Source organism: Primulina tabacum, chromosome 6 (genome assembly GCF_025594145.1).
Source record: "Primulina tabacum isolate GXHZ01 chromosome 6, ASM2559414v2, whole genome shotgun sequence".
NCBI lineage: Eukaryota > Viridiplantae > Streptophyta > Magnoliopsida > Lamiales > Gesneriaceae > Primulina > Primulina tabacum.
In genome coordinates this window covers 12,426,392-12,498,480 of record NC_134555.1, presented here as the reverse complement: position 1 = coordinate 12,498,480, position 72,089 = coordinate 12,426,392, and the positions used below count along the sequence as shown (strand labels likewise).

The following is a 72,089-nucleotide window of genomic DNA, read 5'->3' as shown; positions in this document are numbered from 1 at the left end:
AACATTTTATCGTGCATCACAATAAACATGACTAATTTAAAATAACGCATTTTCATAAATTATGCATGGCTAAGAAAAAAAATCATTTTAAATTAAATAACTGATTCAACAATTAAATAATGCATGGGTTTTACGTGTACTGAATTTTGGGCTCTACAGTTTCTGATATTGAAATGGTCATATTCACGTTGCTGACTATTTGTTGAAATTGACCGCTGCTAAATTCTAACCACTTCTGAATTCCGTTCTGTTTTTTTTTTATTCTGATGATTTTGGGCTCTACTGGATGTAGCAGCTACTGGTTGTCTACTAATTGTAACAGCTACTAGTTACAGCGGCTACTGGTTTTCAGTAGCCATCTGAACTGTTGCATTTCGGGATCTACTGCTTTTCTGCATTCATGATTTCAAACCTATTGATTTCAGTATCCAAATATCTTGCTTATAAATCATGATTCGTTGATATTTGGAAAACGTGATGAACATGAAATCCATTGCCCTTTTCTTATCTTTCCATAGAGCTATAAATCATGCAATTTAAAGCTCGTACAGGAGAGATATGTTCGTAAATGTAGTTGCACCAGAGATCCTGCTCTACTAAATTTGATTACAGAACCAGTAATTTCAATACAAATTTGCATCATCTTAGGCTCTAATTCAGATATTGACTTCTTAATATGATTTGTAGTATTTTGAGTTAACTATTTAACCATTTTGGCTGCTTGGCATTTGAATTACCGAGCTATGAAATGTTATTAAAATAATTCCGGTCGACAGATTTTTATCTTCGCTAATTTTGGATTTCAGCATCCAAAATTTCAACTTGAACAAATAACTACACAATTGAGTAAATATGTTAGAAACATAATAACAAGTTTTGTTATTATCAAAATCAATATTATTCGTATTCTGAAACCCAACATCTATCTTGTGACTGGACAATGAATTAAATGAAGTGCAAAAAAAATAAATTTTATAATCCAAGGGCATTGAAAAAAGTCAGATATGAGAAAATCGAGAAGGATACATTTAACTCAATATGTTTCTGTTAAACCGTTATGGCACAGTATCCTACCGACTTCGAATGACTGAATGCTTTCCAAAGTGTCTAAATTCAATCAACTTTTCAAAGGTTATATAAGCTAGAGCCAAAAAGTATCAAAGGAACATTAAATGACATTTATTGCAGTGTACGATGCTGATAGTGACAAGGCCATTTTGTCGGGAACAAGTACATATGATTATTGAAAAATATTATCCGACTGTTGAAACTTTTCAACTATAAATATGTAAACTCAAGATTGAATAACGAGTTAGTTGAACCACAATTACAAGCTTACGTATTTCATGTCTGCATTTTGTAAATATTTTTTAGGACACCAAAGTGATCATACTTCAAGCTCCTCACTTAACACATGCGTATCAGAATTTATCATATCTTCAAAGATCATATTCTGCTACCACACCAACTAAAGCCGTTCAATCTAACAGTTTTTTTTTGTATTGTTGTTTTTTGTTGAACCGAGGGTTGTCCGGAACTTGTAAAATGATTGCTAAGAGTTTCAATTTAGGCAATTTTAAGTCCTAGTTAAAGTGTAACATCTACTAATTTAAAATACTGCTAAATCTTTTTTTTTAAAGCTCACATTTTCGAAAATAAACATTTAAATAGTTTGCATGCATCCTACTGAAAAATATGCCTTTAAAAATTAATAACAAATAATCTCCCGATAAAATGTTGCAGTAAAAAAAATATTGCCAACCCGGCCCACAATCATGCAAAAATAAAATAAACTGAGTAAAATCCTGAAAATCAACAGCATATCATAAAGACGTATAAAACTGATCATGTCTACTCAAGCTCATAAAATCGTGATGTGCGGAAAAGTGTGGCCCTCGGGTCATGTGCGCACATTCATCCCTGCCTACTCAGAGTTCGGCACCCTCAATCTCCTCATCCAAATGTTCACCTACATTACACATGCCTAGTGAGTCTAAAGACTCAACACACCTGTACCGAAATAATAGCAAATACATATATATATCACACAACAGTGAAAAATACTGCAATCAACATACATTTCATGAACTTAAAAACATAAACGTAAATGTGACGTATGAAATCATAACGTGTCAAACATCTCATCTTAACATCATATACTCGTACATTTTCCTTTAATGAATTCAGTTCATTAGTTGTGACTTTCATATCAGCTTTATCGTTTCATCATTAATCGATGGATCTATCTACATATAACCGTGTTACCTGGCGGCTGCCAGACATCAGCGACAGTATTATCCCTCCACTGTGCCAAGACCTCATCATTATCATTTACATATACATTAGTAGTCACAACCAATTATCATCCTTCAAAGCATCATCATTTTCTTCACTTAACAAAATCATGCATATAGGTAGTAAATTTTCTTAAAATCAAGCACGCAATGTAATTTTCATAATTTCATAAAAATCATAACCATGATACATAAACATTTAAAAGCATGTTAAATTTGTGCTCGGGGCGCTGCCAGGACTAAAAACTCACCCAGGTACAAAATGACCTATTTTGCCCTTGGAAACCAAAATGACCGTTTTATCCCCTGAACCTCTAAATTTAGACAGAAAGTTTACCAAACTCCTTAAAACATCCCAAAACATATTTATAAGCATCTCTTAGACGTAAACTCGAGCCCGTTACAAAACTTAAACTATTCGTTTTAAAACTTGGACCGAAGTCTCGGTTTTAATCTGAATCGAACCGAAACTTAACCAAATTTCTCCCAAATTTTTACCACATCTTATAAACACATTTACAGCCTTACAACCCTCAAGACCAGACCCATAAACCTCTCGACCATACCCCAAAGGTTGCTGGAAAAATTTTGCAAGTCATATATCGAAAACCCTAGATGCAAAAATCCTCCATTATTTCGTCCCTAACTCAAGACCAAGTGGACCAGCCTCGGACCACTCACTCCTAAGCCAGACCCTCCTAGACCTACTGAACCCATGGCCCTTGCCCCATGCAAGTCCGTGAAGCGCACAAACTCGCTATTTCCCCGAAACTGCATCACTCGTGCCCCCTCACCCTTCACGTGATCGGCCAGCTACAAAGTTGGTTCCAGCGGTGTTTGAGCCTCCCTGAGCCGCTTCTCAGACCCACAAGGGTCTGGTCCACGGTTCGGTCCAGCCCTTGCACCAACGGCTCCCCCCTTACCCGATCCTCAAGCCAAAACGAGCCAAACCTCTCAACACAACCCCTCGGCCCTTAGCTTGCCTATCCTACCTTCGACTCCAGTCTTTGGACTAGCATACCCATCGACAATAACACACCTTCAGCAACACAACTCAGCAGCCCTGTTGCAACAAATCATAAAAATGTGAGTTGTGATCAAAAGAATGCATGAACTTATGTAAAAACCGAAAAAAAATCCATGCTCCATGCTAGATCGAAAAATCCTTATGCAATTAAACACATATCAGCAAGTATATAGCGTGAATGAAGCAAAAATAAAGGTATATGGCGTGCCTTGATGATTTATGAACGAAAACTTGAAGAATTTCACATCGGGGAGGCGCCGGAGGAGCGGGGGAAAGACCTTTTCTTTAAAGACAAAGAAGGAGCTTTCTTGCTGTTGGTTTTCCTCACGTGGAGGCTGGTATGAGAGGGGAGGGAGGGCTGCTAGGGTTAAGGGGTGTTTAGGGTTAGTGAAAGTAGGTTTAGGTTTATTTAAAATGCACTAATGAGCCCTTAATTATAATTTAAAAGGATTAAAATGATTTTTGAGCCCATTTAGCAATAAAACAAACCCAACAAGCCCAAAAATGCTCCCGAAAAATATTTTGTTTTGGTACATTTTTGAAAATATCGCCCGAGCCCTCAAAAAGTCCATTGAATCGTTAAAATTTGTGTACCGATAAAAATTACGACCTGGTAAGTAAAAATACCTACCAAGGCCCATTTCATGAAAAAAATCTTTAAAACACATCATAATATTAAATAAAATTAGACATGTAATAAAAATAATTTTCCTGATAATTTCCCGGTCTCCATGCCTCGATCGAGCACGAAATGCATCTAAGAACCCTAATGCATGAGCTTTAAAATAATCGTGAAATGAATCCTATCATTCAATAATTATGCATTAAATGCATAAAAAATCATTAAACACATATTTAAATAAAATCCTAGATTACATGCATTTGGGTTACCTAATTTAAATTTCCTAGACCTTACATAAAGTGTGTTGTTACAAGAAATTGTAAAATCAAAGTCTTTAGTGATTTCTTCGTAAGTGGAAGAAATGGTGACGTATAATTGTTTATCTCCAAACATTTATAAATATTTGTCTTATTTCTTTTACGCATTTTACATTCTTATCTATTCTTTATCCAACTGTTTCTTGTTGATTGTTTCTTGCATGTAATATACAACTTATCATTAGTCTAATTGGATCGTTTTCACACTTGCTTATTTTTAGTGGTCCTAGTGAATCTAGCAACTCAATAATCTTTGTTTTAATAGTTACTGAATTCACTAGACAGTTCGATCTTAAGAAAATATTTTACAGAGTTTATTCACCCTCATGAAACTCTTTTTCAATCCAAAAAAATTGTTGAGATAATTATCACAAAATATGTTGGGACACGGAATGGTAGGTTTCAATGCCTCTATCATGCATACCTATAAAAAAGAGGCCACGATGTTTAACCATTTCAATAAAACATATTTTTAATATAAAATAAATAAATAAACGTATTTCTTAAATAAATATTAATGATAAAACTTGGTGAATGTAACATTTATTTGCGTCATTTTCAAACGGACAAATCCTTTAAATAAAAATAACGGAGCTAGGATAGTCGTTTGACGAACATCTAAAGCCCCAAAACAAAAATTCCTGTGAGACGATCTCACGGGTCAATTTTGTGAAACAGATATTCTATATTAGTCATCCACGAAAAAATATTATTTTTTATATCAAATATATTACTTTTTATGTAAATATAGATATAGTTGATCCGTCTCCGTCTTATGAAAGACCTACTCAACTTCCAATAGGGTGAGACTTAAAGAGTAATCCCTTCACTTTCCCTGCAGTTCTTGTATTAAAAAATGTTCAATTCTTTCATATTTTATGTTTGAACATAGTTATAATATAATAAAGTAACGATAATTCAGTAAATAATTATCAAAGGATACCACATATTTGGGGGTATGTTGAAATCACCCCTTCGTTATTTTCTCTTGTTTTTCTCATTGCTTGCTTGCTTGCAAAAGTGTGCATCCTATTGTCCAACCCGGCTTTCTCCACACTGCTCGTGTATATCCAAATCCACTGGATTGTAGTCAAACCAATGTGGTCGATGTCAACATCCACAAATTCATCGTCACACCAAATACTATGATCTATCTATCATTTAATCTTTTTTTAGGAAAAAATAACAACTCTAGAATCCAACTTATAGCAAAGAATAGAAAACCTTCAAGATTATACCATAAAACTATTAAATAATAAACGGGACATGATACAAATGTGAGTATCATTGAAACATGTAACCAGATTGGTGTATTCAGATGATAGTCGTTTCAAAATATCATGGAAACAAACATAATTTAAGATACTCGGTTAAGTTATTTATTTAAATATATTGATTATTGGGGGGAAAAAAGACTCATTTGCAACAAAATCTTTGTTAAAATTGTTTAAACCTCACGCCAACACCATTTATTTCCCACCCAACCAATGTGAGATGTGGCGTGCCGCCTAATACCCTCCTTACGTTTCAACCGACAATTTCATAGATTAATTGTTCAAAAAAAATAGAGTTTCATTTTATGTAAGATATAATTTATAATGTAGCATAGAGTAAATCTAAACTAAATCTAATTAGATCATCAGTCATTCACAATTAATATCCACGCCATGGCATATATACACACATATATATATATATATATATATATATATATATATAATGTGCATAATATATATTTACTTTGGAAATTTTTTATTTGCTTATGATATTTTATGAAATCAACAAGATATAAGATATAAAATTCTTCCTCAAAGGATAACCGATGAATCATTAATCCATCAGAAAGTTTAATTAGTCAACTAATTTGATAAGTTCATTAATTAATTTGAAAATTAATGTGTGAAGTTATCAGTAATTCGGACCTTTATCGAATGAATTATGATTATGCAATACAAGGGAGGGAAACAACCAAAAATTACAATCATTAAAAAACAATTTTTTTAGTTGAATTTTAAACACGAGACATTAAAAATTACATTTTAAGGAAAAGCTAATTAGGAATTTGATAAAACAAATTTGGAAATAATTATAAACTTTATCCTCAGTTCACTACTAATAGTTGCCAGCTAGTAGTAACCCCTACTGCACCAAACCATTTTGTCCAGCGTAAAAAAGAATGTACAATAGCTACACCGGCTCACCTAAACCGGGTACAGTCACATCCGATTCTCAACTAATGCTATATATTTTCATATTTATATATTATATATACGAAATGATAATTAAAATTAAAACTCGTTTCCTTTTTTTTTTTCTTCCTACCTGCAAGGCAAGGCTAATTGGATCAAAAACTTTGAACCGGCGATGGCAGACCGGCGGCCTCTATCTCCGATTCCTTCTTCCGCCGCATTTCCAAGACTTTCTGGTGGTTGTTCGAGTGCAGCTCCAAGGAGAAATTCGGGCTGCAAGCGGGTCGGTACTCAGGTAGGAGCCGGCCCGACTTGTACCTCACCCCACAAGCGTTGCACAGAGTCTTCGAACCCAGTGGACCGGTCCGCCACTGTGGGGTCTTCGTTACCCCACAGTGGCTACACCTTCTTGGATGAAAGACCAGGCCGCCTGCGGCGGAGGGCTCCTCCTGTTTCTTTCCATGTTTCTTGATCAGCGGTTTTCCCAACAAATGCTTCGGGGGTGGAAACGACGTTGTAGAGTGGGTCGAGGATGAAGATGAGGTGGAGGATTCTGTCAGGGAAGGGGACGAGACAGGCCAGACGCGCACTCCGGTCCGGGCCCTCTTTGTCCGGGCCTTTGTCTGAACCGGAGTCCTGAAACAGCTGGCCTTCTGGGCGACCGACGCTGGCGTAGACAGATTCTCCGCAGAACCCTGAGGCCATTTCCCGGAGACCGAGTAATCGGAAAACGACTCCTCAATGAATTGGGATAACCATTCCAAACTCTCCAAGCCTTCCGCCTACAAAAAAAAAGAGCAATATTTTCAGTTTTCGTCATCCGCAAAATGTTTCATTTCACATTAAAATTCACAAAATTCGCTTCGGCACTACCACAACGCCCGGCACACTGCAGGGGAGAGACACAAAATCGCCATTGCCGGAGAAAACAAGCTTTTCTGGCGTTGTTACTTTTTCTACAGAAACAGACGCTGTTTCCTTCTGGTCCTGTTCTTTCTTCTCCGGTTCTCCTTCTGAGAACGACCCATTTGAAAAGTCCAGAAGCTCGTCAACGAAGAATTCGTCCCCTGTAACGCCGTTGACACCGCAGACATCATCCACAAAATGCGTCGCCTTCGCCACCGCCGTCTCCGTCCCAAGCCCGCTCTTCAAGGCCCCCAGCTCACACGCCATTCCTACAAACAAAAACCCACATGCAGATAAGAAAAAAAAATTGCACATTAAATTTCTCCTTTACATAGAAATCACAGTAAAAAACATGAATAATTGAGACAGTTAGGAGGAGGAACACCTAAAGCAAAGGAGAGAAAAATGGGAAAAACTGTTGAATTTGAAGAGAGAACTGTGTTGGAGAAGAAGATGGCAATGGGAAAAGCGGATCATAAATCTTTACTCCTCAATTATTACACGGTAGGAAAAAATAAATATAAATTATTAGAAAATATATATAAAAGAAAAAAGTGCCCATTTCATTCGTTTTCTCCTTTATTCTACTTTCATTTTATTTCTCGTCTTGTTTTTTTTTTGTTTACCACATAAATATATGTAACAATATCTTTATGTGTATATATATATATATTATAATATATGTTTGAAACAAGCTTTCTTAAAAGCTATATTTTGTGATTTATCAATGAGATTTCAAAAAACTGGTGTGATGTTTATAATATTAACAATTACACATAGGACAGGGTTTTTAAAATAAATAATTTAATAAATGTCTAATTTATTCGAATGTCGAACTAATAGTACAGGTGATATAAAATCAGCATGGTTAGGTTCACTTTTTGAAATCAAATTATAGCCTTTTTAGATTCAAAACATCCAATTGCATAATCCTTCATTTAATGATTTTTTCAGTGTAAAGAATGATAATCTTTGTATACCACGATATTAAATGTTCGACCTATAATTGGGGAAATTGTACTTACTTTGAAGGAAATCAACTTTCTATGTTAAAATATTTACTTGTATAGTTGGAAAATCATATTTATTATTTTGAATTTGAATTTAAAAAATAGAATCACTCATTTGACTAACATGTCTTTAAAGTAGTCGAGAATTCTGGTGCTTTCCCGCTCTAGCATTTTTAATTATGAACACATACTTGTCAAGATTTCCTACTAAGGATCGAAAAGGAAGACATATCAATAATATAATAATAATGACTTTATATTTTATCTTAAAAATCTATAAAATATATTTATTATTGTGTATAAATTTTCTTCCCTAAGATGTAGTTTTCGCTTGACGTCCAAATTAAATGGTTCAAAACATATAATAAATTAAAGATAAATATGTACAACTTTCATTCGAACAACTTCCGGAAGTTCGAGATTAGCAAGCTTTGAAAACACATTGTAAATACACGATAAATATCTCAACTTCCATTCGAACAAATTTTGGAAATTTTGCAATTAAGAAGACGCGAACCATGCCTATATCCATGCATCTGAATTAAATAGTGATACCCTCATAACGTATCAAAAGTGTTTAGAAGAGGGGTTGTATAAACACTCACAATAAAAATTGATCTTTTCAAATTTTGAGTTCAGTTTGGTGACAAACTGATTCTCGGAATCTTGTTGATCAATATCAATCAGTTAAACTGAATCAGTTGCGGAAGGTAACTGACTGAAAGATAGAATACAAAAATAAAATGCGCAAGGGTTGTTTCTGGAAGTTCGGAGATTTCAATTACTTCTACGTCACCCCTTCTATCACAAGGATAGGATATTCACTAAAAGACTTTGATCAAATACAAGAATTGTACTGACCCACTTCAGCTTGGACTTAACACTGCCAAAAACTGAAACTTTTAGTATAAGAGAATGTTCTCAGTGCTTAACTGATCTTAGCACTATCGAATTTCAATGATTATCACAACTTGCTTGTAAGCTCAAATTGTAGCCTTAACTACCACGAATAAATCAAGTAAGAGGTGAGCTGAGATTTTGACAGAGTGACAGCAAGCTTTTTGAATAGTATTCACTTCGTTATCGTTTTCAGCTGCTCTTCTGTCATATTTATATGCTTCTTTTCCAACGGTAACTTGAGATAAATTTGAATCTATGTATCCGTTGATTTCCACTTCATTTTTCTTTGGACTTTGTTTGCGGCGTCTTAATTGCTTTAGCCGGAATGCGTTGTTCTAGGTAGTCTTGGTTGTGGTGCGGCGTTTCATATTCAGTTGTAATCTGTTATGTCTCTTTGTCGGTTGAAGGTTCTTTCCCGAGACATCTTCAGCTGAGAGATACTTAACTTTAAGGCATTCGGCTGGATGTATTAACTGATCAGTTTCCAACCGATCAGACAATCGATTTCAGTTATTAAGTCCAGTTGTTGAGTTCAGTTGGTTCGTATTTTCAGTTGGTTGATCAGTTTGTCAAACTCCAGAATTTAGTTTCCAACAATTTTCCCCTTTATGGTGTTTGACAAAATTAAGTAATTGAACCCTTTGTAGATAAGAGATTGATCAACTGAATTTTACGATTGATTGGAATCTTTGTAGATAAAATAAGAAACTGATCAACTGAATCAGTAACTTGATGAGTACAGTGAAGACTGCTACTGAAACGAGAATTTCTTCTGTTGTTCTAGCATTCCTTTGATTTCTTCCCCCTTTTTGCCAAACAACTCCATCTTCTCAGATAATTTTCGAACATCAGTTGAAAGAATTTTGACATCTGCTGAGATACTTGAGACAGCAGTTTGCAAACAGGTCTGCAGCAATTCCATTTTATTAGAAACAGAAGTTTCTAATCATTGAACTCGTTGACTAACTATATACTGAGATGTAAATAGGCTTTGAGCTAGACCTTTCTTCATCTCATCTACAGTTTTGGTGAGAGAATCCATGTTTGCTTGAATTGCTTTCAGTTTTGCAGAGTCATATTCGATTGAAGAATCCAATTTGACAGTGTGAGATAATTGTGTAGATTGAATCTTCTTGATGTCAGTGATTATCTGCTGCATATTGTGCTGCATATTTTGGATCTCTTCAAGAACAAGATCCATTTCTGTGGATTGAGGAGGAGGTGACTGATGAGGGAATTTCGGTCCCTTTGTGGTTTGATCAAATATAACCAACTCTTGGTTAGTTGCTACTGTTTCAGCAACATTCTGAACTGAAGTGATTGTTGCAGCAATGTCTTCTGGAACTTGAGGTGGAGAAAGTGGATGTTGATCAGCAGATGAGCTGCCTGGAGGAATAATAGAGTCTGATGAAGTCAAAATTGGTGTCTCTAGAGGATGATCTTGGGGATCAATTTGCACATCAGTTGGAATAGTCTGTTCAGCAGAAGGATCTGGCTGAACTGGTGCTTCTGAAGAGATAGGTACCTCTGGATTGATTTGATCAACGGGATGATCAACATTATCATAAATGGGTTCACTCAATTGGGATTCTTGCACCACTATCTGAATAATTTCATCAATGTTTGCGAAAGATAATTCTGCTTCAGTGTACATTTGATGTTCACCAGTTGGTGATTGAGACACATCCTGAACTGGCTCTTCAGTTGGAATAATAGCCTGTTCTGAGGATGACTCTTTCTGCTTTGAGGGAGGTTCTTCAACTATTTCCTTTTCATCATCGTCTGAATCTCCTTTATGAAGGACTAACTCTTGATCCATTTCCCAAAACTTTATCTGAGATAGCAATACCATCAGATCGGTGTCTAGCTGAGTGATCACCGCATGATTAGCATAGGCAGTAGGATTTGTTGGAACGTAGTTAGCCTTCAGTTTGTCAATAATTTGTGTTAACTTCTTTGCTCTCATCTGATCAAACAAATATGTTTTTCTCTCCATAGCTTGGGCAATAGTGACAGCTTTGACTATCTTGAGGACAGAAGCTTCCATCTTGATGAATTTGTTCAGTTGAGATTGTTTTCTTAGTTGCTTGGCAAAAATCTGTGTACGATAGGCTGTCCAAGCATCATAGAGTTGAAGTTTTGATGCTGCAAAATCATTAACCTCGTCCCAAACAAGGTCAATGTGGGTTTGAATGGGATTGGATGGCCTTGGTTCTTCAGTCAATTTTCCCTTGCCTTTGTCAGAACTGAAGATGTGTGGAATTTCCAGACCAGTTCGTGTCCACCCGTTCTATAATACTAATGCCCTTGGGTCGGGCAGGTGCCAGAGGAGAGGGACGAGTAATATTAATCAGAGGGGCTTTCATCCTAACTGTTTCTTTCTTTGCACCAATTGATTTTTCTGGTGGGATGATCTTCAGAGGGACTGCTTCAATTGGCTGCTGAGCATCTGAAGATATTGGCTTGTCAGTAGGAATAGATTCCTCTGTAGTTATTGGTTTAATCCTCTGGGTTCTCGGTTTCTTGGTGATCTTTGGGGAAGGAGTTTTCTCTGGATCGGATTCTTCCACAATTAATTTTCTTTTTGCTGACTTCAGTTGAGCCAATGTCTTGGCCTTTTTTATTGATTTAGGAGCCGCCTGTTGAATCCCAATCTCCTGTTTTATCTTTACAAACTGATCAGGAGAGATGTCCAATTTTGTCTTGGGTGGCATAGTATTCTTCGCATTAAAGACTTTGAATTTTGATGATTTTTCTGTATTATCTGCCACTAACCCCTTCACTTTCAGCAGATAGCTCAGTTGCACTGCAAAACCTTTGGACTGTTTGGATGATAGAAACATATTCTTTAAAGTATTGAATATAAGATGCTTCCAGTTGAATTTATGTTCAGCCATAATGATAGAAATAGCTTGAAATTTTTCCAAAGTAAGTGCAGCAAAAGATCCAGCTTTCGCCAAAATCCCTTTGGCGACTATATCAGCAAGTAACTTAACTTCATGCTTCAGTTCTTTCTTTGGGTCGAAAACATAGATTTTCCGTCCTTCAGCAGAAAGTGAGGTTTGCATCTTTTCAATGTCAGATGTCTTAACATCAAATAAGTGTGCTAGTCCATCAAATGGTAAAGAAAAGATTTCTCCAAAGGAATTCTCTGAAATGGTCAGCAGCTGACCATTGATAGTAAAAGCGATGTTTCCATCAGAATTGATCGTACCGTTAGAGTAGATTTCCTGAAGTTCTTTGGGGTAGATCTCTTGTGATGATTGTCCCAAGAATGTCCTTAACCCAGCAGTTTCAAGTTTTTTAAAAACGTTCTTGACATTAGTGTCGCCAAAAGATAGAATTGATCCAAAGTTGATAGCCATTGCATCCAGCATGTAAGCGGGAATTTGATTCGCCATTTTGATAGATAAAATGATCTGCAATTTGTAAACGAGAGCTCTGGAATTAGTATTCTCTTAGAAACTGATTGTACGCGTAAGAAGAAAAACTGAATTGAAGAGGGCTTAGTACAGTTGTTCGTGACTGTTTAAATTCGGGACACGTGTCAGTCCATTAAAAATTTGAGTAAAAATGTGTGTACGTGTGCTATAAACGTGTGTACAATTTAAATGGTTCAAATGCTTCCACGTTTTCAAAATAGGATTCATCATTAGATAGTAGACAGTCACGTCACTTGATTTGGAATATAATTCGTTTTAATCAGTTAACTTATATGAGAAGATTAGTGCAATTCCCAACTGAAAGATCAGTTGAAAAACTGTGTCCTTTCAGTTTAAGAATTTACTAACATTTGTCTTCTCAGTTAACCTATTAAAACCATTATTGCCCCTTAATTAGTGCATAAGATAATTAAATCGAATAAATTCAAAGATTAGAAAGATTATCGGTCTGCTGAAATGTTGACGACTCTTCAGCTTCCTTGATATTTTGCTATAAATAGACATAACACGGTTATTTTCAGTTATATTGATGAAAAATATTCAAAACTAAAGAATGGCATATGCGAGTAGCTCGAGTGCTTCGCCATTTTCTCTGGAAGCTAGGAAGACTGCCATAGAAGACGAAGTCTTCTATGAGAGTATTCCCTACTGGGAAAGGTTACAGGAGCTAGAGTTCCTGTATAATTCTGGAGAGGCTACTTCTCCCAAGCTGATGGCAGAGTTGAGAGAAGTGCGGGAGCACTTGAACATAGCTGTGTGGGTGGACGTCTTCAAAAAAGGTCATATCTATCAGCTGATGCTTCAAAAGGAACTGGAGCTCCTTAATCGCATAGCTTCTTCTCACAGCTTTTGCAAAACATCTTCCTCAGCTCTATCTGTTTGGTTGAGAATGTGGATAGATGATATAGAGGAAAAATATGAAAATGTAATTCAGGCAAATATTTATTGTTGAATGAAGTATTTATTTTGGCTTATCTTTGTTTTTCTTTTTCCTGCAAATAATAAATTATGATTATAAACAAATGAATTGATGAAAGACTAACTGATATGAGTTGATTAAGAATTGAAATCAGTTAATTGTTGAGTTGTAAATGGTAGACTGATATCAGTTGACAATGAACAACTGATAGTTGAGAGGCCTCGGTAAATGAGAAAAACGCTTCGGTTGACTAGAGTCTCTTCAGTTTCTTTGTCGTTCAAATTTTATCTGTCTATAAATAAGATGATAGAATGTGAGACAACAACAGTTCAAAATGTCGGATTCAAGTGACTCTGATGCATGCAGCAGTACACACGTTCATGTTACTGAACAATCGAATCCACGTTTAGAAGAGATGAAGAGAAGGATGGAGGAATATGTTTTCAAAAAGGTGATGTCAACATGGTTTAAGATTCATGAGTTGCAGAGAGTGAGTAGAAGTGGTGCGATTCCTACTTTTGCTCAGGAAGCAACAGCAAGAAAGTATCTTGAACGTTTTGAAGTTAGGCATGTTACAGATTTGATTGAGGACAAATGTTTGTTGGAGGCTATGTTATGGAAAGAGTGGCATGTGGTTGATAAGATTTCTAAAGCTAGGGCATTTTCTAGAATTCGAATTTATAAGATGAATGATTGGGTTAGGGATTGGCTAGATACAATTGGTTCTATGATTTCTGCTGTAAACTGGGAACGGTGGTATTCTTAATGAATTATTATTTTCAATTTGTTGTGTTCTTATTTTCTGCAGATAATTCTATTAGTGAAAGCAACATTAGTAATAATTTTAAGACAAATCAATTAAACCAAGAATATTGCGAAAGTAAGAAAACTTAGTCTCGGGTAATGGTTTGGTAAAGATGTCTGCTGCTTGTTGTTCAGTTGATATATACTCCAGTCTAATGTCCTTCTTCAAAGCATGATCTCTGATGAAGTGGTGTCTGACATCTATATTCTTTGTCCTTGAGTGGAGAACTGGATTATAAGTGATGGCAATTGTACTCGTGTTGTCACAAAATATGGGCGAATTATTTGTAATTACTCCATAATCTTTCAGTTGTTGCTGGATCTAGATCAGTTGTGCACAGCAACTACCAGCAGCAAGGTATTCTGCTTCAGTTGTTGAGGTAGCTATAGATGTCTGCTTCTTGCTGAACCAAGAGATCAGTCTGTCTCCTAGAAACTGACAAGATCCACTTGTACTTTTTCGATCAAGCTTACATCCTGCATAATCTGCATCTGAATATCCAACTAAATTGAAAGTAGAGTCTTTAGAATACCATAACCCAACATTTTGGGTGCCCTTAAGATATCTCAAAATTCTTTTAGCAGCTGAGAAATGTGATTGCTTAGGATTTGCTTGAAATCTAGCACACATACACAGAGCAAATACAATATCAGGGCGACTGGCAGTTAGGTATAATAATGACCCAATTAAACCTCGGTATAGTGTCGCATCAACTGATATTCCCCCTTGATCAGTGTCCAATTTAACTGATGAGCTCATGGGAGTATTTGCAGCTGAACATGATTCCATGCCAAATTTCTTCAGCAGCTCCTTTGTATATTTAGTCTGACTGATGAATATGCCAGTCTCCAGTTGCTTCACTTGCAGTCCAAGGAAGAATGTCAGTTCACCCATCATGCTCATTTCGAACTTTTCCTGCATCAACTTAGCAAATTTCTCGCATAATTTGGGGTTAGTTGACCCAAATATGATATCATCAACATAAATTTGAACTAATAAAATGTGATTATTCTTAGTAAATTTGAACAAGGTCTTATCAACTGATCCAACAGAAAAATCATGATCAGTTAGAAATTTTGAAAGAGTTTCGTACCAAGCTCTGGTAGCTTGTTTAAGACCATATAATGCTTTGTTCAAATGATAAACATGATCAAGAAAGATGTGATTTACAAAACCAGGGGGTTGTTCAACATATACTTCTTCTTGCAATTGGCCATTTAGGAATGCACTTTTTACGTCCATCTGAAAGACCTTGAAATTCTTGTATGATGCATAGGCCAGAAACATTCTGATTGCTTCCAGTCTTGCAACTGGAGCATATGTCTCATCATAGTCAATTCCTTCTTCTTGTATGTATCCTTGTGCTACTAATCTTGCTTTGTTGCGTCCAACCGAACCATCTTCGTTTAGTTTGTTCCTGAAAACCCATTTTGTACCTATGACAGTTTTTGAAATTGGTCTTGGAACTAAGTTCCAGACATTGTTATGAGTAAACTGATTTAGCTCTTCTTGCATTGCATTTACCCAGTTAGGATCAGCAAGAGCTCCATCAGTTTTCTTTGGTTCTATTTGTGAAACAAAAGCTGAATAGATAAATAGATTTAGCATTTGATTGCGAGTTCTTACTGGATCAGATGGATTTCCTATTACCAATTCAGGTGGGTGTGATTTTCTCCATCTGTACTCAGTATTTGTTGTGTCGGCAATTTCTTCAGCTGGTAACTGAATATCATCAGTTTGCTCTATCAACTGATCAATAAGAATGGCTTCTGGTTCAGTTGATTGATCTGACACTTCTGGTTCGGGTGTTTGAAGAGTGTTTTGATTAATATGATTGTCTTCTTCATTATCATCCTCCAAACTGATATCTGTCAGTCGATCAACTAGCTCAACTTGATCAGTTGGCTTATTAGTTAGTTCAGTTTCATCGAAGTCAACATGAGCAGATTCTTCAACATTTAGGGTTTTCTTGTTAAAGACTATGTAAGCTATACTAACTGATGAGTATCCAAGAAATATTCCCTCTGCAGATTTAGCATCAAATGCTTTTAAATAATTTTTACCATTATCAAGGATAAAACATCTGCACCCGAATATTTTGAAATAAGTGATTATATTTTTTCTTCCATGCCAGATCTCATATGGTGTTTTCATATGATTCTTATTAATCATTGATCTGTTCTGAGTATAACACGCAGTGTTTACTGCCTCTGCCCAAAACCTTTGAGAAATACTAGAATCAGCAAGCATTGTTCTAGCAGCTTCTTTAAGTGTCCGATTTCTTCTCTCGGCTACACCATTTTGCTGAGGAGTTCTAGCTGCTGAGAGCTCGTGCTTGATTCCAGCATTTTCTAGAAAATTTGAAAGAGTTTGATTGATAAATTCAGTTCCTCGATCTGATTTGATTCGATCAATTCCAACTGATTTTTCATTTAAAAGTCTTTTGAAAATCTTGATCAGTTGTGCAGCAGTTTGGTCTTTTGATTTGAGAAAGATAACCCAAGTAAATCTTGAAAAATCATCAACAATCACCAAGGTGTATTTCATTCCCCCTAAACTCATGACTGGTATAGGACCAAAGAGATCCATGTGCAATAGTTCTAAGCATCGGGATGAAGATTTACAGCCCTTGTTTTTAAAAGACGATTTTACTTGTTTTCCAAACTGACATGCTGAGCAAAGTTTTTCTTTTGAAAATTCTATTTTGGGCAAATCAGTTACAAGTTCATGTTTACTCAGATAGGCAATGGATTTAAAATTTAGGTGACTTAGTCTCTTGTGCCACAACCAGTTTTTAGATGATTTGGAAGCAATAAAACAAACTGGTACATTAGTTTGATCATTCCAACTGACTTTATATGTGTTTCCACAACGCTTGCTAGTTAGTATGATTTCATTAGTTGAAGTTTTAACTGAGCATGAGTTTTTGTCAAAATGTACTGAAAATCCACTGTCGCATAATTGACTGATGCTGATCAAGTTATACTTCAGGTTTTCTACTAGTAGAACATCTTTAAAAGTAAAATTACTATGGATAAGCTTACCCTTACCCACAGTTCTACCTTTGGAATTGTCCCCGAAAATGATATTTGGACCACTGTATTTGATCAGTTGAGATAGCACACTTGCATCTCCTGTCATATGTCGCGAGCATCCACTGTCCAAATACCATATTAAGTTCTTGTTTGTACCTGTTACCTGCAGTCACACACATAATATAATTTGGTACCCATATCTATTTGGGTCCTGAACTGATTAGTCCCTTAGGAACCCATACCTGAATTAGTTTAACAGACTTTCCAGTAGCTGTATTCCAAATGGTTTTTCTCGGCGTTTGTGTGCTTGTGTAGTGTATGGATGATACAATATAAGTTTTAGCTTTATTCAACTGATTGTTCAGTCTATATCTTTTCTGAACTGTCTTGCAGTTATAGTAATTGGAATAGCCATTCGAATAGTTTTTGTAAAAGCTTTTTGGTGACTGACTACATGAATCAGTTACCACTTTTGGGCTATAACCAATACCATATCTTTTGCCCTTGTTCATACTTTCAGTTGGCTTTTCAACCAGTTTACTTGGCTTCGATTTTTCTTGTACCATAACTGATTTGACAAAGTGAATGTATTTTTCTTTGCTCATATTCAGTTTTGGTTGAGTATCATTGGTTGACATTTCATCTTGGTTACAGAACCCCAAACCAGTTTTATCAGTTACTGATTTTTGGGAGTTCTGTATATCAGTCAATGCGATAGATGATTTGTTCCACGACTGAATAAGCTCAGTCTGTTTTGTGTTCTCAAGCATCAACTTCTGTATTAATGACTGATTTTTGTTTCTTTCTGCTTTTAGCTCAGCAATTTCCCTTTTTAGACTCAACCCTTCAACTGATTCATCAGTTTTGGTTTTATTGTCTGTGGGATCAGTTTGCTTTGCTTTGAGTTTTTCAAATGATGATGCAAGTTTCTGATACTCATCTACCATGTCATGTAATGTGAAAATGAGTTCTTCTCGTGTAAAATCAGTTGAACTAAAATCAAATACCTGTTGGCTAGATGACTTTTCTGCTGCATCATTAGCCATCAAGCACTTTACTTCCTCATCATCACTAGAACTGCATGAGCTTTCTGGTTCCGACTCTTCACTGTCAGTTTCTACCCATTTTGATTTGTTTTCTTCAGCTAAGAGTACTTCATGTTTCTTTCTGAAGAACTTTTTATCTTCTTTGGGTCTTCTTTTTTGTTCATATGATTTCTTTCTCCTATCAGTTGAGCCTTGAACATTCTTCTTAGGTTTAGGACAATCAGAAATAAAGTGGCCTGATTTGCCACAGTTGTAGCATGCATTTGATTCATCCTTGGCGTTGTTTCTTTGATATGGTTTCTGGAAGTTCCCTTGATTCTTTCTCATGAACCTTCCAAATTTTTTGATAAACAATGACATAGCATCGTTACTCAACTGATCAGCAGATTTTTCAACTGAACTGATTTGTTCAGTTCTGACAGCGGCTAGAGCAGTTGTGGCTGCAGAAGTAGATGGTTCTCCTTCTCTGGTCTGCAGCTCAAATTCATAGGCTTTTAAATCAGCAAATAGATCATGGAGTTCGATTTGGTTCAGATCTTTGGACTCCCTCATTGCCATGGTCTTGACATCCCATTCTTTGGGAAGACCTCTCATTACCTTTAGTGCAATTTCTTTGTTGGTATACACTTTTCCAAGTGCATTTAGCTAATTGATGATACTACTTACTCTTTCATCATACTCGTGCATCGATTCTCCTGCTTTCATTTTGATGTTATCAAACTTTTGCACAGCAACAGAAAGTTTATTTTCTTTGGTTTGATCATTTCCTTCACACAGCTGGATCAGCTTTTCCCAAATTTCTTTGGCTGTTTTACACAACTTTATTTTGCTGAAAGTTACTTTGTCCAGCGTTTTGTACAGAATGTCTTTAGCCACATTGTCAAGATTTGCTTTTCTTTTGTCTTCAGTTGTCCATTCATCTCTGGGCTTTTCTATTCTTTGTGGTGCCCCTTCTGTGATGGAAATTGCTGTATTTGCTTTTAGAATCTTCATGGGTCCATCAGTTATGACATACCACATGTCATCATCTTGTGCTGCTAAATGAGCTTGCATTCTAATTTTCCAATCATCGAATTCTTCTCTGGAGAACATAGGAATTTTGTTGAATGAAGTCATGCTAGAAAGTTTATATATCAAAAGTATTCAAGAACAAGATTCACCCGCTCTGATACCACTTGTTAGGATCGGTTAACGTATCAAAAGTGTTTAGAAGGGGGGGTTGAATAAACACTCACAATAAAAATTGATCTTTTCAAATTTTGAGTTCAGTTTGGTGACAAACTGATTCTCGGAATCTTGTTGATCAATATCAATCAGTTAAACTGAATCAGTTGCGGAAGGTAACTGACTGAAAGATAGAATACAAAAATAAAATGCGCAAGGGTTGTTTCTGGATGTTCGGAGATTTCAATTACTCCTACGTCACCCCTTCTGTCACAAGGATAGGATATTCACTAAAAGACTTTGATCAAATACAAGAATTGTACTGACCCACTTCAGCTTGGACTTAACACTGCCAAAAACTGAAACTTTTAGTATAACAGAATGTTCTCAGTGCTTAACTGATCTTAGCACTATCGAATTTCAATGATTATCACAACTTGCTTGTAAGCTCAAATTGTACCCTTAACTGCTACGAATAAATCAAGTAAGAGGTGAGATGAGATTTTGACAGAGTGACAGCAAGCTTTTTGAATAGTATTCACTTCGTTATCGTTTTCAGCTGCTCTTCTGTCATATTTATATGCTTCTTTTCCAACGGTAACTTGAGATAAATTTGAATCTATGTATCCGTTCATTTCCACTTCATTTTTCTTTGGACTTTGTTTGCGGCGTCTTAATTGCTTTAGCCGGAATGCGTTGTTCTAGGTAGTCTTGGTTGTGGTGCGGCGTTTCATATTCAGTTGTAATCTGTTATGTCTCTTTGTCGGTTGAAGGTTCTTTCCAGAGACATCTTCAGCTGAGAGATACTTAATTTTAAGGCATTCGGTTGGATGTATTAACTGATCAGTTTCCAACCGATCAGACAGTCGATTTCAGTTATTAAGTCCAGTTGCTGAGTTCAGTTGGTTCGTATTTTCAGTTGGTTGATCAGTTTGTCAAACTCCAGAATTTAGTTTCCAACACATTCAACCGACAATAGATGACTGCAACAAGTAGTGGGATCGTAGCATCTCAGAAAAGCTGCAGTATACGACTGTTAGAAGAATGTTGACGTGGCAAGCAACAGATAGAAAGGTTCAAATTGTTTTTAATATTACCGTTGGAGGGAAGTATATAAATAGCAGAGAAAAGTAGCTGAAGAAACGATTGAAACTCTTGAACTTTCGAATCCTTGAACAACTATCGATTTACAAGTCAGTTACTCTGCTGAAATCCTTACAGACATCAAAAGCTCACGCTTATTGCGTACATTCATAGCATTCAGGCTATATCTCAAGCTTTCAAACACAAGCTGTAATACTCGATCTTGAAGAGATCATTTGTGTTAGATTATTTTAGTTCTTTTGTGTACTGTAAACCAGTTTGTTACTAAGAGTTTCAGTTTGGCATTGTTAAGTCCAAAATTGAAGTGGGTCTGTACAACTGCCGATCAAAGTCTTTTAGTGTATATCCTATTCTTGAGATAGAAGGGATGACGTAGGTGTATTTAAAATCTTTGAATATCCATAAAAGCTTGTGTCCTCGTATTTCAGTTTATATTCTATCTATCAGTCAGTTTGTTTCCGCACACTATTTGTTAACTGATTGATATTGACTTACAAGATTTCCGAGTATCAGTTTATCACTAAACTGACTAATCAGTCGAAAAGGTTTTGAAAATCGTAAGTGTTTATTCAACCCCCCCTTCTAAACACTTTTCTCCCTTTAACCGATCCTATCAAGTGATATCAGAGCAGTTGAATCTTGTTCCTGAATATTTCTATATACAAACTGATCAGTATGTCTTTATTCAACAAAATCTCGATGTTCTCCAGAGAAGATTTTGATGATTGAAAAATCAGAATGCAGGCTCATCTAGCTGCACAAGACGATGACATGTGGTACGTTATCACAGACGGACCCATGAAGACATTAAAGGCAAACACAGCTGTTGCCATAACTGACGGGGCACCACTTCGTATTGAAAAACCCCGAGTTGAGTGGACAACTGAAGACAAGAGAAAAACAACCTTGGACAACGTGGCTAAAGATATTTTATAAAAAACGCTGTATAAAGTCACTTTTATCCAGATAAAAATGTGCAAATCTGCCAAGGAAATTTGGGAGAAGCTGATTCAGCTCTGTGAAGGCAATGAGCAAACCAAAGAGAACAAGCTATATGTTGCTGTTCAAAAGTTGACAATATCAAGATGAAGAGTGGAGAATCCATGCATGAGTATGACGAAAGAATCTGCAGCATAGTCAACAAACTGAATGCACTCGGAAAAGTGTATTAAAATAAAGAGGTGGCACCGAAAGTTGTCAGAGGTCTTACCAAGGAATGGAAGTTAAGACCATGGCAATGCAAAAATCGAAGGACGTGAACAAGGTCAAACTTCATGATTTATTTGCTGACTTAAAAGCCTACAATTTTGAGTTGCAAACCATAGAAGGGAAACCTTCCACATCAGCTGCTACAACTGCCTTAACTGCTGTCAAACTGGAACCAACTGATTCAGTTGAAAAATCTGCTGATCAGTTAAGTAATGATGCTATGTCATTATTCGTCAAAAAGTTGGAAGATTCATGAGAAGAAATCAAGGAAATTTCAAAAGACAATATCAGAAAAATCACTCCAAAGAAGAATCTAATGTCTGCTACAAATGTGGCAAAACTGGTCATTTCATTGCTGACTGTCCCAAGCCTAATAAGGACAATTGAGGCTCAACTGAAAAAGGAAAGTAATCCTATGAGCACAAGAGAAGATCAAAAGATGACAAGAAATATTACAGAAAGAAGCATGAGGTGCTTCTAACTGAGGAAAGCAAGTCAAAATGGGCAGAATCTGACATTGATGATTCAGAATCAAGATAACTTGAGCTGCTCCAGTGATGATGATGAAGAAGTCAAGTGTCTAATGGCTGATGACATAGAACTGGAGCAACTAGTCAACAGGTATTTGACTTTAGCTCAACTAATTTCACACGAGATGAACTCATTTCTACACTTCACGACATGGTGAATGAGTATCACAAGCTTGCCCTATCTTTTGAGAAGGCCAGATCAAAGAAAACTATCCCAAAGACAATAAAACTGAAACTGATGAATCAGTTGATTTGTTGAGTCTTAAAAGGGAGATTGTTGAGCTCAATGCTGAAAGAAGCAAGAATCAATCAATGATTCAGCAGTTGATGCTTGAAAATTCAAAGCAAACTGAGCTTACTAAAACATGGAACAAATCATCTGTTGTATTAACTGAAATACAAGATAAACAGAAATCAGTTACTGATAAAACTGGTTCAGGGTTCAGCAACCAAGATGAAACTTCCACCACTGACACTCAGCCAAAACTGAACATGAACAAAGGGAAGTACATTCACTTTGTAAAATCAGTTATGGTACAAGAACAACCAGAGCCAAGTAAACCAGTTATACAGCCTATTGAAAATAAGGACAATGCTAGAAGGTATGGTATTGGTTATAGCCCAAAAATTTCAACTGACCCACAAATGCAGTCATAAAAAAAGTTCAGTAATAAATACTTGAACTATTCAAATGACTATTCCAATTACTATAACAACAAGTCAGTTTAGAAAAAATATCGACTGAATAACTAGTTGAAGAAGGTTAAAACTTATATTTCTTCATCTACCCACTACACATCAAGAACACACAAGCCGAGAAAAACTATCTGGAACACAACAACTGGAAAGTTAGTTAGATTTGTTCAAATCTAGGTTCCTAAAGGACTAATCAGTTTAGGACTCAAATAAGTTGTGGGTACCAAGATTATATATTGTTTGTGATTGCAGGTGACATGTGCAAACAAAGAATCAACCTGGTATCTGGACAGTGGATGCTCGCGTCATATGACAGGGGATGCAAGTTTGCTATCCCAACTGATCAAATACACTGCTCCAAACATCAGTTTTGGAGACAACTCCAAAGGTAAAACTGTGGGTAATGGTAAGCTTATCCATGATAAATTTACTATTAAAGATGTTTTACTAGTTGAGAATTTGAAGTATAACTTGATTAACATCAGTCAGTTATACGAAAATAAATTCTCAGTTCAGTTTGACAGACATTTGTTAAGTTAGAGACTCAACTGATGATGTCATCCTAACTGGCAATCGTTGTGGGAATACCTATAAAGTCAGTTGGACTGAACAACCTTATGCACCAGTTTGTCTTAAAGGTTCAAAATCTTCTAAAAACTGGTTGTGGCATAAAAGATTGAACCACCTAAACTTTAAATTTATTTCCTATCAGAGTAACCATGATCTTGTAACTGATTTGCCCAAAATAGATTTCTCAAAAGATAAAATTTGTTCAGCATGTCGGTTTGGTAAGCAAGTAAGATCTTCATTTAAAAACAAGGGTTGTATATCATCTTCCCGATGCTTAGAACTGCTACATATGGATCTTTTTGGTCTTATACCAGTCATGAGCTTAGGGGGAATGAAATACACTCTAGTAGTCATGGATGATTTTTCAAGATTTAGTTGGGTTATTTTTCTCAAATCCGAAGACCAAACTGCTGCACAACTGATTAAGCTTTTCAAAAGACTATTACGTGAAAAATCAGTTTGGATTGATCGAATAAGGTCTGATCGAGGGACTGAATTCATCAATCAAAATCTTTCATAATTTTTAGAAAATACTGGAATCAATCATGAGCTCTCAGCAACAAGAACTCCTCAGCAAAATGGTGTAGCTGAGAGAAGAAATCAGACCCTTAAAGAAGTCATAAACACTGCATGTTACACTCAGAACAGATCAATGATTAATAAGAATCATTTGAAAGCACCATATGAGATCTGACATGGATGCAAAAGTGTGGTTTCTTATTTCAAAATATTCAGCTGCAGATGTTTTATTCTTGATAATGGGAAAAATCATTTAAAAGTTTTTTATGCTAGATCCGCAGAGGGAATATTTCTGGGATACTTTTCAGTTAGTAAAGCTTACAGAGTTTTTAACAAAATCACTTTGAATGTATAAGAATCTATTCATGTTGTTTTTGATGAATCTGTGCTAACTGATAAGACAACTGACCTAGTTAAGAAAGTTGATCGCTTTACAGATATCAGTTTGGAGGATGATAATGAAGAAGAGAATCATATTTGAAACGTCTGCTATTCGTTTTGCTTATAATGTACTAGAAATTTTTTTTCCTCCTTCAACTTGATAATTTGAAAATACACATATATATACTTTAAAATACTTTGACACCATTTTAAAATAAAACAACCAACTAGTATTTGAAAAATCAAAGGAAATCGTCAAAACATGAAATCGTTAAACGTCTTACCAAACCTAAAAAGCAATAATTTGAAAAGTATAGCTCTTACTAAACCTCTCAAAAACTCCTCAAGACATAAATAAAAAGTCCTAAAAATCTTTTAACATAATCATAAACATAAATGTGGAGAAGTAGAAGCGCTGGTCATCGGGTCATGTGCACCTCAAGTCCAGTCAGATCAGGCATCCAAGCATCCCTCAACAATATTATCATGCTCACATGCATCAATCACATCTAGTGAGTCTAAAGACTCAACACATCATATCTTTAATACCAAATAATACGTATAAAACCATAAGCAACAGTGAAAATGCTTTTACGTAACAATACCATTTTCATGACATGCATAACTTCAAAACATAAACATTTTCGTAACCATTTTTCATATCGTTCTCAACATATTTATATACATATTATCATCAACATATACGTATTTTTTTTCCTTTCGTTGAATTCAGATCGTTAATTGTGACTTTCGTGTTCGTCCACGTGTTGAGCGATGGATCCATCTACATGTAACCACATTACTGGGCGGCAGGGACATCAGCACTCTAATCGGTCAACCGAGACTTGGCCTTACGTATTAACATATCATTGTATACATATTCGTATCCATGGAAATACGATCATTGGGCTTCCACCGGGACCGTCACCCTCACGATATCTCCAACATATCATCGTATTAGTCACAATGACATCACTTCCTTCAACGTTTAATATTCTCATCACTTTATAAAATTTAAACATGCATATAATGTTTTTCTGTTAAACCAAGCATGCAACATATCTTTAACGTTATCGTTTCATCATAAAAATTCATAAACATTTGAAATAAATATTTTAACATATAAAAATCCTTAAACATTTAAAATAAACATATTAGCATATAAAACAGCATTCAGAGCACTGCCACGACGTTTACTAATTTTTGGATGTAAAATTACCGTTTTACCCCTAGACGTAAAATTCCTTGAATTTTACTTTTTCTTAATTTCATTAACTCTAACATGTCCCAAATAATTATTTAAGCCTAAATTAAAATTCGCATAATTTTATTTAGCTTAAATACTAGACTTTTTAATTAATTTGTTAATAGACGTTTTGAAGGCGTTTCAATCCCGAAAAATTGTAAACTTTAATATAAAATTCCAAAATTAGACCTTTTATATTATTTTAGCCCTCGTGAACCATGACTCGACCCCCGTGAGCCGTGTTTCGATTAATTTGCTCAAAGAAAACTCTAACTTTGACCCATAAAAGTTAGCCTCGAGCCATGGTCCGATTTTCACGAGCCACCCTCAAACCATGTTGGACCAAACCCTGAACAACCCCTCTGGAAACCCTCCTGGACCCTTGGAACCCACAGACTAGACCCCTAGCTCGAAATCTAAGGCACACAACCTGCTGCAAAAGTGGTCGAGAACTCCCTATATACATAGGACACTTCACGCGCACCTAGGACCTAACCCACCAAGCCAGCCCTTGAACCAGCCCTTCAAGCACCTTCCTATGACGCTAGGAACTCACCCTAGCCCAGCCCTAAGCCCCTAGGCCGAGCCATCTACCCTGCACCAGCCTCGCAGCCTTGCGCGTCTCTGCTTGGAGCTCTCGGTAGGACTCTTCCTAGCCCTATTGACTCGAGTCCTAGCATGGCTAGGACTCCCTCTCTGACCCTTCACAAGACTCTAGCCCAGCCTTGGTCCAACCGAGACCCAAGCCAAGCAAGATTACAAGGAACCCGAGCCTTCGACCCCTAGATAGCAAGGGTGGTTCTAGCTTTGATTTTTCGTGTTGTGTAGCCTCTAGGTGGTGTTCTTAGGACCCTAACGCATGTAAAACAATTCTTGATCATAACCTAAATCATGGCAGCCCCTTAACACATATTAAACATGATTTTTGTGTCAAATACAAGCCAAAAAAATTGACATATGCCATAAAACCGAAAATATTTCAAGTTCCCACTTGTTTTCCATGCAAACTGATTTTAAATAATTACTATGGTGTGCATGACGTGTAAAAATGAGAATAGGGCGTGCTTTTGCGTATTTAACGCACGAATTCTCGTTGATGATTGCGAAGAACAGCGACGACAACCTAGGCTTGATTTTCCTTGAAGCTTTTCAAATTTTCCTCTCAATTCTAACTTGTGTGTGTCGTGTAACTTTTGGAAGAGTTTTGGGGTGAAAAAAAATCTGAAAGTGGCGTGAGTTTATGAGGGTTTGAGGTGGGGTTTGTACATTAAATATTTTAATTAACCACTAAACAAGTTTAGTCCCATTAGTGGAGTTTAATTAGTCTCATTAGTATTTAATTAAAATATTAAAATTATTTTGTTTAAATACGTTTGTGAATTTATTAGGAGGGTTGCCGACACGTTCGTATTTTTGTTGAAAAACCAACACCGATAAAATTTACGTCTCGACGTTTAAAATCACCTCAAAAACCCTTATTTTCAAAAATGAAAAAACATCAACCATATTTTAAATAATTAAAAACAATTATTTAATAAAAACATTTTTACATTTTTCAGCCCTCAGTCTCCGTTCCTCGATCGCAACTCTAATAATCCTTAAAAATATATTTTAATGAATGTAAGTAGAAAACTGCTTAAAATGTCATGTAAACATGTCACATAATCAATCCTTAACCTCACCCTAAACATGGCAGCCCCTAAACACGAACAGGACATGAAATTTGGGCATAGAAATCAAAAGTTCCAAGCATGCGCATGAGAAGTACGAAAATTCTGAATAATAATTCATGTTTTCATGCATACAACAATTCAAACAAATATTATGACATGATGGATGAGAAAAGGGAGATTAAGGTGTGCCTTTGCGTAATTTACGTACGAATTTACGTTGACGACTGCGAAGAACGGCGACAAGAAACCTAGGCTGAATCCTCCTTGAAATTTCGAACTTTTCTCTTCAAAATATTCTATGTGTGTATCGTGTATTATGATTTGGGGGAATTGGTGTGCTGAATTATGAAAGTGGCGTGTGATAAGTGAGGGTTTGGTGTGGGTTTAGCTTATTTTATAGTTAATAATTCCTTAATTAAGCTTAGGCCCATTAAGCATAAATTTAGGCCCATTAATGCTTAATTATAATTTAATTAAAATAGTTTTTGTAAAAATAGTTTGTGAATTTAATAGCCGGGTTGCCAAAAAGTTCGTATTTTTGTTGAAAATCCAACACCGATAAAAATTACGTCCCGGCGTATAAAATCACCTCAAAACCCCATATCTTCAAAAATAATAAAAAGCATCACCCATATTTTAAATAATCAAAAACAATTATTTAATAAAACATTTTCTATTTTTCAGCCCTCGGTCTCCGTTCCTCGATCGCAACGCGAATAACCTTTAAAAATACATTTTAACGCAATCATGTAGAAAAATATATTTTAAACATTTAAAAATGCACCACATAATTAATTAATGCAATTAAATCATTTAATTGAAATACACAAAGAATTTAATAATTGCATGCATGTGGTTCGCGTGGATTTTTAAATTTTCGGGGCGTTACAGAATAAGACATAATTTTTTTTATCATTAAAAAAAAATATTGAATGTTAATGTATAGTTGATGAAAAAAAGAAACGAACAGCGAAGATGACGATATCTTCGGGGTTGAGATTTCATCCAATATACGGTATTACTATTATTAAGAATCTGTATAATAGAGACAAAAAAATGTCTTGGTCTGTTTTTTAATCTTCCAATTTTACCCTTATGTTATATTATTATTACACTTTTTTTATTTCTATTTTTAATTTCAAAAAACACTTTTGTTTTTTTTAATTACAGCAATTCAAATAGCACTTTAGTCACTTAATAAGTTGTCAAATTTCACTTTAATCTTTTGATAATTATAAAAAAATTTATACACATACATCGCGTGTGCAAAATAACTAGTTAGTAGAAAGCAGGAGTCGAGAGTTCTTCAAATATGGTGTCAATTTTTTGTTCCGAAAAGTGGGCGTTGGTGCATTGGGCGACGAAAGTGGCAGCTCTTGAAGACTTGAAAGTGATATTTGGTTTTGGGGGTCAGAAATTGAGAGTGAGGATTAAATATTTGGACCAATTTTTCTTAATAAATTTACAGACTCCGACGGTTTTAACCAAGGTTCTAAAAAACGTGAAGCGTCCTGAAATGCGGATGTCGAGCTCTAAGCTTTTTAAGTTTAAGCGAGATTAACACATGTTTAAGCGTGAAAAAACGTTTTTTTATTTTTAGTGTAATTGTAATTATCTCAAACCAATAAATAGATAAAATAATACATAAATATGATAAATTTAAGTTTGATGCATTAATTTTCATATTTATAAAAACATAAAAATCTCAAAATTACAATCTTTATTTGATTTTGCAACTAGACCACATTAAAAAATGCTAAATATTTGTCAAATTATTGTCAGACATGTTTAACCATAATTAAAATTAAAAAATAAAAATCTAAATTACAAACTTATTTTATTATTTAAAATACAAAAACATACCTTCAAAAAAAGAATTTAAAAATAAATAGATGCGATTAATTGTGCTTAAACACACTTAATGAAACGTCTTAATTACATTTAATTCGGTCAAACTGCAGTTTAACAGCTTTTTTCCGCTTTTCTCCGAAGCGGGGCGTTTTTGTCGAGCTTCAAGTTTAAGCGGGCTTTTTAGAACACTGGTTTTGACCAAACGTCTGTTTCCAGTTTTTCTAATTCTTTTTGGTTTTTACAAGTTAAACCTTTTTTTTGGGTTTTTACATATGTCCGGATTGGTCTGATCATTGGTTCAACTCGGATCGGCTGGTCCAATTTTGAAAACACTGATCATGTGAGGAATCAAGAAATCTTTGCCGGTGTTGACTTGGATCATTTACTCCTTGTTAGCTCTAATTCATTAGTATAGCTCAAGGTTATCCTGGCATCAAAGCCCGTAGGACGTATGTTAAAACTCATTGAAAAAGGTCATCGAAAACATATGTTGTGGTTTATACAAATAGAATATTTTTAATTTTTCGTGAGACCATGAATAATAGTCGGTCGGACCGGTTCCAAAACCAATAATCATGGACGATTTTTAAAAATATAATATTACGAATTTTCGTGAGACAAACCACGAATGATTAGTTGGATCCTTTCAATTATTTATTTTAATTCAAATATTTTTTAATTAGACATATGTAACATGATGAACATAAACCAAGTCAAAATTTCAAATAAAATAAATTTTCCAACTTAACTCCAAAAATATAATTGACATAAAAAACGACTAGTGGGCAAAAATAGCTAGTATTAACAATAAAATTATGACTAATAATGAAAATAATAATAATGATGATAAAAGTATAATTATTTGATTTAACTTATTGATTCACACGAAGGCAATATAGAGACGTACCCTATTAGGGCGATGAACGTCAACAAAACCAATAATATCCCAAAATCGATGGTCAGAAACAACTGAGCAATGATAGATGGAAAAAGACCATTCTAGCAACTTTCAATTGCATAAATCCGAAATGGCACTGGACCACGACACAACTCAACTTGTAACAAGAATTGCTACCTAGAGATTTGCTTAAGCAGCAGCAGCGGAAGGCTTCGATGCTGCAGACAGCCGAGACCTCTTTTTAGCCAAGCTTTCACTGCGCCTTTCCCTTTGTTCCTTCAATCGAGTAGCAAGAAGCTTCTGGTACTCCGCAGCCTCGGTTTTGGCCTTGGCAATTCTCTTCTTCTTGTCGGAAATTCTAGCTCTCTTCCTCTGCAAAGTTAAGGGAGTCACCAACCTCTGAATCTTAGGAGCTTTGCTGACTTTCTTACCTGTATTGTACCCAAGAACACAAGTTTAAAAGGTTAAAACGTGAAATTTAAATTATCTGGAAGAGCTATCAGAGAAAATGGACACAGTATCTCACCAGCCTTGGTGGTGAATGTTCGGCGATAAGTGTTGACATACTTTCTGACATCGTCTTCTTTGGAAAGGTTGAAGAGCTTGCGGATCTTTGAAGCCCTCTTTGGACCTCTCATCCTTGGCTTCTCTACGTCAGTCAACCCAGGCAATTCATTATCACCCTTTTTAACAATTACTAAGTTCAAAACCGAGAGATCAGGGCTAACAATACATCCACGAACAGACTTCCTCCTGCGCTCTCCAATTCTCCTACCGTATCCACGGAAGCATGGGGTACCTGTTTAAACAAACATGCAATGCAGGTCTCGTAAAAAAGATAAAGATAGAAACTAAATATGAAATGCCATCCAAATAATTCTACATACCTCTGTGCAGCAAGAGTCTGACACGGCCTGGTGTCAACACACCTTGCTTCATTGGGAAACCTTGCTTGTCACAACCTCCCATGATCTTGAACACGTAGCCCTTGAACTCCTGTAAAATAATTAGTGATGTTCATCATTAAAATGAACCCCATCACATAGATCATGGGTGAAACTCAACAAGCGAAATTCACTTCCAATAAAAAAAAAATAGCATACCTCACCCAGGGCATCACCGACAACCTCCTGAGAGATCCTCTTGTCCCAAAACACCCGGCTGCAATTTTGGGAATGAAGAAACCAAGATTTTCTTATGAATGAGATCCAATAAGCTGAACGAACTTATATATACTGAGGCTATATTGGCATGGCGACTTTAAGACAGCAAAATGACTGAAAAACCATGTAACCAGATGATATTTGAGCTTCCACATGCGGATTTCCAATGTAAAATTAACCGATTCGAGAACATATACAAATAATGTAGACCAATTTGACCATTTATATCTAGTTGTTTACTAATGTACATCGTGTCATTTAATCATCTTCAGAGATGGGTACTATATCCCCTAATCCACGAGTCCCATGAAAATCACACGAAATAAACAGTTTATAGAGCAGCTAAATAATAAATATTTGCGTAACCAGTAATGTCGCAGTAGGTAACAAAGAATATCGCAGCACAATATGCAAATCCTTCCAGACCATCAGTGATTTACACCTAGCTCTCCCTCCTTCAAACATCAAATACAACTATGTGCCGACATATCAGCCCCTAATGCTTATCCCCCCATTTCAAAAGCCATCAAGGAGTCAGTCAATACAACTGACTCAAGCAACCGTGTGTTAATCAACTTCAAATACAATTTAACAGAGATAAAGACAACATTAGCTAAGGAATGCCATACAAACCACAATCTTCAAACACTTGCATAATTTACCCGAAAATAAATCAACAATAGCAATTGAGGCTGAGAAATAAATGTAAAACCACAACATACAGTTTTTGGTCATCGTCAATCTCAAGCTTCTTCTGACATCCAGTTGTCGGATTCGCAATATTGAACTGTCAAATTAAACAGAAAATGAAGAAAAAATAACAAAAATAATTCTTCAGATATATAAACATCACAGAAATGGAGAGAAAGACCTTCATTTTGTGATAGCTGAGGAGGGCACAGAGATCGGAAGCCGAGAACGCTTCTTCTCTTCAACAAATTTAGGGTTTTTGTAAATACTATATATTATATATATATATATATATATATATCTTTTTTTTTACTATTTATTAAAGTTAGTCACTTAAAAATAACTAAACGGTGTCGTGATCTGTTTTTTAAATTATCTAATATACCCTCAATTCACATATGCACGTTCTTCATGTTCCAACCAAATCAGCCACCAAATCTCAGATTATCTTCAAAGACTAAAACTTCATTCATGTTTCTCCAATTTTCATATCTAGGTTAAATCTCCTATCCCAAACTTCTATCACACAACATGTTGTCTTTCAAGTTAATGTCGGTAACCGACATGCAATAAATGCATGTCGGGTGGAATAATCAAAGTTGGCTGAGTTTTTTAAACGTGGAGGGTTGGCATATTTCGTGGGTCAACAAAGTTGGATGGAAATTGCGTGATGAAATTGTGCGCAATTTCCTGGTTCACACTGGATGATGCATCTATAAATAGATGCATCATTCGAACATTTCAAGGCATCCCATTCTGAGTTCCTCTCTCAGTATGCACATATTTGATTGTGTTCTATAATATTTGATAGGTGTTTGTTCTCCTGTATTAAGATAGTTTGTGTTCTCTTTGGAAACACAGTGAGTGAGTTGTACACCAGTAAAATATTATAGTGGAAATTCTTTTCATCTTACCCGTGGTTTTTACCCTAATAATTTTTAGGGTTTTCCACGTAAATCTCGGTGTCCAATTTATTCTTTATTTTCGGGTTTTATTATCTCAAATTCCGTACGTGGGACCAACAAGTGGTATCAGAGCCTTGGTTTAAAATTTCTTAAAATTCTGAGTATGCTTTGTGGTTGCAGCCTAGACTGATCTTCCACATCAGAAAAGATTTTTTGAGATTTTTTTTATTTAAGGCGGGATTATTTTGTCCAGTCTACTAAAATTGTTGTAGACATAATGGCGGGAAGGTACGAGATAGCAAAATTCAACGGAAGCAATTTTATGCTGTGGAAAATAAAGATACAAACAGTTTTAAGAAAGGAAAATTGCTTGGCGGCTATTGGAAATAGACCGGTGGAGATTACAGATGATGGAAAGTGGAACGAGATGAATGATAATGCTGTTGCCAATTTACACTTGGCTATAGCTGACGAAGTTTTGTCAAGTATCTCTGAGATAAAAACAGCCAAAGTTATCTGGGATACTCTGACAAAGATGTACGAGGTCAAGTCGCTACACAACATGATTTTCCTAAAGAGAAGGCTTTATACTCTTCGGATGGCGGAATCCTCATCGATGACCGATCATATCAATACACTAAATACTCTATTTGCCCAACTCACTTCCGTGGGGCATAAAATAAGGGAAAATGAACGTGCGGAGCTTCTACTTCAAAGTCTACCAGATTCATACGATCAACTTATCATCAACATTACCAACAATATTCTGATGGGCTTTCTAAGATTCGACGATGTCTTAACTGCGGTTCTCGGAGAACAAAGCCGACGGAAGAATAAGGAAGATAGGTTGGTAACATCGAAGCAAGCAGAGGCTTTACCGATGATAAGAGGAAGATTTATGGACCGTGACTCCAGTGGGAGTCAAAGGCGAGGTAGAGCAAAGTCAAGAAGTAAGAAGAAAAATATTTACTGCTTTAAATGTGGCGGTAAAGGGCACTTCAAGAGAGAGTGTACGAGTATCGATAAAAGTTCTCAAGGAAATGTGGCCAGTACTTCAGGCAGTGGTGAAATATTATTCAGCGAAGCGGCAACAGTTGCAGAAGGCAGACACAAATTTTGTGACACATGGATAATGGATTCAGGTGCGACGTGGCACATGACGTCTCGGAGAGAATGGTTTGATCATTATGAACCAGTCTCAGGAGGATCTGTATTCATGGAAAATGACCATGCCTTGGAAATCGCTGGGGTCGGTACTATCAAAATTAAAATGTTTGATGGCACCATTCGCACCATACAGGAGGTACGACATGTGAAAGGACTGACGAAAAATCTTTTGTCCTTGGGGCAATTGGATGACATCGGGTGCAAAACTCGTATCGAGAACGGGATTATGAAAATTGTGAAGGGCGCGCTTGTGGTTATGAAGGCGGAAAAGGTTGCTGCAAATCTGTATGTACTTTTGGGAGAAACACACAAAGAGGCAGAACTAGCTGTTGCATCAATTGGTTCAGGAGAAGAATTAACAGTGTTATGGCATAGAAAGCTCGGGCATATGTCAGAACGGGGGTTGAAAATTCTCTCAGAACGGAAGCTGCTGCCGGGACTTACAAAAGTATCACTACCCTTTTGTGAGCACTGTGTTACCAGTAAACAACACAGATTAAAGTTTGGCACTTCTACTGCCAGGAGCAAAAGCATATTGGAGCTGATTCATTCAGATGTTTGGCAAGCACCAGTTGTATCCCTAGGAGGAGCGAGATACTTTGTCTCGTTTATTGATGATTTCTCTAGGAGATGTTGGGTGTATCCAATCAAGAAGAAATCAGATGTTTTCCAGATCTTCAAAGAATTCAAAGCGCGAGTTGAACTTGATTCTGAAAAGAAAATCAAGTGTTTGAGGACTGACAATGGAGGAGAATATACCAGTGACGAGTTTGATGCATATTGTCAACATGAGGGCATCAAGAGACAATTCACGACGGCTTACACACCTCAACAGAATGGAGTGGCGGAGCGGATGAACAGAACCTTGTTAGACAGAACAAGAGCTATGTTGAGGGCTGCAGGTCTAGAAAAGTCATTTTGGGCAGAAGCAGTCAAAACCGCTTGTTATATTATCAATCGTTCTCCTTCAGTGGCGATTGATCTGAAGACTTCGATGGAGATGTGGACCGGAAAGCCGACAGATTATTCTCATTTGCATACATTTGGAAGTCCGGTGTACGTTCTGTACAATGAGCAAGAAAGATCAAAGTTGGATTCGAAATCCAGAAAATGTATCTTCTTGGGTTATGCTGATGGAGTAAAGGGGTTTCGCTTGTGGGATCCTACTGTTCACAAGCTTGTCATCAGCAGGGATGTTATCTTCGAGGAAGATAAAGTAAAGGGAGACAAAGGCACACTGAATTCAGAAACTACTATTTTTCAGGTGGAAAATAAGACGGACGAAGGTCAAGTTTCTTGTGAAGCAGTACCAGAGCACGAAGAACAAGAACATGTTGAGTATGAGGTTTTCAATGTGAGGCAGTCAACTCGAGACAGAAGATCACCAGGTTGGCTTTCAGATTATGTCACTAAAAGCAACATTGCATATTGTCTATTATCAGAGGATGGTGAGCCATCAAGTTTCCACGAGGCTACTCAAAGCTCGGATGTATCCTTGTGGATGATAGCAATGCAAGAAGAGTTGGAGGCATTAGACAGGAATAAAACTTGGGATCTTGTTACACTACCACGAGGGAGGAAAGCCATTGGAAACAGATGGGTCTATAAGATCAAACGTGATGGCAATAACCAAGTGGAGCGGTATCGTGCTAGGTTGGTGGTAAAAGGATATGCTCAGAAAGAAGGCATTGACTTCAATGAAATATTTTCTCATGTGGTTCGGCTTACAACAGTCAGAGTGGTGTTGGCATTGTGTGCGGTGTTTGACCTACATCTAGAACAGCTAGATGTGAAAACTGCGTTTCTTCATGGAGATCTTGAAGAAGAAATCTAAATGCTTCAGCCAGAAGGTTTTGCGGAAAAAGGCAAAGAGAACTTGGTTTGCAGGTTGAACAAATCTCTGTACGGTCTCAAACAGGCGCCGAGGTGTTGGTACAAGAGATTTGATTCCTATATCATGAGCCTTGGATACAACAGACTGAGTGCAAACCCTTGTACATATTTCAAGAGGTCTGGTGATGATTATATATTTTGCTGTTGTATGTGGACGACATGTTGGTGGCAGGCCCCAACAAAGATCAGGTCCAAGGATTGAAGGCACAGTTGGCTAGGGAATTTGATATGAAGGACTTGGGACCGGCAAACAAGATTCTAGGGATGCAAGTTCACCGAGACATAAGTAACAGAAAGATTTGACTTTCCCAGAAAAATTATTTGAAGAAAGTCTTGCAACGCTTCAACATGCAAGATAGTAAGCCAATATCGACCCCTCTTCCTGTTAACTTCAAGTTATCCTCCGAGATGTGTCCTAGCAGTGAAGCAGAGAGGATGGAGATGTCTCGAGTACCGTATGCATCAGCAGTGGAAAGTTTGATGTTCGCCATGATCTGTACAAGACCAGACATTGCTCAAGCAGTGGGAGCAGTTAGTCGGTATATGGCGAATCCTGGACGAGAGCATTGGAGCACTGTTAAGAGGATCCTTAGATACATTAAGGGTACCTCGAATGCTGCATTATGTTATGGGGGATCAGATTTTACACTCAGGGGCTATGTCGATTCAGATTATGCAAGTGATCTTGATAAGAGGAAATCTACTACTGGTTATGTGTTTACACTTGCAGGAGGAGCAGTAAGCTGGGTTTCAAAACTGCAGACAGTTGTGGCATTATCTACAACAGAGGCAGAATACATGGCAGCTACTCAAGCTTGCAAGGAGGCAATATGGACTAAAAGGTTATTGGAGGAGATCGGGCACAAACAAGAAAATGTTTCTTTGTTTTGCGACAGTCAGAGTGCCTTGCACATCGCAAGGAATCCAGCCTTTCATTCTAGGACTAAACACATTGGAGTACAATTTCACTTTGTACGAGAAGTAGTAGAAGAAGGAAGCGTGGATATGCAGAAGATCCATACGAAAGATAACATAGCTGATTTTCTGACCAAGCCAGTGAACACTGATAGGTTTGAGTGGTGTAGATCCTCAATGGCCTAGCAGAAACGTAAGCAGCAGGTAATGGCAAGATTGAAAGGATGTGTGGAGATGTATTTGATTCTCAATCAAATCTCCAAGTGGGAGAAATTTCGGTAACCGACATGCAATAGATGCATGTCGGGTGGAATAATCAAAGTTGGCTGAGTTTTTTAAACGTGGAGGGTTGGCATATTTCGTGGGTCAACAAAGTTGGATGGAAATTGCGTGATGAAATTGTGCGCAATTTCCTGGTTCACACTGGATGATGCATCTATAAATAGATGCATCATTCGAACATTTCAAGGCATCCCATTCTGAGTTCCTCTCTCAGTATACACATATTTGATTGTGTTCTATAATATTTGATAGGTGTTTGTTCCTGTATTAAGAGAGTTTGTGTTCTCTTTGGAAACACAGTGAGTGAGTTGTACACCAGTAAAATATTATAGTGGAAATTCTTTTCATCTTGCCCGTGGTTTTTACCCTAATAATTTTTAGGGGTTTTCCACGTAAATCTCGGTGTCCAATTTATTCTTTATTTTCGGGTTTTATTATCTCCAATTCCGTACGTGGGACCAACAGTTAAATCTCTTGAATGCAATTCTTCAGTCATGCGATGGTAAGAACCTTATTTTTACGTTTCTCCAATTTTCAGATCTTGATTTTTACTTGCACACATATAAATTTCTTGGCGCATGATTTCACATCACAAAAAATGTATGTATATAGTTCTGCATTTATTTTAATTGATGTACACGACGCAGGAGTGAATGAATTTACCATTATTCAAAGTTGATGTAGAACAATGAGTAATGAAAGTTTCTTACCCCATGGGTATTATTTCGTACTGTGAAATGGATATCATGATCCCTTATGCTTTATAGGTATTATTATGATATAAGTAACTTCATTCCTTTTTATAATTATGTGTCTGGTTATGATCTTCACTGACGAACTTCTTTTTACAGAATCAATTCCTTTCTAATTTGGCAAAGAGTACATATTGTTTTTTGTTTCAGTTTGTTGAATGATGTTTGTGTCGTTTTCCCTAAGGTTTGGACATAACTCAATTTGCACACCAACCGTTTGACATAATATGTGAACATGGTGTTCTAAAGTTTTAATTCATTTCTCATTTATACTTTGGCAGTGATGCAAAGTTGAAAAATAATTTCACAGTGATGTTTGTGTCGTTGTTTACGTGTTTGAAAACCATAACTTAGGAACGAGCTGAGATAAGGTTTATGACTATGAAGGAATGGGGTGCAGTGTCGCTTGGCTACATATAGAGCGTTTTGGAGAGAGAAAATAATGGGAAAAGTGAGATTTGATGAACACAAAAGTCGCTCTTGAAATTATGAACCATTAGCATTTTGTGAAAGGGAAATTCTTTTTGGATGTTAAGATAATTTGACGATGACATGAATAATTATGTTCCATGAATGAATGCGATATTTGCCCAAAATTATCATTGTTATGCACTGCTCTCTAATTTTCAGTGCTCCATAAGCATGCAGCCTTTTCGAAGCCACGCTTAATTACAATGCTCTCTAACATCTCCTAGAGCAGTACGATACAATTTACTTTGAGCTATTGGGTTTGCTTACTAATTTATTTTATTTGTAAAATAAAAAAAATCTCAAAATGTAGTTTGAAATTTTTTATGTGGTGATAATGGACTTTTAGAGTAGGTGTTTACCTTACATATTCTTTATTATGTAATTTCTTCAAGAAATAAAATTTCAAACTACAATTTTCATATTTTTTTCCTCATATTCAGTATATAAAAATTATTGTATTTTTATTTCTTTGATTGTTGAATTCTACAAGATAGCTGGTTGTGTTGCTCGAGGAATAGTAACTTTTATTTGAGGTTCTTCGTGAGATTTACTCAAGCATAACTATTACTATATCTTTTACTATTTATTAAAGTTAAAGCCCATATAAAAACAGTATGGTGTCTTGGTCTGTTTTTTACTAATTACCCAAAAATGCCCCTGCATCTCCTTTTAATTTTTCCCCATGTTTTTATTCTTCCCTCAAATCCAACGCAGAAAACAGATTCTCTCAAAAACAGAAAATCAAGATACCAGATTTTCTGAAATCCCCACGTTCCTCTCTTCTTCCCTCAATCCCAACGTAGAAAACATATTCTCTGAAAAACAGAAAATCGAGATATCATATTATAGTGTATTTTTTTAAATATATATTTCTTCCCTTTCAACTTTTTCCCTTCTTCCCCTTAATCGACTCTAGATTTTATTGTGTGATTTTGAACCGGTAAGTACGTTTGAAAATGGAAGGTCTGTACACCGAATGATTCTCGTGATTAGATCTGGTGGCTTATTTTTGGAAGCATGTGATGGTTTTAATTTATATTTGAGGTATATTAGATTGAATTTATTTGATTTTGTTGTGTTTTTGGTTTTATTTACCATGGAAGTCAATTATATGATAGTCAATGAGAAATGGAAATGTTGTTTGGATTTTATATAAATCAATGGACATCATTTGTATGATTTTTTAGTGATTTCTTTGTTGATTTAGATGATCCATTTTTCGAATTTTCCTTTGAATATTCAATATCGAATTCGTATTTTATTTTCATGTGATCGTCGTTTTTTTCATAAATGAATAATCATTTCTCACTTATTTGTTGGTAAAGAATGACAAATATAGCCATAACATTAACTATAAAAAATAATCTAATTTTCTGTAATATTTTGTTTCAAAAATAATTAAACTATATCATCACCTTATAATTTTTTTACATATATATAAATTTTTATTGAAGGGCAATGAGGTTCTATATAATCATTTTACTTATGGTGGATGATATTATGTTGGGGGAGAGAGTGGTTAATTAAGTGCACAGACCAATGTAATTTGGTGGATATCTTTTCACTTTATTTTGGATCTCATTCAGAAATAAATTGAATAATTTTGATTAAATTTCAAGATTTTTATTGTGATTAAATTTGTTTAACTTATGATTTTTCATGCAGATGGTTCTTCAAACGGTTAATTTGTGATCTGCTTAAATTTTATCAGTAAGGGTGACACTCAGTTCAATAATTGCGGTTGGTTTAACATCCATTTTATTGTTTTCTTATTTTCAAATCCAATTTTATGCTCGATGAATAACATATTGTTTCTTTCCCCACATCCTTTCTTTTTAGTATTGTAAAGACATTTTGAAGTTTGATGAAATTGTAATTTAATCATCAAGTTTTAATTGCAACATTAGTCATTGCCCTTAAATGTTTTATAAAATGTGCATAAATAGTCTTTTTGAACCATTGGTAGTGTAACCGTAAATTTTTTTCATTGCTAAAATTTACTTTTCATCGTTTCAATGATAAATATTCAATACATGATATATTTGGTGGACACAAATGTACATTGTCTTTGCTTCTTGATAAGAGTAAATGTTGATTTCAAATTGGATGGTAGTATTTTATATCACCTCATGTTGAGTTATTGTCTACACGAGCTAATCGAGTGTTGTGGTTTGGTATAAAGGCCAGTTATATGATTCTATTTGGCATAACTCTGTGGTGATGAATTATTGGACTTTGAGATGACTTGCACTTAAAATTTGAATAACTCGATTTTGATCAAGCATGAAAATCTTATCAACTTTCTACCAATATGTGTCGAAGAGGAAAATGCTACCGCTTTGCTTTGCATCTGTGTGCTGGTATGGGTTGTTTTCGGCATTATTAATCAATTAATTTCAATAAGCGTTGAACAATTGAAATGTGCTAGAATGAGTTAGCTTTCCAATAAAATTAAAAGAATGAAAATTTGGTGAGTTTTGGTCAAGTTATGGGAAAAATTCCGAAGGCATATAAACTGAAATTTTATGAGTTTTTATAAACTAAACAATTAGGCAAAAGTTTGATATTGTTAAGTTATTTGAATTAATTTATGATATTATTATGGATGTATCTCACTGATAAAATCTTGATGTGAGGATCGTGGAGACGAGCTATCTTTGTGTATGACTCTATTTTCTGGATCTCTGGATACCATTTTCCTTAGGTCATCACTACAACTCAACAAATTGATTTATTTATTCATTTCAGGTTTGCATAATGCCGACCAATCTAATTATTAAATTCTCCTTTATGTACTATTGATTTTACTTTTATCTTTCTTTGTCAATCAATATTCAATTACACATTAAAACATATATTCTTTTAGATTTTTATATTGAATTTTTGTTCATTCATTAGTGAAGCTGAAAGAGATCAACTTCAGATTTTATTACGAGTTCTTTTGTTATAAAATAGTATCATAAAATACTCATTATTTAATTTTATCCCTACGGAATAGTGACCATAATGCCATATAATATTTTTTAAAATTATATATATAAAACTACTATTACATCTTTTATATCTTTTACTATTTATTAAAAAATTGGACATGCTAGAGTAACTAAACGGTGTCTTGGTGATCTTTTTACAAAGTTTTGATTTTTATCCCTTTCTTTTTTAGTAATGTTTTTAGCCCTTATGAGTGTTTTCCATTTTTTTAATTTATCTTTTGAATTCTAAAATCTTGAAAATATGACGCACATTTTTAATGTAAGATTCGGATTCCCCCTTATGAATGTTTTCAAATTTGTATTTGTAGATCAAGGTTTTAAATTTTGTCCAACTCTTTATTCTCTCAGGTTTTTTTCATCTTCATTATTCGGTGTTCTTAGATTCATTTGTGATAAGCTGTAGAACCCGTAAATTAGACTACGTATAAGCCATGCATAATTTTAGTGTTTAAATTAAAATGATTTTATTGCATGAGTATTTAAATTTAATTATTTTACGTAGTAGTTTAATTTTTATCATTTCAGTTATTTCAGTGAGGTCGGACTGAAATTGGAGTTTAGAGATAAAATTTAAGATTCAGAAAACATTTCCAGAATTTATTTTAGCTAGCAAGTAAGTTAATTTAAGTTAATAAGGAGGTTTAGGGAATTATATATACAACTTGAGGTGAGTAGAAAATAAATTCATTTAAGTTCCATAATTAAGGGGTTAATTCACTAAATTATTTAAAGGATAGGTAAGGCTTTTAAGGGTTATAGATTTACTAACTAATCAACATTTCCCCTTCATTTTTATTGTAAAATTTTCGGCCCCCTTAGATGACTAAACAATACATTGCCAACTCACCATTTGACCCATTCTTTGTCACTCCTTAGCATGGTTATCTTTTCACCCTTAATTAATTAATTAATACTAGATCATTATCCTAACCTAGTCTAGCATGTAGGAATCGGTCATTAGCACTCCAACAAACACCCCAACAAATCATTTGATAGCAAACCAAATTCAAAATTTAAAAATAGGATACTTGGTCTTGCATTCCCCATTATATTGCACCCATTTCCCTCACCCTCCTAACCAACATTTCTCCCCCCTTTCCACCGAAAATTGGAGTGATTTCAGAGCCATTTCAGAGTGTAAAAATCGAGAGGTGCTAGCTTTTAACAAGAGGGAAAAACCGAGTAAGAATCAAGGTAGCAAGAACGCTCCACTCCTCCGCGCCGAATCGCCTCATCCTTTCGTTTTTCTTTCAAACGAAACCAGGCATGCATATGTTCTTCCTTGACTCTTCAATCAAGTCCTATTATCATTATTTAACATTACATGATCATCATTTCCATGCAAAAACCGAAACACATCAAGGAATTTTCAGAAAAATAATCATGCAGAATTTTCGGTTTCCATGACAAGCTTCACGAGTTCTCTTGTTTTGTTGTTTCAGGTGGATGGTTCGACTCCAGGCTCACTAGGCTACATCCAGACATGTACTAGCATGCATTAAGACCATGTTGGTCCATTCAAACAAGCCCCATGCATGATAGAAACCGAAGATGACAACAACTCACCATTTTTGTCCATTTGAGTTTTCGAAAATTCTGTTGTGCTGTCAAAGGGAAATGAATCTGATCTTGGCTGACCCAAGGCCTATAGCCATGGTTAGAACACTTCCCTAGCATGTCTAAGACATGACTAAGTCGCCCTTTTGGTGGCTTGGTCCATGGTGAATCGGTTTTTACAAAATACTCAAGAACAGCCCCTGCACCCTTCGGCTTATCATTTTTGACAGCTAGTGTTGTTTCGATTTTTAGGGAATGGTGTGGATCTTGGTTGGCCTCCGGCCCTTAGCCACGGTTCATACCATACCACTAGAAGTCTAGATCGTGTCATGGTCAATCAAATGGCCATTGGAACGATTCGTGACAGCAAAACAAAAGCAATGCATCCTACGTGCAGAATTTGTTCTCGGTTGGAACGTTCGGTTGTTTGCTGGTGTCATGCGAATTGTGGCTGGTCTAGGGCCCTTAGCCATGGTTCAAATCATTCCTTAGGATGTTGGTAAGAGGTTTTGGTCGGTGGTTCAAGCCTCAATGGCCATTAGCCTCGAAAACGACGCAAGAAACCAAAGCACAGCTGCTGTATTTTGTGGACAGCAACTTGCTGTGAGGGTTCAGTGGCTCATTCGAGTTCTTGGTTGGCTTTTAGCCTATGGTGTTGGACTGGACAGTGCCTCATTAAGTTAGGAAGGTCATGTTTTTGGCCGTTCGTGATTCAGATCATTTTTGAGGTCGTACGAGGATTTACGGTGCGATGTGCCAAATTGACTCTCGAAAGAGCGTTTCATGTTTTGGCCTCCATTCACCTAGATTTCGACCCTCACCACTTTAGGATCATTATTTCATCATTCAAGGCGTATTTTAATCATGACTAATTGATGGTTCGGTGTTGGTTCGGGTTGGCACGGAGTCATGATTAAATACGAAGTCGTAGGCGCAATTGTCTCAGTTTTCGGATTTAATTGCATAGTTTGGTCAAGTAAAAGCTATTGCATATTTCTCATGGCATATGTAGGTTGCAGCGAGCTTGGGAGCGATCCAATCGATTCAGTAAAATTATTGCAGGATATTTAATTATGTTGATTAATTATATTACGTGCAAAAATATTCATTTTGAGATTTATGCGATATTGCTTGTGGTCACTTTACTATCATGATTATACCCGGTCGCCAGTTTCCGGTCCGGTCGCCAGTTACCGGTCAGTTCAGTTGTTTCACCCAGTATACTGTGGCAGTAGTCTGATCAGACGTACATTATTAAACCCGATCGCCTGTTACCGGTCCGATCGCCAGTTACCGGTCGGCTCAGTTCAGTTCAGTTCAGGGACCACTTGCGTAGACCATAATCTCACCAGAAAATTATTACATGCTATTTCAGTACAGGGCTCCAAGGAGCAAACATTTTCACTATGATTTTCAGTTCAGTAATGCACGTATTATAATTGCTCATGACAAGTTATTTTCACATTATGCCTCATGACATGATATTTTTATCCCATGCAAAATTTTACTATTTATTTACTTGTTATTTACGATATATGCATGTTGAGTCTTTAGACTCACTAGACTTGATTGTTGTAGGTACTGATGATGTCGGGACCGAGGGCGGGGACCAGTGAGCCAGCTCGAGTCGGCAGTAGTAGGACCCGAGGACCTCAGTTCAGCATTTATTATTATTTGTTTGATCAAACATTTTAATTATAGTCGGATAAACTTTTACTGTTATTTCGAAAATGTTAATTTCTTCCGCTGCCATTTTGAACATCAAAATTTATTTATCAGTTCATTTATGAATGAGGCAATTTTAATTATTTAAAAAGAAAATTTTAATTTTTCCACAAATTTTCAAACACGGATTTTTAGGCCTCTACATAAGCGCTGTCAATTTACTCTCATCCAATTAACTGCATTTTACGACGCTCACAACTTGAAACTGCCTTATGAGACGCCACCTTTCATATGCGTTCAAGACTGAACCAGACCTCGAGACCATTCTTTAATATTTGGACTCGAATTTTGTACCATTTATCATGATTCTGCAGTGCATGTCTTTTACATCTTTTTAAAAACAAAAATTTAAACTTTATTCTTCTGCTTCTCTAACGTTTTTTCTACTACTATTTCTTCACAACTTCCAATAAATTTATCATATTTAATGTCAGATTAATGAAGATTCTTTAAATAGTTTAGGCAATGGGTTCTTCCCTCAGTATATATTAGGTTATGCTTTAGGTTAACTTCGATGTGATGATAATATATTTCTCTTATAGATATCTAAATATTGAAAAATGAAAGCCACGAGTTCGGGAGATCATATATCAGAAAACAATGTCAATAACATGTTTTCAACCCAAAATGACGTCACAAATCAACAACAAAGGTTTTCACAGCTATGCTCTTTTTCATACCAAATTTCAAGAAAACATTTTAATACTATATTGTGGAAATTTTTTTACAGAAATTATTAAAATATTTCTATTTTAAGAATCAATTTCATTCATGATCAATCAACATAATAATACAATAGCATTAATATAGATAATTTTTAATATCTTTCATATTTAGACAAAAACAATGCTATATTGGCAAAATATAGCCTCAAATAGTTGACGACATTGCCATGTACGTACATGCAAAAATAATCATTAACCACTCCATTCTCGCTTTTGTTCTGAAGTGTATTCCACTATTATTTTTTTATTTTCATAAGTATATTAACTATTGTTCTATAATTCTATGTAGGACATGACAAATTCTAACTCTAGCTCTTACATCATCGAAAGGCGACAAATGCTAACGCATAACGAACGTGAAAGGATACATTCTATGACCCAACAACGACGACAATTTTACCTTGCTCGACGTCGATCAAATTACCAAATTAGAAGAATGGAATTTACTTCATCCATTTCTACTTCAAACCAGCATGGTATAATACATAGTTCAAAAAATATTTACCTGGTCTATAAGTGATACTTTTGATGTGTGCTAGATGCAAAAAACACTTACAAAATAAATATATTGTTCAACAGATCAACAAATAAATTGGAGATTGGCTCAACGTACCAGATGAGGATCAATGAATGAGGATGCAAGGAACATGGAATTGGCTCGCCGTCGTACAAATTATCGAAAGAGACAAGATAATGAAAGATCATCAATTCTAGATGAGTCTAATCTTGGTAATAATGATTTTTTTGCACCAATTACAATGATTCAAGAATCAACTCATAACATCGGTGAAAATCGTAAGTATCTTTAACAATAATTAGAATTAAATCCACAATTAAATGTAAAACAATACTTTCTTGACAAAACAATAATTTATTTACTTTGATTTATTGTACAAAACATCCTAAATATTTCTCATTCTCAAATACTACTACAGAGTTAAAAAAAAAGCTCCACATTTATTGTTCATGACAGATGTTGATGTGACTACAGTGCGAAAAAACCGTCGCTCAGAGCCAATATGTAACGTACCATATTTTGAACTACTTAAATTTGCGGAAAAATTTTTTTTTCTTAAATAAGAAAATCATCTTTCAAAATGCATCACAAATAAAATGTTTGACAAAATATTTGGAATGTAAAAGAGCTTGCAAAAGTACTTTTTTTAAACAACATAAAATGTTTTTCCAAAACATCAGAGTAAATGAGTTTAAAATGCATAAAGAAATTCTTGAAACATAGGCGGTCCTCGGGTTTAGCCTCTGCGTAGCCCGAGCCGGCTCACTGGTCCCCACCTCTCATCTCCTCAACCTCGTCCTCACCTGCGCCGATCAAGTCTAGTGAGTCTAAAGACTCAACATGTATAAACTGATAATAACAAGTAATACATAATAAAACCACATGCATTTTAAAGTAGAACATACATACTTGAATATTAACGTACTTACAAAAACGTAGACATGCCATCATATCGTAAAAATTTACATTAACATACTTGCATCATACATACTTGAACATGCATACATTATTTTGCGTACAGATATGTTTCAAAGCAAGTGACCCATACATAAATGCGCCTGATCAGACTAAATCACAGTACTGGGCTGATAGGGATGTCCACTACCACATACATAAGATCCCCGGTCATACTTTACTGGGTGGATTGGTCCCTGGTCATACTTTACCGCTTTCCAATCCTGATCAAACCCAGTCATACTTTACCGGGGTGGAGAGGTCCTCGGCCACGTTCACCGACTTCCAAACCCGTTCATATTTGGTCACAAGTCATTTAGCATACCTTAAAAATAAACATTTTCTTTTGCACATCAAACAATCTTAAAAAAGTGCAGGGCTTCATTGGAATGCTCTGAGCATGCTGCCCTAACCAAAGCAGCAAAGGTTCAGAAGATCCCAATGAAGCCTGCAACCAAAACTTGAGAGAACGAGAAGAACATGCACAAATTTTTGTAGCTTGAGCGATGTCACGGTAAAAATCATATCTCCCTCATTTTTATCAGAAAAACACGAATTTACTGTCAAATCGAAGATAACACGATGTACTAAAAATCATATGTTTTAAAACATTTCCAGAAAACCAACCTATAAGTCGCAGAATTCGAAATAACATAGGGTGATAGATTTTATGACACAGAAATTTTACAGCTTGTGTAGTCCTACAAAAATGATCATATCTCACTCGTATTTTATCTAAAAATTACGAATTCACTGTCAAATCGAAGGTATCAAAAAGTACTACGTTTTATATGTTGAAAGTTTTTTCAGAAAATCGACGGAAAATTCCCAGTATTCGAAAATAGAGAAGACTCGATTTTTGAGATCCAAAATCGTTTCAAACATTTTTGCTCAAACTTTTGCATAACATACACATGTTTTTCATACAATATACATCAAAATAATTACTATGACAAGATCAATACAAAAACGAAAGAATATACATGCCTTTGATCTTTAAAACTCACGATACGGCGAATAACGAAGCGACGCGGTGCGGGAAACGATCCGGGCGACTTGAGGCACGATTTTTCTACTAAAATCAAAGTGTGATTGCTGAAATTTTGAAGGAGAAAGGTGGAGATAGGGCTGCTGAGAAAGAGCTTAAGAATCCTCCAAATTCTCTCCCAAAAGAAATAAAAGGGTGCAAGAGATGTTTGTGTGTGCAAAGGCCAAGTGTGTGTGTGTACATGTGCATGTGTGTGTGAGTGTAACGTGTATGTGCGTGTGAGTTAGTGGGTTAGTGGGGATTAAGGGCTTTAATTAATAATTAACTTGCTATTAAGACTACTAACCCACTATTAACTTTACTAAAAATCCCATAATTTAGAATAAAATACTCAAGTCATAAACTTTGAAACTTTAAAATCTTAAAAATCACCTAATAATTAAATTAGGCTTTAAAATATTTAAAACTTCATAAATCATTTAAAATGACATTTTCTTGACTTGAAATAAAATACCACATTTTACAAATTGCCCAAATCGTCGTCAGTCTCCTTTCTTCGATCCCGCATCGAATATTCGCCTGAAACATGAAACTCAAAAAATATTTTAACAGACATCACATAAACTTGTAATAATTCAAAATAATGCAATTTCATAAATCATGCGTCGCTAAAAATTATTTTAAAATTAATTAAATAAGTAACAATTTAAATAAATGCATGGGTTTTACGTATACTGATTTTGGGCTCTAAACAATATCTTTTCATACTTTGACATCAAATTACGAGCGTGGAAGTTCTAGCACACGTCTGCCAAGGCCAACTTCTGTTCTTCAAGGTATTGTACTACATCAAAATAAATAGTTGATGTAATATATATGTTTTACACATTTATCCATTATCAAGGGGTTCAAATAAAAAAAATTAATCAAAATATGTTGGATTAATTGGTATTAATTTGTGTATATTTTTTTTAAAAAAAATTATTGCTTCTGCCATCAATTTCCTCTCTCACGTTCTACATTTAATTTTTAAAGACTTCAATGAGAGTCCATCAACCAGGTGATTGAGTTTTATTTTTTGTTTTAAATGTCAACATTTTTTGCATAAATATCTAATCATTAAATTGTTTCACAAGTTGATTTAAAAATTAACTAAGAAGCATCTTACATTAAATATATTTTTAAACATGTAAAATATAATTTGAACACATTGTACATTTTTTAATGTCTTATTTTAATAGTTTTGTACTGCAAAATTTAATTTATTTATAATAATTACTCTTATATTTCAAAAATTCATATGAATAAGAAAATATTATTTCAAAATATGGTATATTTTTTAATGTAAAATATGAAATATGTGACATTTTTTTATTAGAGTTTATATGCATTTCATAATTTCAATTAACATATAGGAGAGAAAAAAGGTATTTTGGAATTTTTGCAATATACAATATACATCGTCATATATTTGGAAAATGGGTTACTTTTAAAAACAAAGTTTACAAATAGTTTATAATAATAAATTTTCACTATATAATTTATTGGTTCACTCTTCCAGCAACAACTCTTTCTAAAATGTTAGTTTGAAGATTAATTGGAAATTTTTTGCAGGAAACATTTTAATGAAAACAATATCATTACTAACATACAACGTTATCCACGTCCACGTCGATATCGTAACCTAGCAAGAAATTTTGTTGAAAGTGAGATAAATTATCTTTGGCAATTTTATGATCCAAGAATTTGTATACATTGTCAAGCTCTACTGTTTCATTGTGAAACATCACAATTTTGCTGTAGAAATGGAAACACAAATTTGGATCATATCCCTTCTCCCATTGAATTGCAAGAGTTGTATGCTGCGGATAACAAGGAAGGCAGACATTATATTCATGTTTTCACTTTTAAATCGATGGGAGTCAATATAGATGAGTCCTTAACAACCGGTACACATGGAATTTACACATTTCGTGCCCAGGGATCAATATATCACTCGATTGGAAGTCTTCTACCAAAGGAGAATTGTAGGCCACGGTACATGCAGATGTGGATTGTAGACACAGATCATGATATAGACAATAGACTTCATGAAAATCCAGAACTAAGGCGAGAATTGTTGCTTAAGATACAAAATATTCTTGATCAACACAATCCATTTGTGCACGTGTTTCAACAAATTGGCAAATGTCAAGACATACCTAACTGTAGGCTCATCATCAGGCAACAAAAACCTAATGAACATCAATACAGTTTACTAACAACATCTCAAGTTGCAGCCGTCATTTTTGACAACGAATGTCAAGAAACTTTGAGCAGTCGAGATATTACTATACAAGGAATCTGTGGAAATCTTATAAGCATTCAAGATGTAGTTGGCTATTATGATCCTTTACAATATCCTCTCCTTTTGCGTCATGGTACATATGGTTGGGACTTAAATAGCCGAAATATCAATGGTACCCGATTAACATGCTTAAATTACTATGCGTATATGCTACAGGTTAGTGAAAAAACATTGTACTTTATGAGTTATTTTTTTAATTAAAAAAGTTTTAAACTTAAATTTACATAAATTCTCATATGGTATAAATTATCTTCTTAACCAGATACGAGAAAATTCGCCATCTTTGCTACTTAGAGGAGGTCGTCTACTTCAACAATATATAGTTGACAATTATGTAAAGATTGAAACACAAAGACTACGATGGATATGTTCAAATCAACGTGATATACGTTCAGAACTTTACCAAGGATTGAAAGATTGTTTACATGGAGGTGAAAATAATGCAGGTATGATAACTTAAAGTTTTGAATATTGTACGATAACTTAATGATTTGAATATTATTTTTCACAATATATTTTACAACTTACATCTTATACATATCTATCAAATACATTATATAGGAAATGTTGGTGCCAGAATCGTTTTGTCATCATCTTTCGGTGGTAGCCCACGTGATATGTACCAACAGTATCAAGATGCCATGACTTTTGTTCAAACGTATGGAAAACCAGATATAATGCTTACAATGACATGCAATCCGAATTGGAATGAGATAAAAAATCAACTACTTCCTGGGCAATCACCTCAAGACCGTCCAGATTTGATTACAAGGATATTTCGTTCAAAATTTGAGGAGTTTAAGAAAGAAATTGTGGATAGAGGGGTTTTAGGTAAGGTCCGCTCTTATTCATACGTCATTGAGTATCAGAAAAGGGGGCTTCCTCATGTTCATATGTTGGTCATAGTTGAAAATAATGACAAGTTGTGTACTCCCGACCACTTTGACTCAATTGTGCGTGCTGAAATACCTTTACAAACAGAAGAACCCAACCTACACAAAGCAGTTGTCCACCATATGATACATGGGCCATGTGAATCAATCAATCCTAATTGTCCATGCATGGTAAATGGTAAATGCAAGAAGAAATTTCCAAAGCCATTTGTGGAATACACATCTCGAGGAAATGATTCATACCCTTTGTATCGAAGACGTGAAGGTGGCCAAGTATCAATTCCCAACAATGACGACGTTTTCATTGATAATGGTTGGGTTGTCCCGTACAATCCCTGGCTTTTATTAAAATATGATTGTCATATTAATGTTGAAGTATGTGGAGGATTAAATGTGTCAAGTACATATACAAGTACATCCATAAAGGTCTTGATCGGGTCGCATTAGAGTTACGAAATGGGCAAAATTGTGATGAAATCCAACAGTACGTGGATGGAAGGTGGATTTGTGCGCCTGAAGCATTGTGGAGAATTTTCTCATTTGAGTTCAGTAGGATGTATCCTTCAGTCATTAGGTTACAACTACATACACCAAACCAACATTTGATTTATTTTGACCCCCAATAACGCGTAAGTGATCTAATTGCAGATGATGACAACTCGAAGACTATGCTTACATAATTTTTCAAAATAAATTGTGATCCTGACTTGACTGGAAAGTATTTATATCGTGAATTTCCACAATATTACACATGGATAAAATCTGGAAAAAAATGGATTCGTCGAAGAAGCAACAATAAAGTGGTTGGAAGAGTATACGTTATATCGCCATCTGAAGGTGAGAGGTTTTATCTTCGTATCCTTTTAAATCATGTCAGGGGCCCGACATCTTTTGAAGATCTGATGATTGTGAATGGGGTAACATATTCAACATTTAAGGATTCTGCCCAAATGAGAGGACTTCTCCAACAGGATGATTATGTAAAACAATGTCTGCAAGAAGCACTCTCTGTTAGAATGCCATCTTCATTGAGCAGGTTATTTGTATCCATACCGGTGTTCTGTCAACCAACAATAGTTCGAGAACTTTGGGATGAGTTCCATCCTAGCATGTGTGAAGATTATGGTAGAGAAATTTCATCAAGTAACTTAATCATCAATGAGTTATTGCTTGAGATACAAAGGTTGTTGCATCAGTACAAAATGAAACTTGATGATTTTGACCATCTATAAGTGTTGAGTTTTTAGAAGACGCACCACTACCAAGAATAATTGAGGATGAGCTTTCTTATCATATTTCTGATGATGATTTGAGATCTATTGAACGTTTGAATGTTCAACAGAGGATTGCGTTTGATACAATCATAGAAAGTATTATGCACAACCAATCAAAACTTTTCTTCATTGATGGTCCTAGAGGCACTGGTAAGAATTTTTTATACCGCTCAATATTGGCACATTTAAGAAAAATGGGTAAAATAATAATTTCGGTAGCAACATCTGGAATAGCTGCGACATTGTTGCCAGGTGGAAGAACTGCACATTCACGTTTTCAAATTCCAGTTAGACCAACCGCAACAATACTTTGCAAAATAAAAAAACAGACAGAACTTGCAGATCTAATAAGGCGTGCATCAGCTATAGTATGGGACGAGGCTCCAATGGCAAATCGCTATGCTTTTGAATTTGTGAGTAAGATCTTCCAAGATATTATGGAAAATCAAATAGCATTTGAAGGGAAGACAATGGTTTTTGGTGGAGATTTTCGACAAGTGTTACCGGTTGTTAAACGAGGGTCAAAGGCAGAACAAATTGCTGCTAGTATTTCAAGGTCAACGTTCTGGAATTGCGTAAAGATAGTACACCTTTAACAAAATATGAGATCTGCTCAGGATATTGAGTTCTCGCAATTTCTCTTGCGCGTAGGTGATGGATTGCAGCATACTGTAAATCGTGATTTCATAAAATTACTATATTCAATTATCATACCATGGGAAGGTGAACAATCAATTCAGATGTTGACTGATTCTGTTTTTCCTAATATGATAAATCATGTTAATGATGAAAACTATATGGTTGAAAGAGCAATCATCACACCAAAAAATGTTGATGTGGACAATATTAATCAAATGCTCATTCTCAAGTTTCCTGGAGAAGAAAAAGAGTATACCTCTTAGGATAGTGTAGAAGACGACAATCACAACCTTTTTCAAGAAGAATTTTTGAATTCCTTTAGTTCAAGTGGTTTGCCACCGCATAAAATCATATTGAAAGTAGGAAGTCCCGTCATGCTCTTGAGAAATGTCGCGCCTGAACTTGGTCTATGCAATGGAACAAGATTAATATGTCGCAGTCTTGGTAGAAATTTTATAGATGCTGAGATCATAACAGGTCCTCACAAGGGTACAAGATTCTTTCTACATAGAATGCCCTTGAAAAGTGAAGATAATTCTGGATTACCATTTGAGTTGACACGTCGACAAATATTGGCATATTTTTGCGTAACCATATGTTCAGCCACGGTCAGCTATACGTAGCACTTTCGAGAGGAGTCTCAAAAAACTCTACAAAAATTTTGGTAAAAGACGGAAATTTAGAGCGTCAATATGGTGTATTCACAAGAAACGTTGTTTTCAAATAGGTATTGCTACCTAATAGAAAATGATAAAGTGCAAGTAATTCAACTCTCTTTATTGTATATTTTTTTAAAAATACATCATGTACACATATTTACCATAATAGTTAAATACATGATATATGCTTCAATGTTAGAATTTAGGGGATTCTAATAAATTCAATTTATCTATATCCATGTTTTCTATTCATGCTTTTATCTCTAGCCATGTTTATCCATTTCTCATCATCTATCTTATCACGTCTCCCAAATAACCATTTTTGGCATGGGTTTGACAATTTCTATATTTATTGAATGATTTTTAATAAGTACTTGGTTAGTGTCTAATGGATAAACATATTATTTCTGATTTTCTGTTTGTTGGTTTAAGTTTTTTTTTTTTTTGGTTTTGACTTTGTGCTTTTTTCTCAAAAGCTAAAGGATACTGGTTGCAAACAAATTATTTGTAGAAATTGCATACTCAATTCAATGGATCTTATCTGCTCACCCCCATCTTCATCTGGTTTGTTTTTAACAATGAATAAGTTTATGGTCTATGATTTATTATGTTGCTTTATATTAGTAATCATATCATATTCGTTTTTTTGTTGTGATATTGTAGGTGATAATATATTTATTACAATCTTCACGGTCTTATGATCTAATCTCTCGTTTATTGTCAACATAGTCACTAAATCATTATCTTAATATTTCTTAAATATTGTTTTATTATAATATTTATATACAAATTTACATTTTATTTGGTAGATTAAATTAAAATGTTTCAAGATCTAGTAGCGTTCCGATCTCAATATATAACCTTTTATATGGCACATTTGCATCTTTACTGATCTAGCATATTTGAATCTTTGCTGCATATGTATTTAAATCTGACGATTCACACATGGAAAACACGGATGATGGAGGTAGGAATCTTGTAATGCCTACGAGTTATTAAATTCTGTGTGTATTTTAATTAAATGTTTTAATTGCATAAATTAATTATGTAGTTCATATTTGCATTTTAAAATATATTTTTTTCCACATGGTTGCATTAAAATGTATTTTAAAAGGTTATTCGAGTTGCGATCGAGGAACGGAGACCGAGGACTGAAAAATAGAAAATGTTTTTAATAAATAATTGTTTTTAATTATCTAAAGTATGGGTGATGCTTTTTCTTTTTTTGGAAAATAAGGGGTTTTGAGGTGAATTTATACGACGGGACGTAAATTTTATCGGTGTTGGATTTTCAACAAAAATACGAACGTTTTAGCAACCCGGCTAATAAATTCACAAACTTATTTAAGCAAAATTATTTTTAAATCTTTTAAATATTTTAATTAAGCATTAATGGGCCTAATTAATCTCTTAAGGGCCAAAGCTTAATTAGTGTTTAATTAACTATATATTATGTAATTAACCTACCCCAAACCCTTAAACTACACGCCCCACTTTCCCCCAACCAATAAAACTCTTCTTTCTTTCAAATTTACACGGCACACACAAGCAAAAGGAATGGGAAAAGTTTTGTTAGTTCAAGGAAAAAGCATCAAAGTTTGCTAGAGTTTTCAAGCGTCGTCCCTAGTCGTCGTTCTTCAATCGTCAACGTTTTTATCGTGCGTTAAATACGCAAAGGCACGCCATATTCTCCTTTTACTCATCATCACACCATATTATGTATTTAACTATGAATTGCATGAAGATCTAAGTGATACTTTTAAATTATTTTCGTTTTTGTTCAAACATGAGTTTTTAGAGCATGGGTTTTGATCCAAAAATCATGTTTTGTATGTGGTAAAGGGGCTGCCATGTTAGGAGTATAATCAAGGATGTTTACACGAAGCTTTAGGTTCATAAAACAAAACCTAAACGTTGCACAAACATGAATTTAACAAGCAGGAACCGAAACTTGTGGTTGTGAGTTTTGAGTGCTCGGTTTTAGAAGTTGCAGGACTGGGCTTTGGTTCGGTTCGGACCAGGGCATGGCTAGGGTCTGTTATGGGTCAGGGGTAGAGTCCTAGCCACGCTAGGACTCGAAAACCAGGGGCTGGGAGGAGTCCTTGCCAAGAAGGACTCCACCCGAGAGGGATCAAGGTAGCAGCGCTTGTGTGCAGCAACGTGCAGATGATTAAGGGGCTCGGTCTGGGGCTTTGGCTGGGCTAAGCTAGGTCGGTTAGGGTCTAGAGAAGGTGGTCCACGGTTGGGATAGGGGCTGGAGTGGTGGGCTGGCTGCTGGCTCGAGAGAACACAAGAAAACGTGAGGGAAGCAGGTACTGCGCGAGAAGTTGCTGTCATGGGCAGTGATTCGGGCGTGAGTTCAAGGGCTTGGGATGGCCTGGGCTGGGTCTGCGCGTGGTCCAGAGAGGGTTAGGTTCATGAGGGGTCAAGTGGTTAAGGGCTGGTTGAGTCCTAGTTGGGTTAGGAGTCCTAGACACACAAGGAAGCACACATACACAACATGCAGAATTTTGGGTCAAGTTTTAGGTGGGTTTGAGCGATCTAGGGGCTTGTTCTTTGGGCTGGGCTCGGTCAGTAGGGTCCCTAGATGGGTTTTCTAGGTTTTGGCTCGAGGTGGCTCGGGCGCGGCTCGAGTAAATTGGGAGATGGCTCGGTGTGTTCGTCGAAGGGTCAAAAACGAAAATTAAAGAACTAAAATTGAATTCATGGGTCCATGGGTGTGGTTCGCGACTTGGAAGGGTAGAATAAATCATAAAAAGGTTATGTTAAAAATTTGGGATCAAAATAACGAGTTTTGGATTTAATCGGGATTTAATTGCCGCACGAAACGTCAATTAACGAGTTAATTGAAAAGCCTAGTTTTAAGTTTTATAAAATTATGAAAAATTAGGGTTAAGCTTAAATAATTATTAGAAGCCTAAGTTTTTAATTTGGGAATTTTATATTAAGGGTTGGTTTAATTCGAGATTAAAATGCATTAATACGTCACATTTAAAGATTTATTTAAAAGTCCTCGTTTTAAGCTAAATAAAAATATGAGAAAATTCATGTAGGCTTAAATAAGTATTTGGGACATGTTAGAATCAATGAAATTAAGAAAATGGTAAAAAACGAGAAATTTTACGTCTAGGGGTAAAACAGTCATTTTACACATAGAAATTAGTAAACGTCATGGCAGTTCCCTATTTGCTGTTTTATATGCTAATATGATTATTTTTTAATGTTTATGAATGTTTACATGTTAAAATGATTATTTTATATGTTTATGGAATTTTATATGTTTATGGATTCTTATGTCAAAACGTTTATTTTAAATGTTTACGATTTAATATGTTAAAATGTTCATTTTAAATGTCTATGAATTTTTATGATAAAACGATAACGTTAAAAGACATGTTGCATGCTTGGTTTAAAATGAAAAACGTTATATGCATGATTTTATTAAGTGATGATAACATGTTGAAGGAAGTGAAGGGATTGTGACTACTACATGTTGGAAATATCGTGAGGGTTATGGTCCCAGTGGGAGCCCGACGATCGTGTTTTCTTGGATACGGATACGAATACGAATATGTGATACGAATACGAATATGTTAATACGTTGGCCAAGGCCCAGTTGACCGGTGAGAGTGTTGCTGGTGTCCCCGCCGCCCAGTACTGTGGTTTATTTAGATGGATCCATCGCCCAATACGTTTAAGAATACGAGTCACAATCACGATCTGAATTCAACAAACACGAATATGAACATGAACATGAATATGATGATATGAATATGTTGATATGAATATGGATACGAATATGAATATGTTTATGTTTATATGAAAATGTTTATGCATAAGATTATGAAAATGTTTTTATTTAAAGGTTTTATGCATCATGAAAATGTTTACGAAAATATTTATGTTTATGCATCTTCATGAAAACGATATTTTAAGTACAAATATTTTTCACTGTTATATGTTAACTGTATTACGTATTACTCGTTATCAAGAATATGACGTGTTGAGTCTTTAGACTCACTAGGTGTGTATGATGCAGGTTATCATGATAATGCTAATGGAGGTCTTGATGGTTGATCCGACTGGACTGAAGGTGCACATGACCCGAGGACCGACGCTAGTTTCCGCATATATGTTATGATTTATGTTAAAAGATTTTATGACTTTTATCATGAGTATGATTGGTTTTTGAGAGGTTATAGTATGAGCTATACTTTTCAAATGTTATTTTTAGATTTAGAAAAAATGTTAGTTGGTTGTTTATTTTAAAATGATGTCAAAAGTATTTTATGAAATTTTATGGTTCGGCCGATGCTATGTGAGGTTTAAAAAAAAAAGAAATTCTAGTACTTTTAAAGCAATAAAAAGGGAATGACGTTTCAAATCCAACCAATAGTCTCCGTAAATAGCCAACTCCACAGGTTTTTATAATTCTTAGTATTACAGTAATAAACTTGACCTTAGCATGGATTTACAAACTTTTTATTTTTATTGTTCTATCTGGTTAAATTGTTGATTTATATTTCAACTTAATCAAAACATAATATGTGTCTTCCGGAAATGATTTAATTATAGTACTCCTATTGAAAGAATTTGTATTGTTCATCTTTGTGAATTAATCTACTTACAATATTTTGATTTCTTAGGCCAATAAAAGAAATTTGTCAATTTCTACTTTATTTTCCATGTATTTAGCGAAATCCTTGCAGTAGTTTACATTTTGTTATGTCACGTCAATTTTTTATATCACTCTTTAATAGATTACTCTATTTATTTTGTATATTTATGTTGTACTTAGGTATGATTCGATAAAATGAATATTTTATTATTACGCTAGAATATAAAGGGTTTAACTTATGCATATAATGCCTAAAGATAAATACAGTTTTAATTGTTTTTGTTCAATTTATTAGCTGAATTTAGGAGACAAATTTTAAGTTTTTATATTCAATAAATTTTAGTTCGATGATATTATGGTAATTTTTGGAAAATCATTTGACTATTTGTTTACTTCTTTTACGTTGAAGTTTATAATTATTCACATGAGATGATATTGCGGCTTCAAAAGAATATTATTTTTTATGATCAAAACCTATATCATGTAAGGTAGCAATTTGAATTTAGCAGATTCATTTAAGCTTTGGAATCCATTGCCTTTCATGATTCAAGTACAAAATATTTCGGTGTCATGCTGTTGTAATATCATGAATGTTAAATATATTAGCTCAATATATTCATGTAACACGCAACGCGTATATCTCGTTGGCTAGTATATATAATGTGCACCGAGGAGAGTTTATGGACCGGGCTTCATTTAGATGGCCCGAAACGAATTGGGCTTGACATTTCTATAAACTTGAATTTATTTTACAACATATTTTTAGAATTACATAAATAAGGAAGAATAATGTTTAACTGCATTTAGGAACATTTCCAACTATTGCACTATTTTAATGCAAATTTTGCGCAAAATACAAAACTAACTCCAACTCATCTACCTAAAATTTTAATCTAAAAATTATATTATCTACTTTTTATTGGTCTCAAATATTTTATTCCACCAAAAATATAATTACAAATCAAAATATTAATCTTACTCGTGTAATTAATTTAAACAGTCAAATAAATTAATTTATATAATTAATATAAATTAAATATATTTTTAAGTAATTAATTAATTCCACCAAAAAGTATTATTGTGACTGCTCGAGATAATCTCATAGATTTATTAATAATTAATCAATATGTAGTTGATTTAAGAAAATTATCTTGTTAATCCTTTTTTGGGCCATTCTAGGCGAGATCAATTTGTTTTAAAATAAAAACTCATCCAACATATATGGTACGGTTAGAGTAGATGTCATGTCAGTCAACTGTTAGATAGAAAATTTATTGACTCGATTGTAATAAACAATCTTTATTTTACTGTTATGCATTATTTCATGGTTTTTTATTTCTTTATCTGTATACTCATTTGATCAACATAGAAAAAGACGTTGATTATACTTTAATACAAATGAATCGTATTTCGATGTTGAAACTCATTTGTAATCACTGTATAATCTAAATTTGTTCAGTCTATTCAACCGAGTAAAACATGGATAAAGGTCGCTTGAGTTCAAAACTATGGTATCAATATATGTGGACTGGGTGAGACCAAGCAATCTTCTTGATATATCTCTATAGATCTGTATTCTAAATACAAAAGATGCTTCACCCAAGTCCTGCATCGAGAACTTTTCTACTAACCATATTTTAGTTGATTGCAACATTCCTACATCATTCCCAATGAGTAGAATGTCATCAACATAAAGTACCAGAAATGTCACAACACTTCCACTGAATTTCTTAAACACACAGGGTTTCTCAAGATTCTTAGTAAAACCAAACTCTTTGATTGTACCATCGAATCTGAGGTTCGAACTCCTAGATGCCTGCTTTAGACCATAAATGGATATCTGAAGTTTGCACACCATATGCTCACTTCCGATAGATGTAAACCTTTCAGGTTGAGACATGTAAATCTCTTTCTTAATATCCCCATTAAGAAAGGCTGTCTTTACACCCATCTTCCATATCTCATAGTCGTACCATGCAGCAATGGCTAGAAATATCCTTAAAGACTTGAACATTGCAACTGGAGAAAATGTTTCCTCAAAGTCAACTCCTTGTCTTGGAGTATATCCTTTTGCCACCAATCGCGTCTTTAAGGTCAATATCTTCCCATCCGCCCCAAGTTTCCTCTTATAAATCCATTTACACACTATGGGAACAATTCCCTCAGGAGGATCCACAAGATTCCACAGTTGGTTCGAATGCATGGAATTCATCTCAGATTCCATAGCTTCAAGCCACTTGGACGAATCGGCATCAGATAATGCTTCCTTGATCGGCATCAGATAACGCTACCTTGAAGGTCATTGGATCACATCCATGGTTAGGCTCACCATGGCCCTCTTCAAGAAGCAGACCATACCTCATAGGTGGTATCGAGACTCTCTCGGATCTTCTAGGAGCTTGTATCTCATTAATTGGCTCTTCGAGTGTGAGTTCTACAATCGTGAGTGTCTCTCGAACCTCTTCGAGTTCTATCATCTCCCCTTTTCTATCCAATAGAAATTCCTTTACCAAAAAGGTTGCATTCCTAGAAACAAACCCTTTGTTTCTTGGGGATGATAGAAATAATATTCAACTGAATTCCTTGGATATCCCATAAAGTAACATAAAATGGATCGACTATCCAATTTATCTCCCACCACCTGCTTCACATAAGCAGGGCATCCACATATTCTAAGATAAGAATATTTGGGAGGCTTACCCATCCATATCTCATATGATATCTTATCAACTGCTTTTGAATGGACATTTTTCAACAACAGTGCCGCTGTCTCAAGCGCATATCCCCAAAAGGATGGAGTTGCTGTCTCAAGCGCATATCCCCAAAAGGATGGCGGCAACTCCATGAACCCCATCATAGACCGAACCATGTCCATCAATGTCCGATTATGACGTTCTGAAACACCATTCAACTGCGGTGTAGCATGCGGAGTCCACTGCGAGAGAATCTCATTCTCCCTAAGATACTCTCGGAACTCAGCACTCAAGTACTCACCACCTCGATCCGATCGAAGTGACTTGATGCTTCGTCACAATTGTTTCTCTACTTCATTTCTGAATTCTTTGAACATTTCAAAGGCTTCAGATTTGTATTTCATCAAATACACATACCCATACCTCGAAAAGTAATCGGTAAAGGTGATGAAGTAGGCATGTCCATGCTTAGTGGTGATGCTAAGTGGACCGTACATATTGGTATGGATCAAATCCAATTATCCTTTGGCTCACTCCCCGTGGCCCTTAAAGGGAATTTTGTTCATCTTTCCTTTTAGACAGGATTCACAAATCGTGAGAGAATTAATATCAGACATATCAAACATGCCTACTCCCACTAGCTTGTTCATCCTTCTTAGGGAAATATGTCCTAATCGAGCATGCCATAATTTTGCCGAACTTAGAGTATCTTGTTTTCGCTTGTTTGTTGTTGTTATTACTTGGACATTGTTTAGTGGAATATCTTTCAATTTTAAGTTGTAGAGATCATTTTCAAGTTCTCTCGTACCAATCAAACATTCATTCTTGTAAATGTTAAAAACACCTTTGCTAAATAAACATAAATATCCATCTTTATCAAGCATAGAAATGGAAACAATGTTTTTCACCAACTCAGGTACAAACAAAATGTAACGTCCGAAAAACCAACCTACGTAAATCACATGCATGCAAAATTATTTTAATTGCTTAATTGTTTTTAAATGGTTGCATGATATTTATTATATGAATAAATGTATGATTGCATGATTAAATGATTATGTGACATGTCTTCATGAAATTAAGGATTTTACCCGAATATTAGATAATAGGCAGGGGAAAGGAGACCGGGGACGACCAAGACAAGAATATGAATTTTTATTTAAATAATGGCAAGGCTTCCTAATATGATTAAAAATGATTTAATTTTCCTAAAAATGTTAGAGTTCGAATTATTTTACGAATCGAACTCGATTTTTCCCGGGAAGCCGGTTTTGGACAAACAAGGAGTTTTTAAAGATCAAAAATATTATTTTATTGAAACTTATTTTATAAACTTGTATTATTTAAATAATTAAGTGTTATTGGGCCCAATTAATGATTTAATTAGACCCAATTACCCTTAAGCTTGCAAGCCCAAAACCAAAGCCCATTTAACTTTCAAATTTAATTATAAATACGCTACCTAGGTTTGCAAACCCCACAATTCAGCTTCCAAACCAGCCGAAAAACACCTTTCACACACTTTCTTAATTTCAAAAATTTGGAGGAAAAGAAAAGTTTGTGTTCTTCGTCGTCCGGTCGTCCAACATCACACCATCGCCGAAGATCGTATATTCAAGCGTTATAAACGTAAAGGCATGTTTTCTAAACCCTTTCAAACATCATACAAATCATAATATGTGTGTTTTAATTGATTATGCATGAAAAATATGTGGGTTTGATTATTTTACGGTAAGTTGCGTATTTTCAAAGTTTTAACGATTTCGCGCTTATTTTGAAAACTTTTTTGAAACCAATTGATACGCGGCCAAAACATGATAAAATAGGATTTAATATGAACAAAACATGATAATTATTGAGGAGAAAACAATCTGGAACCGTAGGAACAAAAACAGTAAAGGGCCGTGGGATTTTTTTGAAGAATTCATGTGAATGGTGAGGTTCAAGGCTTGTTTGTGTTGCATGAAGGCATGGGGTTCGACCAGGTCTCGAGGGGGGCTTGTACTGGATGTGGGTCAGGGTCAGGAAGGGTCCTAGCGGCGTGAAGCTTTGGAGGAGTCCAATGCAGAAGGGACTCCTCGCGCGAGCAGGTAAGGATGACAGCAGCCAAGGGGGCTCGTTGCTGGGGCTTGGGTGAGTTAGGTAGGTCCTATAGGGTCTAAGGAAGTTGGGAAAGGGCTGGGCTAGTGGCTGGTGCGGCTGGGTCGCTGCTGGCTCGAGGAAAAAGAAGGAACCGTGAGAGAGCCTTAGCGCGCAGGGTGGTTGTGCTTGGTTCAGAGCTTCGTGCTTGGGGTTCCAGGGCTTGGGATGGTCTGGGTAGGGGCTGGGCATGGTCCAGGGTTGGTTAGGGTTAGGTGGGCTCGGTGGCGGCTCGGCTGGAAGAGTACTATAGAGCTAGGACTCCATAGGCGTGAGTTCCCTTCCTTGTGCAGGTTTGTGCTTCTGTCTTGGTGAGTTTGAGCGAGCTAGGGTCTGGTTCTAGGGGCTGGGATTGGTCAGGAGGGTGCCAAGGTGGGTTGGCTAGAGTTTGGCTCGAGGTGGCTCGGGCGTGGCTCGAGTATTTTGGGAGATGGCTTGGTGTGTTCCTATAAGGGTCAATTTCGAAAATAATAGAACAAAAATTGAATCCATGGGTCCACGGGTGTGGCTCATGACTTGGAAGGGTAGAATAAATAATAAAAATGTTAGGTTTGAAATTTGGGAAAAAATAATGAGTTTTCGAATTATCCGGGATTTAATCGCCCCACAAAACGCTAATTAAAAAATTAATTGAAAAGCTTAGTTTTAAGCTTTATAAAATTATGAAAAATTATATTTAAGCTTAAATAATTATTTATACTAATCCCATGTCATTAAAAGTGAGAAAAATATAAATTCAAGAATTTTACGTCCAGAGGAAAAACGGTAATTTTACACTTAGGAAAATACGTAAACGCTTGGCAGCGTCCCGAAGGATCATAACGCATGTTAAATGATATTATATGATTTAAAATGATAATTTTGATGATAATATGTATTTTTATGATTTATGGTAAAGCTGTGCAATTTATACTGTTTAAAATGCTATTTTTGGAAAGCTGTCTTATTTTATGATTTTTAAAGAAAAGGAAAAATATTTTGAGGGATGTGAATTGACTGTGACAAAAGATATGATATATGATATATGATTTTGTGAGGATGATGTGAGGGCCAAGGCCCCAGAGGGAGCCCATATACGGGCCAAGGCCCCAGAGGGAGCCCGTTTACCGGCCAAGGCCCCAGAGGGACCCCGTGGATGGGAAAAGGCCCCAGAGGGACCCCGACGATCGTATTTTTAAGGTGGAGCCTAGTGCATACCCCCATGGACCATGTTGAGCTAAGACTGCAGTCGACCAAATGATAAAAGCTAGTCACTTTCAAATATCAAAATTCACCCAAAATGATATATGATTGAAATCTTACGATAAAAAAGATTATTATGATATATGATTTATGATAATGATAAAAGTTATTTTAAAATGAATTATTTATGCTTAAAGCTTATTTTAAATGATTTTTAAAGGATTTATTTATGTTTAAAGTTATTTTAAAATGATTTTACGATTTATGATTTAATTATGCTAAAATGATTTTAAATTGTTTATTTATGTTCAAAAGATATTTTAAATAAAAATATGATTTTAATGCATGTGAATGTATATGTATTATTTGCTATCCATGTTTAGAACGTGTTGAGTCATTAGACTCACTAGGTTTGCATGATGCATGTTTGGATTATTTATGGGAGGTGCTGATGCTTGAGTGGATCGAGTGCAGCAGTACACACCCGAGGCCTTTATGTTTCCGCACTATCAAGATAGATAAATGATTTTAAGATTATATTAATGATTGTTAAGAAAATATTATTCCCAAGAATTTTGGTGTATGACAAAAACAAGATAGCACGAAAACAGCTGCGGTTTGTATATGAGATATGCTTCAGTTCAACCGCTCGGCTCATCAGCTAGAATATCTTCCTAACCGGCTAAAGCTCAAAGAAGTCTCAACCGCTTATTTTAGACCGCTAGCAGATTCAGCTTGGACATTAATTATCATCAGAACCGGATCATTAAAGAGAACCATTTATTGCTCAAAGACATTCTCTGACAGGCTTAAATATATTCAAAGTATTACACCGCCTTGAAGTCAACGTATACATACATCAGGACCAAGAATGATCTGCATTTATGTCTCTATCCAAGAAAAGGTAGACCAAATATAGACTTCAAGTTCTGATGAAAGAAGACAGTTACCATAAAGGGAACTCCTCAGGAAAATCACTTCAGAACTACGCTGAGCAGAAGGAACATTAAATGCTTTTATTAAAGATCATTTAATGCTCATAAAGACGATAGCAACACATCTGTTCAGTGTATCAGGTTAACGTTGTTGCATCCTTTTCGACCGTTAAGAAGATCGTGTATACTAACGGAGGAGTGTTCTAGCTAAGACCACCTCTTGATCAACAGCTAAAAATCTTGTTGCTAGTATACAAAAAGATCTCAGAGCACTACCAAAAGCATACATACTTTATCGCTCTTTTAGCACGCTTTAAACAGCATTACATTCGATCTTCTAAGGATCAATTTCGTGCTACTCAAAACAAACTGATTATTCATATCATTAACCTTTTGGTTATTGGATTTAGTCTCGGTATCTGGTGAACTAAGTGTTCCTAAAACCCAGAAGTGTAAAGTGATCACTAAGAGTTCCAACAGGCAGTGTGATAAGTCCTGATTGGAGTGGGTTGTTGCAAAAAGTTTGTAGAGCCAAAGTCTTTTAGTGGAAACCTTCCTAAGAAGGAAGAAGGCGTGACGTAGGAGTATTCATTCTCCAAACATCCATAAAAAATCTTGTGTCACTTTACTTATCGCAAGCATTTGATTTGTTTCCAATTGTTGAATTAGCTTGTTAACGTGTTCAAGTCTCTATTGGAAATTGTGAACCGTCTTCCGCACTAAATAGTGGTTCAGATTTTGAATCGTTTGAGAAAAATTGTTGCAACCGCCTAAAAATGGTCGAAACCAACATTTTACACGAGAAAATTAGAAAGAGTTCATTCATCCCCCCCTATAAACTCTTTCCCGATCCTAACAAGTGGTATCAGAGCGGGGTTTTCTCAAACACTGATATCTTTTTGAACACTTATGGCTTCTTTCAATAAAATTCCGATGTTCTCTAAAGAAGATTATGATGATTGGAAAATTCGTATGCAGGCACATCTAGCATCATTGTGGTATATTATCACTGATGGGCTGATGAAAATCTTGAAAGTTAATACAGCTGCCGCTACAATCGAACGTTCTCCTCAGATGGTAGAAAAGCACATATCCGAATGGACAGCTGAAGACAAAAAGAAGGCAAATCTGGATAACGTTGCAAAAGACATCCTCTACACGACTCTGGACAAAATATGTTTGCCAAAATCAAAACTTGCACTACTGCTAAGGAAATATGGGAAAAACTCACTCAATTATGTGAAGGCAACGATCAGAAAAAAGAAAACAAGGTAACTGTCACCATCCAGAAGTTTGATAATGCGAAAATGAAGCCAGGAGAAAATTTGGCAGAATTTGATGAACGGTTCAACGGTATTATCATCGAACTCATTTCATTAGGAAAAGATTATTCTAATCCTGAAATTGCCTTGAAGGTTATGCGAGCTCTTCCCAGAGAATGGGACGTAAAGACTATAGCAATGCGAGAATCTAAAGATCTAAACAAGCTGGAACTTCGTGACCTCTTCGCCGACCTTAAAGCGTATGAGTTTGAGCTTGGGATACGAACTGAAGAAGAACCATCCACCTCCCAACAAATGAGGCATTGGCAGCTACCACAGTGACTCTTCCAGTCGAAAGTCCACAAGTAAGAAATCGGCCGAGCAATTAAGCAATGAAGCCATGTCTTTATTTGTTATAAAATTCAGTAAATTCATCCGTAAGAATCAATCACAAATGAATAAACCTCACTTCAACAAGGACGATACTGATGATGGTCAAGCTTGTTTTAACTGTGGAAAGAAAGGAAACTTTATTGTAGAATGCAACAGGCCAAGAAAAGATGAAAAGAAATCAAGTGGCAGAAGACGAGTTAAAGACAACAAAAGATTCATCAAAAAGAAGAGTCAGCGAGTCTTTGTTGCAGAAGAAGATAAAGGCAAATGGGCTGAATCAGAATATGAAAAGTCCATCTCTGAAGAATCTTCAAGTGAAAGCGAAGATGAGAAAGTACACTGTTGCTGGAATATGAGTCTCATCAATAGCCCCAATGCAATATTACAACAAGAAAAACAGAATGAAAATAGTGGTACTAATAATAATAACATCAAAAAAATAATTTCATTACTTACTTTAAAATAAGGATAAAATCTTTTACTCTCTCTTATTCTTTCTGGCACTGCAGATACAGGTTTGACCATCATATCTACTATAATGCTATTCAATGCTCTCAACACCTTGTTGAAGTTTTGGCTAGTATTGTATTGTGATCGGCCAAATATTTTACGAATCAAGCAATATCGAGTATTTTGATCGACAACAAGTAAAAACGTGACAAGCATTTCTTCAATACAAATGTATCTTGTATCTTGGAATAATGCTTTTTCTCTAAGGATGTTGCGCAATTTTAAAAATACGTCAGGGTACATTCTATAAATTTCTCGAAAGTTTGTTTGATCCTCTTTTAATATTTAATTAATATAATCATATCCACTTGAAGTTATTGATCGTATATTTAAGGGACGCTTGACACGTTTGCAATGCATGTTAATTATATGCTTAGTTAGCATATAGAGGATCCCAAGAATTTCCCTCAACAAATACCTAACAGTTTCGTGTAATTCTTTTTCAAATTCCTTTTCTTTCATTTGATATTCTACTTCATGTACGTTGATATATGACATTTAATGAATCACCTGATATCAGACAAAGAACTAAAATAAAAAAATCTATGAATTTATCGAAAACAATTCCTTGTAAAACTCAAACTTATATAAATAATCCAAAAGTCAAGAACTTTAACAATTAGAAAACAAATAAAAAAAATGTCCAGAAATTGTAACATAATATAACTCATTATTGATCATGTCTCTAAAAATAATCATTCATTTAATTTATAGTCTATCCATCTAAACGCTCTTCAATTGTCATTTTCAAGACATCCATCTTCTTTGATCTTGTGTTAAGCAAATCAAGAACTTTGTGTCGAGTACGGTTATCCAAATTTGGGACTTCCTTGATAGCATCCCAACAAGTGTCACCTGCATTCCCTATTGATTATATCTTAGAAACTACATTCTCAAGAGTGTGAGAATTTTCACACATATCATTTGGGTCTGTCTTCTTTAATGTGCTGGATTTTGCTTCAAACTCGGCCCTATCTCGTTTTCTAGTTGTTGGTGGAACCTCTGAATTTATGGGCTGAGAGGATAATGTTGAAGCAGAGTCCTCGAAAAATGGAGACTTGTACGAGGATTCTTGTTTGTCACTTTGAACGAATTCACCAGTATTATAATCAAAGACATAGTCATCTAATAAATTAGATTCCCTATTTTCTTCTATCTCAAATATTCTTGCATCAATGTCATCTCCTAGTCCAATTGAGTATTTTTCAGTAGCAGTTCATGTCCCAACCACAATTCCCAAATCTTCATAATCCTCAAAAGTGTCTGTCCGATAGTATTCATGTTTAGAATGAGACTGATAAAGAATAAAAAACATCAGGTGTTAAAACTAGTTATAATTATAATTATAAATATAAATTTTAATATTTTAACTCAAAGACTCTTACCTTAAAATAATCCTCCCATACTTCGTCTTTAGCAGTGAATTTCTTTGTCACGGAATCCCATGCAAAACCAGAGTTATGACGTATAATCTTACAATAATTGTTGTATCGTTGTTTGAACCACTTTAAATGACTTTGATATTGTGTAATAATATTTTCACATCCAAGTTTTTCATTTAGAGCAGAAAATATTTTTTTATCTTTGTTTTGTTTTTGTTAAATAGTCCATTTTTATCACGCAATCCTCGCATTGGAGCATCAACAATGAGTTTTAGCAATTCATAACTCTATTTAGTCGTCCACACATTATATTTTGCTTGTGAATCGCCCATAGATAGTATTACTTGCGTAAGATAAAAAAGATACAATGATAAAAAGCTAACAAGCCTATACACTTTATTAGGTATTGACCAAAAAAAGCAAATAAAAAATAAGTCTCTGACACAAAATAAAATCAATGAATAGTAGTGATATGGATCATACTCCTACAAAGACTACATGGATCAAACTCCTTCAAAGACTGTCATAAGGCCGGTCAAAAATTCCAACCCGATAACACATCTTGCCAAATTTACAAGTTATTTAAAAAAAGTAAAAAGTTAAAAATATAATGTATGTGCCTGTTTGAATTTGCTTTTTACCATCCAATTTTTCCCAACCCTTGAATATCATGGACTTTAGGAGGAGCATAGGTCAAATGAATTGTGGCATAAACATGATTTTCTGTTCTTAATTTTCATTTGGAGGCGATTGGTAGCTTACACAATATTATCTTCTATTTATGGATTAAGCATTATCAAAATTTTACCAAAATCTCTAGGGTGGGTAGAAGACAATTTTTGAGTTTCTATTGTTCGAGTTTTAAGGTTTGCACATATTATATTAGAATCATTGTAAATATATGAAAATATTGAATACATATAAATTTTTAAAAAGTCAAGTTTGAATATCATTAGACTTTTTAAGACTCTAGAAAAATCTAATTTGAATATTACTAAATGTTGGATCGGGAAAATCCTCTAAAAACGTGATGAGCTGCCATAGCTCGTATTCTAAGAATGTTTACACCGATGAATTAGATCGAGTTCGATATTAAATCTAGCGGAAAATACTCGAAGTAATCTTTCGTTAAGAAACACTGATATATTTTATATCTTTTGCTATTTAATAACTGAAAATTACATGGGATCAGTTATGGCTTATATCAGTTCAGTTATGGACAGAATTGAACTGATATCAGCTGAACTGATCAAATTAGTTTAGAACAAAAACAAGCAGTTAAAAATAAATAATACAAGATATGTTTATGGATGTTCAAAGACTTCAACTGCTCCTACGTCACCCCTTCTACCTCCTGGGATAGGATACACTAGAAGAATTTGATTAATTACAACAAGAGTAATAACCCACCCAGCTTTGGTCTTACCCACTGCCTAACTGAACTTCTAGTCTAGACTGAAGGCATCACATTCCAGCCAACACTTTTATACCGTCTGTCTGTCAAATACTACATACACATGTTTTACGTCATTGTGCAAGACGTAATTTGAGTGGTGTGTGTGTGTGTGTGTGTGAGAACTGATCTCTGAAAACTACCCGAAAGTGTTCTCACACACTGAGGGAAATATGCTTCTAATACTAAGCTAATAACACATTGAAGTATTCCCTCTGGGCTGATTGCTTCTTCAAAGCTGATAAGCATTGTGCGTGCCCTCTCTGTATTTTATCTTTTCACTCGTCAAATCTCATCTTCTTCTTCATTGAGATTCGGCTTCTATTTATAGGCGTTCGGCTGAACGTACAGTGAGACTCTGATATGAATCCTCGTACAAAGAAAAACAAACATGATTAAATATGAATCACGCCCTCAATTCAATAACAAACAAGGATCGTTTTCGTAATGTCCCGATCTTTTGATTCAAGCAATGCGCGATCTTTACCCCTAAACTACGTGGTTTAGTAATAAACGATCACAAAAAAACAATTGAAGCTCAATCGAACCTTCAAAGAACTCGTCTTTGACAATCCGCGAGAGGAACGATCGACAAACGCCACAAAGTAAAACTTTGATAAGTTTGATTTTGATTACAAACAAAAGCCTTGAGAAAGTTGAGAGAAAACTCAAAACTATTGTATAAAATCAATGATAATCTGAATTGTCAATAATGTCAAATTTTTGTGCATATATGTTTGCAGAATAAACAAGATATGAAAAAATCTAGTTACCTAAACAATTAAAACTCTAAACTAGGAAATTAGATTTTCTCCACACAGGCGGCGCGCTCGGGTGGTAAGATGTTACCGCACGAGCGCCAAGTATTCTGGACATTTCGCGCTCGGGCGGTAAAAGTTGGCCGCTCGGGCGCGGAGTGCTCTGGAAATCATATCTTGGGCAGCAAGTGTGGTGCTCGGGCGGGAAGAATTGGCTGCCCGAGTGCAGAAGGTTCTGGCCTCAAGTGTGTTGTTTTTTGCTTTATCCTTGAGTTTCTTCATTCTCTTTCGGTTGCTCGACATTCCTTCCTTATATTCTTCTTCGAACTTTGTCAATGGCTCGAATATCCTTGACTCCCCATCTCTAATCATTATCAAGCTTGAAAATCTGAGACAACGATTCTCCTTAAACATTCGTCCAACTATCAGCACGCCACACATGATCAGATTCATATCAGAGTCCCCTTCTTCAAAAAGATTTGTCCTCAAATCTTGTCTACCTACGCAAAAATGAAGCATGTTAGTAATAAAAAGAATTAAATTATCAACATGCTTACCTTTCAACTCAAGTTTGTAGGTGTTATCATTTGCTCGCTCCTTCAGCACTAGAAATCCCAACATCACCGTTGTCTTTCCTATAAACTCATTAACTTCACCACATACCAAATAACAAATGACACCAAATAATAACAATAAGATATCATTAAGTATCACAAAAATCAGATTTCTCTCCTTCTTAGACCTAGTTAACACACAAATGAAATCCATACACGTGTACGACCATAGCTCACTAGGAATAAGATTTACTTCATGCAACACATAAGAATCAAGCTTAGATGTCTTTTCCCTTTATGCAATGCACCCTTCACTACACCACTTAACATGCCTCTTCATATGCAAC

General features: G+C 35.3%; 3 protein-coding genes and 2 long non-coding RNA genes across 6 annotated transcripts; 3 read left to right on the top strand and 2 right to left on the bottom strand.

The window, feature by feature from the left end:
- Positions 1–6,398: 6,398 nt before the first annotated feature.
- On the bottom strand, positions 6,399–7,879 carry LOC142549163 (GATA transcription factor 5-like). 2 transcript variants are annotated; one of them, XM_075657978.1, is made up of 3 exons: positions 7,741–7,879; positions 7,323–7,624; positions 6,399–7,231 (listed from the first exon to the last, which is right to left on the bottom strand). In XM_075657978.1, the coding sequence occupies exons 2-3, from the start codon at positions 7,620–7,622 to the stop codon at positions 6,605–6,607; spliced, it is 927 nt and encodes a 308-aa protein (XP_075514093.1). In that variant the 5' UTR covers positions 7,623–7,624; positions 7,741–7,879; the 3' UTR covers positions 6,399–6,604. The 2 variants fall into 2 exon arrangements, with proteins under 2 accessions (XP_075514093.1, XP_075514091.1); XM_075657976.1 differs by having other exon boundaries at positions 7,323–7,863.
- A 22,503-nt stretch (positions 7,880–30,382) lies between these two features.
- LOC142549162 (small ribosomal subunit protein eS6-like) lies at positions 30,383–32,483 on the bottom strand. Its single transcript, XM_075657975.1, has 6 exons — positions 32,389–32,483; positions 32,240–32,304; positions 31,458–31,515; positions 31,242–31,350; positions 30,881–31,153; positions 30,383–30,785 (listed from the first exon to the last, which is right to left on the bottom strand). Exons 1-6 carry the CDS (start codon positions 32,392–32,394, stop codon positions 30,544–30,546), a joined length of 753 nt encoding a protein of 250 aa, XP_075514090.1. The 5' UTR covers positions 32,395–32,483; the 3' UTR covers positions 30,383–30,543.
- A 5,368-nt stretch (positions 32,484–37,851) lies between these two features.
- On the top strand, positions 37,852–45,534 carry LOC142549161 (uncharacterized). Its single transcript, XR_012821108.1, has 3 exons — positions 37,852–38,101; positions 39,419–41,340; positions 45,410–45,534. It is a non-coding gene; the product is annotated as an uncharacterized LOC142549161 (long non-coding RNA).
- A 314-nt stretch (positions 45,535–45,848) lies between these two features.
- On the top strand, positions 45,849–46,584 carry LOC142548076 (uncharacterized). Its single transcript, XR_012820869.1, has 3 exons — positions 45,849–46,068; positions 46,172–46,387; positions 46,566–46,584. It is a non-coding gene; the product is annotated as an uncharacterized LOC142548076 (long non-coding RNA).
- A 3,361-nt stretch (positions 46,585–49,945) lies between these two features.
- Positions 49,946–52,494, top strand: LOC142549159 (uncharacterized). Its single transcript, XM_075657974.1, has 3 exons — positions 49,946–50,554; positions 50,661–50,844; positions 50,960–52,494. Exons 1-3 carry the CDS (start codon positions 49,967–49,969, stop codon positions 51,736–51,738), a joined length of 1,551 nt encoding a protein of 516 aa, XP_075514089.1. The 5' UTR covers positions 49,946–49,966; the 3' UTR covers positions 51,739–52,494.
- Positions 52,495–72,089: the final 19,595 nt, after the last annotated feature.

Coding starts and splice junctions, on each gene's coding strand:
- LOC142549163 (XM_075657976.1), bottom strand. CDS start 7,670: ATGTGCAATTTTTTTTTCTTATCTGCATGTGGGTTTTTGTTTGTAGGA. Junction 7,232..7,322: donor GCAGTGTGCCGGGCGTTGTG/GTAGTGCCGAAG, acceptor TTTTTTTTGTAG/GCGGAAGGCTTGGAGAGTTT.
- LOC142549159 (XM_075657974.1), top strand. CDS start 49,967: ATGGGAGTCAATATAGATGAGTCCTTAACAACCGGTACACATGGAATT. Junction 50,555..50,660: donor ACTATGCGTATATGCTACAG/GTTAGTGAAAAA, acceptor CTTCTTAACCAG/ATACGAGAAAATTCGCCATC. Junction 50,845..50,959: donor TGGAGGTGAAAATAATGCAG/GTATGATAACTT, acceptor TACATTATATAG/GAAATGTTGGTGCCAGAATC.
- LOC142549162 (XM_075657975.1), bottom strand. Junction 31,154..31,241: donor CAGACTCTTGCTGCACAGAG/GTATGTAGAATT, acceptor TTGTTTAAACAG/GTACCCCATGCTTCCGTGGA. Junction 30,786..30,880: donor AACATTCACCACCAAGGCTG/GTGAGATACTGT, acceptor GGTACAATACAG/GTAAGAAAGTCAGCAAAGCT.